Below are 72,089 nucleotides of genomic sequence, written 5' to 3'. Positions count from 1 at the left end.
GTGTGTAGGTGAGAGTGTGTTGAGTAATGTGGTGGGGTGTGTGATGTGGGGTGCATGAGGGATGTATGGGTGTATGTGGCGTGTGTGTCTAGTTGTCTCTATGCTGTTCGTGTCAATCTCCTGACAGTAATTGTTGTTCGTAAAGGGTTGTGGGTAATGTGGGTGTGTGTTTTATGGTGCTGTGGGTGGGTGGGTGGGTGGATGTGGTGTGTGTGTATGAGTGTCAGGTGTGTGTTTTTAGTATGGGCCAATGTAGTGTTGTTTTGTATTTGGGTGTCCATTCTGGTTTACCGCCATTGAATGTCCGCCGTGGTGATTCGTGGTTCATGATGTGGTGGGCGTTGTTTTGTTGGCGTAACGGTATGGGTGTTAGTACCGACAGTTTACCACTGACCTTTGGGCTGGTGGATTTATGTATGTGCCAGTATTCTGTCGGACTGGTGAGTGTGTGTCATAATATGAGGAACGGATATTCGCCACTGCAGCGGTATGTTGACGGCCGTCACTGTGGCGGTAAGCGGGATTTACCGCCAATGTTAAAATGAGGGCCTATGTGTGCCTGTTCTGTTCCTCCCATTATTTTGCCTACTGCATGGCCTACTCCACTTTTATGTACATAGCATATTGTTTCTTCACAACATCTTTTCATTATTATTGTAAAGTGCTCGGTCACCCGAAAGGGTCTAATTTGCATTATATAAAACTCTTAAAAATAAATAAAAATCCAGCAGAAAGGACGCCTCTCACTGCAAAACACAGGTTTGTGAGTGAACACCCCCAGGGTGCCCAACTACTTATACTGAGGGCAGGACTTTCTCTGACTTTCATTCGTACCATCTGAACTGTGAAAGCTGTGTGACCTCAGGTGTGTATTGGAGAGTCCAGACAGGAGTGGTGGAAGAGAAGCTGTGCACCATGTAGGAGGCTGCCAGTCACTGGCGACTGGTACCAGGAGACTGCGGTCTGGAACCTGGGAAATGACCAGAGCCTCTACTATTGTGAATCCACCCTGCTGCTTCCAGTCTGCTTGTGGAAACATGTTTGCCATTGCCACCAGCCTGAGCAGTTCGTACACTTCTGGTACAGTGTGGGCACCAAAATAAGTTCCTCAAACCCCCCCCCCCAAGCTCTCATCTTGTAGTATTTCACTGAGGCAGAATGTGCTGAAATAGCTAATACAACCTTAATTTGCCTTGACTTTTATGGGACGTTGTGAAGGTTTTGAAAAGTCATGGTGCCACAATGAACTCTTTCAGCTACAAATAAGTCTTATCCTCGGTCTCCGCTTGTCTGCCCCTTTAAAGCTATGCACCCCACTGATACCACTTCAGTTGCAGATTTTGATCCTCCTACCTCCCCAAGAGAAAATCTGATGTAAATTGTTCACATAGAATGGGGTCTACCTGGCGATTCCCTGCACCTGCCTAAAATACCTCTTAATGTTACATTTAAAAACATAATTAGAATTTGGCCAGTTGCAGTACGGTCAAGAAGCTCTTGAGTTCACTGCAAGTCTCTTCATTCATTCATGACTGAGACTCAGTAGTAATTCAGGGACTCCTTTTTATTGTTAATTTTCTTGCTGATTAAAATTCTCATGGGATATTTGTCAAATTATTTTTTTCAGGACAACGTACCAAAGCTTGTGCATTTAAGAAAATTTTATATCGCTCTTGGGTTGTCACTAATACAGTGCCACCTTCTATTGCACAGAAACCAGGTCATCCTTTCCATAATATACTTTGTGGGATTTTGGTGTCCTGACTTTTCATCATGATTGTGATAGGTTTACATTATGCTGCCTCCGCAGCACCATATTCTTGATTGAACTTCACCAGTTTGTAGATCCAGTGTTTGCCACAAATAGTGAGTGACACGGAAGTGGTGATTATACAAACTGAATTTGAACTTGATTCACATTGTGAGTGCATTCACTGTTTCACTGCTGAACCATTTTGGGGTAATTATTCTTTTAATTACCCTTACAAGGGGAAGCACTGGACTTTTATGGACCAATCCACTCACACATTTGGCAGAAGATGTAGTTACAGCGCCATCATGTATCTAAGGGCCTCTACTCCTCACCAATTATCAGTGCGATGTTGCCCGTCTGGGATGCTGTGGCAACAAAGGCCAGACTCACAACCTTCCCCTCACTCATGACACCAATCATAGCCAATCCTGACTTTGCACCTGGCTTGCACTCCGAACACTTTAAATGTTGGCGAGAAGGCGACTGTAAACGCCTGGGCTCCCTCTTTGATGCAGACAGGTTTCTTTCTTTCGAGTGACTGCAGGTGGACAACTCCCTGCAGGACACAGACCGTCTACAATACCTCCAGCTTGGCCACTGAGCGCTAAAACCTATGACTCGCACTGGGGGAGGATGTATGCTTCTTCCATTCGAAACATGGTTCGTCCTTAAGACGAATTACCGACAATTAGTCTCAGACTTATATAACTTACTGGGTGGGAATGGGCCTTTGACTAAGACCAAAAGTCAGGTGCATTGGGAAGGGAACTGGATAGATCTCTCTTCACCAATGACTGGACTGATATATATTATAGAGTGCACCACACAGCCCATAACATAGCAGGGACTGAAATGGCATATAAGATTGTATCCTATTGATACCTTATCCCTCAGAGGTTACAGAAGTGGACAACGCATGTGACTACAGAGTGGTGGAGGGGCTTTGGCAACACTGTAATCTTACTGTACTTACTGTGGCATTGCCCCAGGCTCACCTGATTCTGGTACCGGGTCCTTGATGATATCGATCAGGCCTTTGGGATCACCATACCGCAATTCCCGGCCTATGCTATACTAGGGCTCCCTAATACACTGACATACCCTTTGCGTTCACAGAAGGGTCAACAGATGGCACAAGCCAATAAGGATTCTTACCAGGTCATACTCTCCCATTGGGGCACTCCTCATATCTCTGACAGCACTCAATGGCTGTACAGGTTATGGTTCACCTTTGGAAAGGAGAAATTATGTCTAGCCGTGGATCCGGATACTTCTAGATACACTGACGTGGGCCACCTTTATTAACATTGTTTCGCATAAATTCCAAGAGCTAACCTGCCCATCATATCTTTGGGTCTTCCGTTTACTTCCGGATCCACCATAGGGGTAGGTTGCAGGTGGGGATCAGTGACCACTCACCAATGCAGCCTACTTGTACTCACTGTCTGTCTGTCATTACATCAGCAATGCACGGAATGGGACTGGGGCAGGGTTTGGCTTTTTTATTTGATGAATTCATTGTGTTTACATTATGGCATCTGGCTGTGTACAGTGCTATGTTCTGATTTTCCTTTAATGCACAGCCAGCCCACAGGGTTGTAGGCGAGATGCTGTGTACTGCTTAAAAGGGGCGGTTGACCTTCTCCTTGGATAACCTAATAAAACAGAATTGTTCCATAAAGGCCCTTACAAGGCTGTCCTCCAGGGAGCGTTTGTGTAGTGATGCTCCTCACAGCAGTGTAGTATCAAGTCTTGTGAACCCATAACCGAGGTACAAAGAGCTGTGAGGTTTCTGCATATGGCTGTCATCAGCTAAAATGAAAGTGTGATTAAGACAGACAAAATTCTGGGTCTCCCCCAGATTCCCCTTCACCTTGCACAAAGCAGTCCCACTTTTACCATCTACCAAGAAGTAGTGGGGAAGAAAGTCTAGTCTGCAGCCCATTACTAACAAAGTCTTCAGAGAATTTTGAAAGGTAGAGCCTAATCTCTCCCCTCCTCACCTCAATGTCCAGATCACCAGCCGCAGGAATGCAGACAATACACTTCCACTGTGTGAGAATGCAGTCCTCACCCTCCCTCTTGTGTCATGTCAAACTAGAGGAATTCAAATTGAACTCCACTTTGCTTTGCAATTAATACTGTGAGCCCAACTTGTGGATAAACATCAGAAGACATCCATCGTGGCATTTGCTGAATCTCCCTTTCAGTGTAGGTATTATTTACCCATATATATTTCATCACTGCTAGGATCCAAAGGTTACTACTTATTTGAGCACAACCTTAAGCCTAAAGGCCTGATTTAGATCTTGATGGTATTACCGCCAAGCCACATCAGCGGCAGGCCCGAAAAGACCATCAAGTTGGCGGACAGATATTGCGGCTAAGCCAAAGAGCACCATGATGGACTCCGTGGCGGGAGCTGCATCCCACAGCTGACAGGGGGGTGGGGGGGGGGGGGGGAGACTCCAATGCCGACAGGTAAGCCCTCTGTTACCATCTTGGCGGCATCACACAGTTGTGCTGCCGGTGTTTCAGCAGCAGACCCTTGGCGGTGGGAGTCAGTTGCGGGACCCATGCAGTATAGAACTATGGCTGTGGCTACTGGTAGGATTCAAGTAGCCCACACCTATTTTACATTAGACCATTGTGAACACCTGCAAAACATACTATAAAACATACTCCATTCCAGACCCTGATCCTTTGCCATCCCTATAAAGCAGGCCATTCAGGCACCAGAAACGTCAGGCTAGGAGTACGTTTTATTTTTTTTTTCCTCTCCCTCTGTGGTATTTTGTGTTCTATTCTACTTAATTTTATTACTCTTTTTTACAAAACAACATTTATATTGCACCAAAAAACACAAGGGAAGAGAAATCACAGTTTCACAGAGGGAGAGCTGACTGTCATGGTGGATGAAATAATTAGAGTAGAGCCATATTGTTTGGAGTACAAGTACAAAATACTATCATTTCCTAGAAAAGGCAAAAGTGGTCCAGAATAGTGGACAGAGTGAATGCTCTATCTAACAATCAGCACACACAGGAGGAGATTAGGAGGAGGTGGAACGACCTGCAGGGGAAAGTCCATTCCCTGGCCTCCAAGCATCACCTGGAGAGCCTGAGGACTGGTGGTAGTTTACCCAGCCCCCATTATAACTATTTCCCTGGAAGGAAAAGGTCTTGCAGATCCTACATCCTGAAGACTTGACTGGAATCCCTGGTGGAGTGGAGTGTGGCACGTGGCACTTAACAATGCCTTAACAGTCACAAATGGAATTCTGTCCTTAAGTTAGACATTTAGAATGTTTCAACACCCTTAGCAAAACAGATATAACTTAACTTGACTACACATAATATCTTCTTCCTTACCTGTTATTAGCCTCATGGTTGAAACTCTCTCATTAACAATATACAATATGTGTAGTCAGATTGTGTGTTGGCCCCTATGGATCATCCCTTGCAGTTGCACAGTTCCTTGTGTACTATCAATGTATGTTATTCTCCCAAAATAGGCCATAAACTTCATCTATTTGCACAGGAAGGTATAGTCTGTAAGTGGTATTTTAACCTATACCCATATGTGTGTATATGTTGTAAATGTGTGTTCATCTCCACTATAGTTATTGAAACAGATAAGTGCAACTCATTTTCAAACAAGTATTGTCTATGGTGTGATCAGATGACTACAACTACAATGATGCAGTTTTTGTATCTGCAAAACTATAGTGCTGTGTAATGTTGCTCCACCTCCTTTTACTTCCATATGTGCACACATCTCGACAAATTGTGCATTACACAGTCACTATGTGTAGGAGGCTGGCCTGGCTTGTAGTGGGTACCAGGGGTACTTACACTTTCTGCCAGGTCCAGTTATCCCTTATTAGTGTAGAAGAGATGTTTCTAGCAGCTTAGGCTGATAGAAGGTAGCTATGGCAAAGCAGCTTAGGCTGAACTAGGAGACATGTAAAGCTCCTACTATACCACTGGTGTCATATGCACAATATCATAAGAAAACACAATACACAGAAGTACTAAAAATGAAGGTACTTTATTTTTCTGACAATATGCCAAAAGTATCTCAGTGAGTACCCTCAGTATGAGGATAAGTTATATACACAATATATATGTACACAAACCAAATTATGCAGGTAATAGCAAGAAAAGTAATGCAAGCAATGTAAAGTTACAGTAGATTGCAATAGGAGCACATAGGTATAGGGGTAACACAAACCATATACTCCAAAAGTGGAATGCGAACCACGAATGGACCCCAAACCTATGTGAGCTTGTAGAGGGTCGCTGGGACTGTAAGAAAACAGTGAGGGTTAGAAAAATGGCCCACCCCAAGACCCTGAAAGGTAGGTGTAAAGTACACCTACTACCCCCAGAGAGCACAGAAGTCGTGATAGGGGGATTCTGCAGGAAGAACGAACACTAGCAATGCAACAACAGTGGATTTCCGGACCTGAGTACCTGTAAGACATGGGGACCAAGTCCAATAGTCGCGACAGTGTCGACAGTGGGCAGGAGCCAGGGAAATGCCAACTGAGGGTGCAAGGAAGCTGCCACCGGATGGAAGAAGCTTGGAGTTCTGCAAGAAAGAAGAGGACTAGGAACTTCCCCTTTGGAGGATGGATGTCCCACGTCGCGATGAAGCTTGCAGAGGTGTTCCCACGCAGAAAGACTGCAAACAAGCCTTGCTAGCTGCAAGGGTCGCAGAGGAGGTTTTTGGGTGCTGCTGTGGCCCAGGAGGGACCAGGATGTCACCACTTGGAGGAGGAGACAGAGGGGGTGCCCAGCAAGTTAGGGAGCCCTCACAGAAGCAGGCAGCACCCGCAGAAGTACCTGAACAGACACTTAGAAGAAAAGTGAACCTGAGTCCACCCGAAGTCACAAAAGGGAGTCCCACGACGCCGGAGGACAACTCAGAAAGTTGTGCACTGCAGGTTAGATTGTCGGGGACCCAGGCTTGGCTGTGCACGAAGGAAATCCTGGAAGAGTGCACAGGAGCCGGAGCAGCTGCAAATCACGCAGTACCCAGCAATGCAGTCTAGTGTGGGGAGGCAAGGACTTACCTACACCAAACTTGGACTGAAGAGTAACTGGACTGTGGGAGTCGCTTGGACAGAGTTGCTGAGTTCCAGGGACCACGCTCGTTGTGCTGAGAGGGGACCCAGAGGACCAGTGATGCAGTCTTTTGGTGCCTGCGGTTGCAGGGGGAAGATTCCGTCGACCCACGTGAGATTTCTTCAGAGCTCCTGGTGCAGAGAGGAGGCAGGATACAAGGTTGCTAGTAGTCGTCTTGCTACTTTGTTGCGGTTTTGCAGGCGTCCTGAGCAGTCAGCGGTCGATCCTTTGGCAGAAGGTGAAGAGGGAGATGCAGAGGAACTCTGATGAGCTCTTGCATTTGTTATCTGGTGAGATCCCCAAAGCAGAGACCCTAAATAGCCAGAAAAGGAGGTTTGGCTACCTAGGAAGGGGGATTGGCTACCAAGAGAGGTAAGAGCCTATCAGAAGGAGCCTCTGACGTCACCTGCTGCCACTGGCCACTCAGAGCAGTCCAGTGTGCCACAGACACCTCTGTTTCCAAGATGGCAGAGGTCTGGGACACACGGAAGGAGCTCTGGGCACCTCCCCTGGGAGGTGCAGGTCAGGGGAGTGGTCACTCCCCTTTCCTTTGTCGAGTTTCGCGCCAGAGCAGGGCTGGGGGATCCCTGAACGGGTGTAGACTGGCTTATGCAGAGATGGGCACCATCTGTGCCCATCAAAGCATTTCCAGAGGCTGGGGGAGGCTACTCCTCCCCAGCCTTCACACCTATTTCCAAAGGGAGAGGGTGTTACACCCTCTCTCAGAGGAAGTCCTTTGTTCTGCCTTCCTGGACCAGGGCTGCCTGGACTCCAGGAGGGCAGAAACCTGTCTGAGGGGTTGGCAGCAGCATCAGCTGCAGTGGAGACCCCGGAAAGGCAGTTTGGCAGTACCCGGGTTCTGTGCTAGATACCCGGGGGATCATGGAATTGTCCCCCCAATGCCAGAATGGCATTGGGGTGACAATTCCATGATCTTAGACATGTTACATGGCCATGTTCGGAGTTACCATTGTGACGCTGTACATAGGTAGTGACCTATGTACAGTGCACACGTGTAATTGTGTCCCCGCACTCACAAAGTCCGGGGAATTTGCCCTGAACGATGTGGGGGCACCTTGGCTAGTGCCAGGGTGCCCACACACTAAGTAACTTTGCACCCAACCTCCACTAGGTGAAGGTTAGACATATAGGTGACTTATAAGTTACTTAAGTGCAGTGGTAAATGGCTGTGAAATAACGTGGACGTTATTTCACTCAGGCTGCACTGGCAGGCCTGTGTAAGAATTGTCAGAGCTCCCTATGGGTGGTAAAAGAAATTCTGCAGCCCATAGGTGTAAGGAAATGCCTCCTTGGCATGGTTGCCCCCTGACTTTTTTTGCCTTTGCTGATGCTATGTTTACAATTGAAAGTGTGCTGAGGCCTGCTAACCAGGCCCCAGCACCAGTGTTCTTTCCCTAACCTGTACTTTTGTATCCACAATTGGCAGACCCTGGCATCCAGATAAGTCCCTTGTAACTGGTACTTCTAGTACCAAGGGCCCTGATGCCAAGGAAGGTCTCTAAGGGCTGCAGCATGTCTTATGCCACCCTGGAGACCTCTCACTCAGCACAGACACACTGCTTGCCAGCTTGTGTGTGCTAGTGAGGACAAAACGAGTAAGTCGACATGGCACTCCCCTCAGGGTGCCATGCCAGCCTCTCACTGCCTATGCAGTATAGGTAAGACACCCCTCTAGCAGGCCTTACAGCCCTAAGGCAGGGTGCACTATACCATAGGTGAGGGTACCAGTGCATGAGCATGGTACCCCTACAGTGTCTAAACAAAACCTTAGACATTGTAAGTGCAGGGTAGCCATAAGAGTATATGGTCTGGGAGTCTGTCAAACACGAACTCCACAGCACCATAATGGCTACACTGAAAACTGGGAAGTTTGGTATCAAACTTCTCAGCACAATAAATGCACACTGATGCCAGTGTACATTTTATTGTAAAATACACCACAGAGGGCACCTTAGAGGTGCCCCCTGAAACTTAACCGACTGTCTGTGTAGGCTGACTAGTTCCAGCAGCCTGCCACACCAGAGACATGTTGCTGGCCCCATGGGGAGAGTGCCTTTGTCACTCTGAGGCCAGTAACAAAGCCTGCACTGGGTGGAGATGCTAACACCTCCCCCAGGCAGGAGCTGTGACACCTGGCGGTGAGCCTCAAAGGCTCACCCCTTTGTCACAGCCCAGCAGGGCACTCCAGCTTAGTGGAGTTGCCCGCCCCCTCCGGCCACGGCCCCCACTTTTGGCGGCAAGGCTGGAGGGAACAAAGAAAGCAACAAGGAGGAGTCACTGGCCAGTCAGGACAGCCCCTAAGGTGTCCTGAGCTGAGGTGACTCTGACTTTTAGAAATCCTCCATCTTGCAGATGGAGGATTCCCCCAATAGGGTTAGGATTGTGACCCCCTCCCCTTGGGAGGAGGCACAAAGAGGGTGTACCCACCCTCAGGGCTAGTAGCCATGGGCTACTAACCCCCCAGACCTAAACACGCCCTTAAATTTAGTATTTAAGGGCTACCCTGAACCCTAGAAAATTAGATTCCTGCAACTACAAGAAGAAGGACTGCCTAGCTGAAAACCCCTGCAGAGGAAGACCAGAAGACGACTACTGCCTTGGCTCCAGAAACTCACCGGCCTGTCTCCTGCCTTCCAAAGATCCTGCTCCAGCGACGCCTTCCAAAGGGACCAGCGACCTCGACATCCTCTGAGGACTGCCCCTGCTTCGAAAAGACAAGAAACTCCCGAGGACAGCGGACCTGCTCCAAGAAAGGCTGCAACTTTGTTTCCAGCAGCTTTGAAAGAACCCTGCAAGCTCCCCGCAAGAAGCGTGAGACTTGCAACACTGCACCCGGCGACCCCGACTCGGCTGGTGGAGATCCAACACCTCAGGAGGGACCCCAGGACTACTCTGATACTGTGAGTACCAAAACCTGTCCCCCCTGAGCCCCCACAGCGCCGCCTGCAGAGGGAATCCCGAGGCTTCCCCTGACCGCGACTCTTTGAATCCAAAGTCCCGACGCCTGGGAGAGACCCTGCACCCGCAGCCCCCAGGACCTGAAGGACCGGACTTTCACTGGAGAAGTGACCCCCAGGAGTCCCTCTCCCTTGCCCAAGTGGAGGTTTCCCCGAGGAATCCCCCCCTTGCCTGCCTGCAGCGCTGAAGAGATCCCGAGATCTCTCATAGACTAACATTGCGAACCCGATGCCTGTTTCTACACTGCACCCGGCCGCCCCCGCGCCGCTGAGGGTGAAATTTCTGTGTGGGCTTGTGTCCCCCCCGGTGCCCTACAAAACCCCTCTGGTCTGCCCTCCGAAGACGCGGGTACTTACCTGCAAACAGACCGGAACCGGGGCACCCCCTTCTCTCCATTCTAGCCTATGTGTTTTGGGCACCACTTTGAACTCTGCACCTGACCGGCCCTGAGCTGCTGGTGTGGTGACTTTGGGGTTGCTCTGAACCCCCAACGGTGGGCTACCTTGGACCAAGAACTGAACCCTGTAAGTGTCCTACTTACCTGGTAAAACTAACAAAAACTTACCTCCCCCAGGAACTGTGAAAATTGCACTGTGTCCACTTTTAAAACAGCTATTTGTCAATAACTTGAAAAGTATACATGCAATTTTTATGACTTGAAGTTCCTAAAGTACTTACCTGCAATACCTTTCGAACAAGATATTACATGTAGAATTTGAACCTGTGGTTCTTAAAATAAACTAAGAAAAGATATTTTTCTATACAAAACCTATTGGCTGGATTTGTCTCTGAGTGTGTGTACCTCATTTATTGTCTATGTGTATGTACAACAAGTGCTTAACACTACTCCTTGGATAAGCCTACTGCTCGACCACACTACCACAAAATAGAGCATTAGTATTATCTATTTTTACCACTATTTTACCTCTAAGGGGAACCCTTGGACTCTGTGCATGCTATTCCTTACTTTGAAATAGCACATACAGAGCCAACTTCCTACATTGGTGGCAGCGGTGGGATACAAGACTTTGCATTTGCTGGACTACTCAGCCAATACCTGATCACACGACAAATTCCAAAATTGTCATTAGAAATTGATTTTTGCAATTTGAAAAGTTTTCTAAATTCTTAAAAGACCTGCTAGGGCCTTGTGTTAGATCCTGTTTAGCATTTCTTTTAGAGTTTAAAAGTTTGTAAAAGTTTGAATTAGAACCTAGAACCAGTTGTAGATTCTTAAAAAGTATTCCAACTTTTAGAAGCAAAATGTCTAGCACAGATGTGACTGTGGTGGAACTCGACACCACACCTTACCTCCATCTTAAGATGAGGGAGCTAAGGTCACTCTGTAAAATAAAGAAAATAACAATGGGCCCCAAACCTACCAAAATACAGCTCCAGGAGCTTTTGGCAGAGTTTGAAAAGGCCAACCCCTCTGAGGGTGGCAACTCAGAGGAAGAGGATAGTGACTTGGAGGAAAATTCCCCCCTACCAGTCCTATCTAGGGAGAACAGGGTCCCTCAAACCCTGACTCCTAAAATAATAGTCAGAGATGCTGGTTCCCTCACAGGAGAGACCAACACCTCTGAAATCACTGAGGATAGCCCCAGTGAAGAGGACATCCAGTTAGCCAGGATGGCCAAAAGATTGGCTTTGGAAAGACAGATCCTAGCCATAGAGAGGGAAAGACAAGAGATGGGCCTAGGACCCATCAATGGTGGCAGCAACATAAATAGGGTCAGAGATTCTCCTGACATGTTGAAAATCCCTAAAGGGATTGTAACTAAATATGAAGATGGTGATGACATCACCAAATGGTTCACAGCTTTTGAGAGGGCTTGTGTAACCAGAAAAGTGAACAGATCTCACTGGGGTGCTCTCCTTTGGGAAATGTTCACAGGAAAGTGTAGGGATAGACTCCTCACACTCTCTGGACAAGATGCAGAATCTTATGACCTCATGAAGGGTACCCTGATTGAGGGCTTTGGATTCTCCACTGAGGAGTATAGGATTAGATTCAGGGGGGCTCAAAAATCCTCGAGCCAGACCTGGGTTGACTTTGTAGACTACTCAGTGAAAACACTAGATGGTTGGATTCAAGGCAGTGGTGTAAGTAATTATGATGGGCTGTACAATTTATTTGTGAAAGAACACCTATTGAGTAATTGTTTCAATGATAAACTGCATCAGCATCTGGTAGACCTAGGACCAATTTCTCCCCAAGAATTGGGAAAGAAGGCGGACCATTGGGTCAAGACAAGGGTGTCCAAGACTTCAACAGGGGGTGACCAAAAGAAAGGGGTCACAAAGAATCCCCAGGGGAAGGGTGATGAGACAACCAAAACTAAAAATAGTAAAGAGTCTTCTACAGGCCCCCAAAAACCTGCACAGGAGGGTGGGCCCAGAGCCTCTTCACAAAACAATGGGTACAAGGGTAAAAACTTTGATCCCAAAAAGGCCTGGTGTCATAGCTGTAAACAGCATGGACACCAAACTGGAGACAAGGCCTGTCCCAAGAAAGGTTCCACTCCAAACTCCCATCCAGGTAACACTGGTATGGCTAGTCTCCAAGTGGGATCAACAGTGTGCCCAGAGCAAATCAGGGTCCACACTGAAGCTACTCTAGTTTCTGAGGGTGGGGTGGATTTAGCCACACTAGCTGTCTGGCCGCCTAACATGCAAAAATACAGACAGCAACTCTTAATTAATGGGACTAGAATAGAGGGCCTGAGGGATACAGGTGCCAGTGTCACCATGGTGACAGAGAAACTGGTTTCCCCTGGCCAATACCTGACTGGAAAAACTTACACAGTCACCAACGCTGACAATCAGAGAAAAGTACATCCCATGGCAATGGTTACTTTAGAATGGGGAGGGGTCAATGGCCTGAAACAGGTGGTGGTCTCCTCAAATATCCCAGTGGACTGTCTGCTTGGAAATGACCTGGAGTCCTCATCATGGGCTGAGGTAGAACTAAAAACCCATGCAGCAATGCTGGGTATCCCTGAACTGGTGTGTGTGAAAACAAGAGCACAGTGCAAGGCACAGGGTGAACAAGTAGAGCTGGAGTCTGGAAGAATGGCCCAGCCTACCAAGAGAACAGGAAAGTCAGTTGGGAAACCAACTGCAACACAGCAAAAGAAAGGGAACCTCTCTTCTCAGGAAGAAGTTCTGCCCTCTGAGGGAACTGAGCCTTTGGAGCTTGAACCTTATCAGGTTGAGCTCTTAGGCCCAGGGGGACCCTCAAGGGAGGAGCTGTGTAAGGGACAAGAAACCTGTCCCTCTCTTGAAGGCCTTAGGCAGCAAGCTGCTGAAGAGTCCAAAGGCAAGAAAAATGGAACACATAGGGTCTATTGGGAAGATGGACTCCTGTACACTGAGGCCAGAGACCCCAAACCTGGTGCCACTAGGAGAGTGGTAGTGCCTCAGCTGTTCAGGAAGTTCATCCTAACATTGGCCCATGACATTCCCCTTGCTGGACATTTGGGACAAACCAAGACGTGGGAGAGGTTAGTCAACCACTTCTACTGGCCCAATATGTCCAACATGGTTAAGGAGTTTTGCCTCTCCTGCCCCACCTGTCAAGCCAGTGGTAAGACAGGTGGGCATCCAAAGGCCCCCCTCATTCCACTTCCAGTGGTGGGGGTTCCCTTTGAAAGAGTGGGTGTGGACATAGTTGGTCCACTAGAACCTCCCACAGCCTCAGGAAATATGTATATCCTGGTAGTAGTGGATCATGCTACCAGGTATCCTGAAGCTATTCCCCTTAGGTCGACTACTGCCCCTGCAGTAGCCAAGGCCCTCATTGGTATCTTTACCAGAGTGGGTTTCCCTAAGGAGGTGGTGTCTGACAGAGGTACCAACTTCATGTCAGCATACCTAAAGCACATGTGGAATGAGTGTGGGGTGACTTATAAATTCACTACACCATACCATCCACAAACTAATGGCTTGGTTGAGAGATTCAACAAGACATTAAAAGGCATGATCATGGGGCTCCCAGAAAAACTCAAAAGGAGATGGGATGTCCTCTTGCCATGTCTGCTTTTCGCTTACAGAGAGGTGCCACAGAAGGGAGTAGGATTCTCACCCTTTGAACTTCTGTTTGGTCATCCTGTAAGGGGACCACTTGCTCTTGTTAAAGAAGGCTGGGAGAGACCTCTCCATGAGCCTAAACAAGACATAGTGGACTATGTACTTGGCCTTCGCTCTAGAATGGCAGAGTACATGGAAAAGGCAACCAAAAACCTTGAGGCCAGCCAACAGCTCCAGAAGTTTTGGTATGACCAAAAGGCTGCACTGGTTGAGTTCCAACCAGGGCAGAAAGTCTGGGTTCTGGAGCCTGTGGCTCCCAGGGCACTCCAGGACAAATGGAGTGGCCCTTACCCAGTACTAGAAAGGAAGAGTCAGGTCACCTACCTGGTGGACCTGGGCACAAGCAGGAGCCCCAAGAGGGTGATCCATGTGAACCGCCTTAAGCTCTTCCATGACAGGGCTGATGTGAATCTGTTGATGGTAACAGATGAGGATCAGGAGGCAGAGAGTTAACCTCTCCCTGATCTTCTGTCATCAGACCCAAAAGATGGCACAGTAGATGGAGTGATCTACTCAGACACCCTCTCTGGCCAACAGCAAGCTGATTGTAGGAGAGTCCTACAACAGTTTCCTGAACTCTTCTCCTTAACCCCTGGTCAGACACACCTGTGTACCCATGATGTGGACACAGGAGACAGCATGCCTGTCAAGAACAAAATCTTTAGACAATCTGACCATGTTAAGGAAAGCATCAAGGTGGAAGTCCACAAGATGCTGGAATTGGGAGTAATTGAGCGCTCTGACAGCCCCTGGGCTAGCCCAGTGGTCTTAGTCCCCAAACCTCACACCAAAGATGGAAAGAAAGAGATGAGGTTTTGTGTGGACTACAGAGGGCTCAATTCTGTCACCAAGACAGATGCTCATCCAATTCCAAGAGCTGATGAGCTCATAGACAAATTAGGTGCTGCCAAATTCTTAAGTACCTTTGACTTGACAGCAGGGTACTGGCAAATAAAAATGGCACCTGGAGCAAAAGAGAAAACAGCATTCTCCACACCTGATGGGCATTATCAGTTTACTGTTATGCCCTTTGGTTTAAAGAATGCCCCTGCCACCTTCCAAAGGTTGGTGAATCACGTCCTTGCTGGCTTGGAGTCCTTTAGCACAGCTTATCTTGATGATATTGCTGTCTTTAGCTCCACCTGGCAGGATCACCTGGTCCACCTGAAGAAGGTTTTGAAGGCTCTGCAATCTGCAGGCCTCTCTATCAAGGCATCCAAATGCCAGATAGGGCAGGGAACTGTGGTTTACTTGGGACACCTTGTAGGTGGAGGCCAAGTTCAGCCACTCCAACCCAAGATCCAGACTATTCTGGACTGGGTAGCTCCAAAAACCCAGACTCAAGTCAGGGCATTCCTTGGCTTGACTGGGTATTACAGGAGGTTTGTGAAGGGATATGGATCCATTGTGACAGCCCTCACTGAACTCACCTCCAAGAAAATGCCCAAGAAAGTGAACTGGACTGTGGAATGCCAACAGGCCTTTGACACCCTGAAACAGGCAATGTGCTCAGCACCAGTTCTCAAAGCTCCAGATTATTCTAAGCAGTTCATTGTGCAGACTGATGCCTCTGAACATGGGATAGGGGCAGTTTTGTCCCAAACAAATGATGATGGCCTTGACCAGCCTGTTGCTTTCATTAGCAGGAGGTTACTCCCCAGGGAGCAGCGTTGGAGTGCCATTGAGAGGGAGGCCTTTGCTGTGGTTTGGTCCCTGAAGAAGCTGAGACCATACCTCTTTGGGACTCACTTCCTAGTTCAAACTGACCACAGACCTCTCAAATGGCTGATGCAAATGAAAGGTGAAAATCCTAAACTGTTGAGCTGGTCCATCTCCCTACAGGGAATGGACTTTATAGTGGAACACAGACCTGGGACTGCCCATGCCAATGCAGATGGCCTTTCCAGGTTCTTCCACTTAGAAAATGAAGACTCTCTTGGGAAAGGTTAGTCTCATCCTCTTTCGTTTGGGGGGGGGTTGTGTAAGGAAATGCCTCCTTGGCATGGTTGCCCCCTGACTTTTTGCCTTTGCTGATGCTATGTTTACAATTGAAAGTGTGCTGAGGCCTGCTAAACAGGCCCCAGCACCAGTGTTCTTTCCCTAACCTGTACTTTTGTATCCACAATTGGCAGACCCTGGCATCCAGATAAGTCCCTTGTAACTGGTACTTCTAGTACCAAGGGCCCTGATGCCAAGGAAGGTCTCTAAGGGCTGCAGCATGTCTTATGCCACCCTGGAGACCTCTCACTCAGCACAGACACACTGCTTGCCAGCTTGTGTGTGCTAGTGAGGACAAAACGAGTAAGTCGACATGGCACTCCCCTCAGGGTGCCATGCCAGCCTCTCACTGCCTATGCAGTATAGGTAAGACACCCCTCTAGCAGGCCTTACAGCCCTAAGGCAGGGTGCACTATACCATAGGTGAGGGTACCAGTGCATGAGCATGGTACCCCTACAGTGTCTAAACAAAACCTTAGACATTGTAAGTGCAGGGTAGCCATAAGAGTATATGGTCTGGGAGTCTGTCAAACACGAACTCCACAGCACCATAATGGCTACACTGAAAACTGGGAAGTTTGGTATCAAACTTCTCAGCACAATAAATGCACACTGATGCCAGTGTACATTTTATTGTAAAATACACCACAGAGGGCACCTTAGAGGTGCCCCCTGAAACTTAACCGACTGTCTGTGTAGGCTGACTAGTTCCAGCAGCCTGCCACACCAGAGACATGTTGCTGGCCCCATGGGGAGAGTGCCTTTGTCACTCTGAGGCCAGTAACAAAGCCTGCACTGGGTGGAGATGCTAACACCTCCCCCAGGCAGGAGCTGTGACACCTGGCGGTGAGCCTCAAAGGCTCACCCCTTTGTCACAGCCCAGCAGGGCACTCCAGCTTAGTGGAGTTGCCCGCCCCCTCCGGCCACGGCCCCCACTTTTGGCGGCAAGGCTGGAGGGAACAAAAAAAGCAACAAGGAGGAGTCACTGGCCAGTCAGGACAGCCCCTAAGGTGTCCTGAGCTGAGGTGACTCTGACTTTTAGAAATCCTCCATCTTGCAGATGGAGGATTCCCCCAATAGGGTTAGGATTGTGACCCCCTCCCCTTGGGAGGAGGCACAAAGAGGGTGTACCCACCCTCAGGGCTAGTAGCCATGGGCTACTAACCCCCCAGACCTAAACACGCCCTTAAATTTAGTATTTAAGGGCTACCCTGAACCCTAGAAAATTAGATTCCTGCAACTACAAGAAGAAGGACTGCCTAGCTGAAAACCCCTGCAGAGGAAGACCAGAAGACGACTACTGCCTTGGCTCCAGAAACTCACCGGCCTGTCTCCTGCCTTCCAAAGATCCTGCTCCAGCGACGCCTTCCAAAGGGACCAGCGACCTCGACATCCTCTGAGGACTGCCCCTGCTTCGAAAAGACAAGAAACTCCCGAGGACAGCGGACCTGCTCCAAGAAAGGCTGCAACTTTGTTTCCAGCAGCTTTGAAAGAACCCTGCAAGCTCCCCGCAAGAAGCGTGAGACTTGCAACACTGCACCCGGCGACCCCGACTCGGCTGGTGGAGATCCAACACCTCAGGAGGGACCCCAGGACTACTCCGATACTGTGAGTACCAAAACCTGTCCCCCCTGAGCCCCCACAGCGCCGCCTGCAGAGGGAATCCCGAGGCTTCCCCTGACCGCGACTCTTTGAATCCAAAGTCCCGACGCCTGGGAGAGACCCTGCACCCGCAGCCCCCAGGACCTGAAGGACCGGACTTTCACTGGAGAAGTGACCCCCAGGAGTCCCTCTCCCTTGCCCAAGTGGAGGTTTCCCCGAGGAATCCCCCCCTTGCCTGCCTGCAGCGCTGAAGAGATCCCGAGATCTCTCATAGACTAACATTGCGAACCCGACGCCTGTTTCTACACTGCACCCGGCCGCCCCCGCGCCGCTGAGGGTGAAATTTCTGTGTGGGCTTGTGTCCCCCCCGGTGCCCTACAAAACCCCTCTGGTCTGCCCTCCGAAGACGCGGGTACTTACCTGCAAACAGACCGGAACCGGGGCACCCCCTTCTCTCCATTCTAGCCTATGTGTTTTGGGCACCACTTTGAACTCTGCACCTGACCGGCCCTGAGCTGCTGGTGTGGTGACTTTGGGGTTGCTCTGAACCCCCAACGGTGGGCTACCTTGGACCAAGAACTGAACCCTGTAAGTGTCCTACTTACCTGGTAAAACTAACAAAAACTTACCTCCCCCAGGAACTGTAAAAATTGCACTGTGTCCACTTTTAAAACAGCTATTTGTCAATAACTTGAAAAGTATACATGCAATTTTTATGACTTGAAGTTCCTAAAGTACTTACCTGCAATACCTTTCGAACAAGATATTACATGTAGAATTTGAACCTGTGGTTCTTAAAATAAACTAAGAAAAGATATTTTTCTATACAAAACCTATTGGCTGGATTTGTCTCTGAGTGTGTGTACCTCATTTATTGTCTATGTGTATGTACAACAAGTGCTTAACACTACTCCTTGGATAAGCCTACTGCTCGACCACACTACCACAAAATAGAGCATTAGTATTATCTATTTTTACCACTATTTTACCTATAAGGGGAACCCTTGGACTCTGTGCATGCTATTCCTTACTTTGAAATAGCACATACAGAGCCAACTTCCTACAATAGGGATCTCCTGGAACGCCAATACCCTGGGTACCTCAGTACCCTATACTAGGGAATTATATGGGTGTACCAGTATGCCAATGTGAATTGGTAAATTTAGTCACTAGCCTGTTAGTGACAAATTTGGAAAGCAGAGAGAGCATAACCACTGAGGTTCTGGTTAGCAGAGCCTCAGTGAGACAGTTAGGCATCACACAGGGAACACATACAGGGCACATACTTATGAGCACTGGGGCCCTGCCTGGCAGGGTCACAGTGACACAGACTAAAACAACATATATACAGTGAAATATGGGGGTAACATGCCAGGCAAGATGGTACTTTCCTACACAATCCCCCCCCCCCCCAAACGAAGGACAATAAGACTAGCCATGACCTGATGAGTCTTCATTGTCTAAGTGGAAATATCAGGAGAGTCCATCTGCATTGGAGTGGGTACTCCCAGGTCTATGTTCCACTGTATAGTCCATTCCCTGTAGAGATATGGACCACCTCAACAATTTAGGATTTTCACCTTTCATTTGTTTTAGCCAAAGTAGAGGTTTGTGGTCTGTCTGAACAATAAAGTGAGTGCCAAACAGGTATGGCCTCAACTTTTTCAGTGCCCAGACCACAGCAAAGGCCTCCCTCTCTATGGCAGATCGACGCTTTTCTCTAGGGGTCAACCTTCTGCTGATAAAAGCAACTGGTTGATCCTGGCCCTCAGAATTCAGTTGTGATAAGACTGCCCCTACCCCTAATTCAGATGCATCAGTTTGAACAATTAATTTCTTGGAGTAACATGGGCTTTTTAGGACAGGTGCAGAGCACATGGCCTGTTTGAGCTCCTCAAAAGCTTTCTGACAGCTAGCTGTCCACAATACCTTTTTAGGCATATTTTTACTGGTGAGATCATTAAGTGGGGCTGCTATGGAGCCATAGTTTTTAATGAATCTCCTGTAATACCCAGTGAGGCCTAGGAAGGCTCTCACCTGGGTCTGTGTTGTAGGGGGAACCCAATCCATGATTGTTTGGATTTTCCCCTGCAGTGGTGCAATCTGTTCTCCACCTACCAGGTGTCCCAGATAAACCACCTTTCCCTGCCCTATCTGGCACTTTTAGGCCTTGATAGTGAGGCCTGCCTTTTGCATCCATCCCAGGTGGAGACAGCAATATCATCAAGATATGCTGCACTAAAAGCCTCCAACACTTGCAAGACTGTGTTCACCAACCTCTGAAAAGTGGCAGGTGCATTCTTCAAACCAAAGGGCATCACTGTAAATTGGTAGTGCCCTCCTATAGTTGAAAATGCAGTTTTAGGTTTAGCATCCTCAGCCAATTTGATCTGCCAATACCCTGCAGTCAAATCAAAGGTGCTTAGATACTTGGCAGATGCCAGTGTATCTATGAGCTCATCTGCCCTGGGTATAGGGTGAGCATCAGTTTTTGTTACCTGATTGAGACCTCTGTAGTCTACACAAAACCTCATCTCCCTTTTTCCATCTTTTGAGTGAGGCTTGGTACAAGCACCACAGGACTCGCCCATGGGCTTTCAGAAGGTTCAACCACTCCTAGATCAAGCATTTTCTGAACCTCTTGTTTTATGCAGTCCCTGACATGGTCAGTCTGCCTATAGATTTTACTTTTGACAGGCAAGCTGTCTCCAGTATCAATTGTGTGTTCAAACCAAGATGTGGTGCCTGGCACAGTTGAAAAGAGTTCAGAAAATTGTCCAAGGAGATTTATGCAGTTGTCTTTCGTTTCTGCAGTCAGACAATCTGCTAACACTACTCCCTCCACTAAAGCATCCTCTTCAGTGGAGGAGAAGAGATCAGGGAGAGGGTCACTCTCTTCTTCCTGTCCTTCATCTGTTGCCATGAGCAGGGTAAGATCAGCCCTGTCATAGTACGGTTTTAGGAGGTTGACATGAATCACCCTAAGGGGACTCCTGGCAGTGCCCAGGTCTACCAGATAGGCAACCTCGCCCTTTTTCTCAACAATTAGATGGGGTCCACTCCATTTGTCCTGGAGTGCTCTTGGGGCCACAGACTCCAATACCCACACCTTCTGTCCTGGTTGGTACTGGATCAGAACAGCCTTCTGGTCATGCCATTGCTTCTGGAGCTCTTGGCTGGCCTGAAGGTTTTTACTGGCCTTTTTCATGTACTCAGCCATTCTGGATCTTAGGCCAAGTACATAGTCCACTATGTCCTGTTTGGGAGCTTTTAAAGGTTGTTCCCAACCCTCCTTCACAAGTGTTAGTGGACCTCTTACAGGGTGTCCAGAGAGGAGTTCAAAGGGGCTGAAGCCCACTCCTTTCTGGGGTACCTCCCTGTAAGCAAAAAGGAGGCAAGGTAACAGGACATCCCATCTCCTCCTGAGTTTTTCAGGAAGTCCCATTATCATACCTTTGAGAGTTTTATTAAACCTCTCTACCAGTCCATTAGTTTGTGGATGATAAGGAGTGGTGAATTTGGATGTTACACCACATTCCTTCCACATAGCTTTCAAGTATGCAGACATAAAGTTTCTACCCCTGTCTGATACAACCTCTTTTGGGAAACCCACCCTGGAAAAGATACCCAGGAGGGCCTTTGCCACTGCAGGCGCTGTAGTGGTCCTTAGAGGAATTGCTTCAGGATATCTTGTGGCATGGTCCACAACCACTAAGATAAACCTATTGCCTGAAGCAGTAGGAGGGTCAAGGGGGCCAACTATGTCAACCCCTACCCTTTCAAAGGGGACCCCAACCACAGGTAGTGGAATAAGGGGAGCCTTTGGTGTGCCACCAGTCTTGCCACTGGCTTGGCAGGTCACACAAGACTTGCAAAAATCTTTAGTGTCCTCTGACATCCTAGGCCAGTGAAACAGGGGGACAAACCTTTCCCATGTTTTGATCTGGCCCAAATGCCCAGCCAAAGGAATGTCATGTGCCAGAGTTAGGATGAACTCTCTGTACTGCAGGGGAATGACCAATCTCCTGGCTGCTCCAGGTTTTGGGTCCCTTGCCTCTGTGTACAAGAGGTTGTCCTCCCAGTAAACTCTATGTGTGTCACTGACATCCCCATTTTGCTGCTTGACAGCTTGCTGTCTGAGACCCTCTAATGTGGGACAGGTTTGCTGTGCCACACTCAGCTCTTCCCTGGCAGGCCCCCCTCCACCCAAAAGCTCAGCAGTGTCTTTTGCCAGCTCATCTGGTGAAGGTTCTGCACAGGGAGGAAATTCTTCTTCCTCAGAAGGAGAATCATCTGTAGGGGGAGGGATAGTGGGTAGGGATTTACCCTTGCTACCCCTAGCTTTAGGGAGCACTTGGTCCATTGTTCCAGGATCCAAGTTACCCTGTCCTTTTTGCTTTTTGGCCTGAGCCCTTGTCAAAGCAAAAATATGGCCAGCATTGCTGCATGAGCCTCCAACTCCACTTCTGCCCAAGCTAATGTCTCTAAATCGTTCCCTAGTAGACAGTCTACAGGTAAATCTGAGGCAACCACAACTTTCTTTGGACCAGTAACCCCCCACCCCCTCCCCACCCCAGTTGAGATTCACAACAGCCATGGGGTGGCTAAGAGTGTTGTTATGAGCGTCTGTCACTTGGTACTGCTGACCAAGTAGGTGTTGATCAGGGCGCACCAATTTCTCTATCACCATGGTAACACTGGCACCTGTGTCCCTGTAGGCCTGAACCTCAACACCATTTATTAGGGGAAGTTGCTTGTACCTATCCATATTAAGGGTACAAGCAACCAAGGTGGACAAATCAATGGCACCTTCAGAGACTAACACAGCCTCTGTGGTCTCCCTAACAAGATCAACCCCAACTAAATTACCAAAAGTGAGCCCAGCTACTCCCTTGGATTGGCTATTAGTAGGTTTGCTCCCACCACCACTGCTATTACTAGGGGCACTAGGATTTGCAGTAGGGGTTGTGGTAGTGGGAGGTTTGGTGTTTTTCTTTGGATAACTTGATTATTGGAAGAGGATTTGGACCCAACACCCCCACCAGAGGATTTTTGTGGGCCTGATGAAGACTCAGTTTTACCTTTGTCCCCACCCTTGTCAGAAGACTTACCATCCTTCTTCTTGCCATCCTTGTCACCCCCTGTATGAACTTTTCTGTTCATTCTTGTTCTGACCCATTTGTCTGCCTTCTTTCCCAATTCTTGGGGAGAGGTCAGATCTGATCCCACTAGATATTGGTGTAGCAAGTCAGACACACAGTTATTCAGAATATGCTCTATCAGAATAAGATTATACAGGCTTTCATAGTCAGAAACTTTACTGCCATGTAACCACCCTTCCAAGGCCTTCACCGAACAGTCAACAAAGTCTATCCAGTCTTGTGAGGACTCTTTTCTGGTGTCTCTGAACTTAATCCTGTATTGTTCAGTGGTTAAGCCAAATCCATCCAAGAGTGCATCCTTCAAAACTGCAAAATTGTTAGCATCACTTTCTCTAACAGTAAGTCCCTACCCTTTCCATTGAAAGATAGCCACAATATAGCAGCCCACTGCCTTTGAGTGTACTGCCTTTACCATACAGGCCTGTACCATACAGGCCTTCTCAAGTGCAGCAAACCACTTGTTGATGTCATCCCCCTCCTTGTAAGGGGGGACTATCTTGTGCAGATTCCTGGAATCATGCTCTCTAACAGGATTACTATCAGGAATACTGCTGCTGCCACCACGGGGTCCAAACCCCAATCTCTGTCTATCCTTCTCCAGGTCTAGGGATCCCCTATCTAAGGCCAGCTGTTGCTGTTTAAGCTTCAGTCTGGTCCCTTCCACTCTCAACTTTTTTAGTTCCCTTTCTAACATGTTGTCTTCAGGGTGGGTGGGTTGGGAATGCTTGGACACAGAAGATACATTGTAAACAACAGAGGGAGCTCTGTCCCTAACTGACTGAACCCTAATAACCTGGCCTCCAGGAATATAGACACCCCTACTATGATGGGAACCTCCATTACTACCAGCATTACTAGGTGGCCTGCTAAGGGGCAGATTTGGAACAGAACCCTCCCCACCTCCCTCAAGGAGATCCCCTGAGTCAGAATGGGAGCCTTCTATTAACCTCTCATTTGAAGTGCCTCCTAGGGACTCATCATTCACAATAAGCATGTTATATAGAAACTCTTTTTGTAGGGTTCGTTCCTATCACTAAACCTCTATCTAAGCAGAGACTCCTTAGGCTCTTGTAATTCAAATTGTCATAAGTAGTATTGACCATTTTAAGAGCAGACTCTATATCAGACATGATAGTAAAAGGTTTAGAGACAGTGAGAAGAAAGAAAAAGTTTCAGAACTTTTTAAAGAACAGAGAAGAAACTTTTTCTAACTTTTAGAAACTTTTGAGAAGTTTAGAGAAACTTTTCAGAGCTTCGTAAAAAGTTTGAGAGAAGAAAAGCAAAACTTTTTGGTTAGGTGTACATTTACTGAACTTGTTTTGTATATTATTCTCTTATGAAAAGTACACAATGACAAAGTGGTAAGTAGTTACAAGTACTTATCCCACTGCTGCACAACCAATTTAGGAGGCTGGCCTGGCTTGTAGTGGGTACCAGGGGTACTTACACTTTGTGCCAGGTCCAGTTATCCCTTATTAGTGTAGAAGAGGTGTTTCTAGCAGCTTAGGCTGATAGAAGGTAGCAATGGCAAAGCAGCTTAGGCTGAACTAGGAGACATGTAAAGCTCCTACTATACCACTGGTGTCATATGCACAATATCATAAGAAAACACAATACACAGAAGTACTAAAAATAAAGGTACTTTAATTTTATGAAAATATGCCAAAAGTATCTCAGTGAGTACCCTCAGTATGAGGATAAGTTATATACACAAGATATATGTACACAAACCAAATTATGCAGGTAATAGCAAGAAAAGTAATGCAAGCAATGTAAAGTTACAGTAGATTGCAATAGGAGCACATAGGTATAGGGGCAACACAAACCATATACTCCAAAAGTGGAATGCGAACCATGAATGGACCCCAAACCTATGTGAGCTTGTAGAGGGTCGCTGGGACTGTAAGAAAACAGTGAGGGTTAGAAAAATAGCCCACCCCAAGACCCTGAAAGGTAGGTGTAAAGTACACCTACTACCCCCCGAGAGCACAGAAGTCGTGATAGGGGGATTCTGCAGGAAGAACGAACACCAGCAATGCAACAACAGTGGATTTCCAGACCTGTACCTGTAAGACAAGGGGACCAAGTCCAATAGTCGCGACAGTGTCGAGAGTGGGCAGGAGCCCAGGAAATGCCAGCTAAGGGTGCAAGGAAGCTGCCACCGGATGAAAAAAGCTTGGAGTTCTGCAAGAAAGAAGAGGACTAGGAACTTCCCCTTTGGAGGATGGATGTCCCACGTCGCGATGAAGCTTGCAGAGGTGTTCCCACGCAGAAAGACCGCAAACAAGCCTTGCTAGCTGCAAGGGTCGCGGTAGAGGTTTTTGGGTGCTGCTGTGGCCCAAGAGGGACCAGGATGTCGCCACTTGGAGGAGGAGACAGAGGGGGCGCCCAGCAAGTTAGGGAGTCCTCACAGAAGCAGGCAGCACCTGCAGAAGTACCTGAACAGGCACTTAGAAGAAAAGTGAACCAGAGTCCACCCAAAGTCACAAAAGGGAGACCCACGACGCCGGAGGACAACTCAGAAGGCTGTGCACTGCAGGTTAGAGTGTCGGGGACCCAGGCTTGGCTGTGCACAACGGAAATCCTGGAAGAGTGCACAGGAGCCGGAGCAGCTGCAAATCACACGGTACCCAGCAATGCAGTCTAGCGTGGGGAGGCAAGGACTTACCTCCACCAAACTTGGACTGAAGAGTCACTGGACTGTGGGAGTCACTTGGACAGAGTTGCTGAGTTCCAGGGACCACGCTCGCTGTGCTGAGAGGGGACCAAGAGGACCAGTGATGCAGTCTTTTGGTGCCTGCGGTTGCAGGGGGAAGATTCCGTCGACCCACTGGACATTTCTTCAGAGCTCCTGGTGCAGAGAGGAGGCAGGCTACTCCCAGAGCATGCACCACCTGGAAACAGTCGGGAAAGCCGGCACAATGAAGCAATACAAGGTTGCTAGTAGTCGTCTTGCTACTTTGTTGCGGTTTTGCAGGCGTCCTGAGCAGTCAGCGGTCGATCCTTTGGCAGAAGGTGAAGAGGGAGATGCAGAGGAACTCTGATGAGCTCTTGCATTCGTTATCTGGTGGGATCCCCAAAGCAGAGATCCTAAATAGCCAGAAAAGGAGGTTTGGCTACCTAGGAAGGAGGATTGGCTACCAAGAGAGGTAAGAGCCTATCAGAAGGAGCCTCTGACGTCACCTGCTGGCACTGGCCACTCAGAGCACTCCAGTGTGCCACAGACACCTCTGTTTCCAAGATGGCAGAGGTCTGGGACACACTGGAGGAGCTCTGGGCACCTCCCCTGGGAGGTGCAGGTCAGGGGAGTGGTCACTGCCCTTTCCTTTGTACAGTTTCACGCCAGAGCAGGGCTGGGGGATCCCTGAACCGGTATAGACTGGCTTATGCAGAGATGGGCACCATCTGTGCCCATCAAAGCATTTCCAGAGGCTGAGGGAGGCTACTCCTCCCCAGCCTTCACACCTATTTCCAAAGGGAGAGGGTGTTACACCCTCTCTCAGAGGAAATCCTTTGTTCTGGCTTCCTGGGCCAGGGATGCCTGGACCCCAGGAGGGCAGAAACCTGTCTGAGGGGTTGGCAGCAGCAGCAGCTGCCGTGGAGACCCCGGAAAGGCAGTTTGGCAGTACCCGGGTTCTGTGCTAGAGACCCGGGGGATCATGGAATTGTCCCCCCAATGCCAAAATGGCATCGGGGTGACAATTCCATGAACTTAGACATGTTACATGGCCATGTTCAGAGTTACCATTGTGACGCTGTACATAGGTAGTGACCTATGTACAGTGCACGTGTGTAATGGTGTCCCCGCACTCACAAAGTCCGGGGAATTTGCCCTGAACGATGTAGGGGCACCTTGGCTAGTGCCAGGGTGCCCACACACTAAGTAACTTTGCACCCAACCTTCACTAGGTGAAGGTTAGACATATAGGTGACTTATAAGTTACTTAAGTGCAGTGGTAAATGGCTGTGAAATAACGTGGACGTTATTTCACTCAGGCTGCACTGGCAGGCCTGTGTGAGAATTGTCAGCGCTCCCTATGGGTGGCAAAAGAAATGCTGCAGCCCATAGGGATCTCCTGGAACCCCAATACCCTGGGTACCTCAGTACCATATACTAGGGAATTATATGGGTGTAGCAGTATGCCAATGTGAATTGGTAAATTTAGTCACTAGTCTCTTAGTGACAAATTTGGAAAGCAGAGAGAGCATAACCACTGAGGTTCTGGTTTGCAGAGCCTCAGTGAGACAGTTATTCATCACACAGGGAACACATACAGGGCACATACTTATGAGCACTGGGGCCCTGCCTGGCAGGGTCCCAGTGACACATAGACTAAAACAACATATATACAGTGAAATATGGGGGTAACATGCCAGGCAAGATGGTACTTTCCTACACTATGTCAAGCTATGGTTTAAACTGTAAGTTGTTGTGTATCTCAAGCATGTTCACACCTCCTCAGCTATGTTGAAGTGATAGAAATGCTCAAATATTTCATGGGCCTCTGCATCAAATATTTTCTACATTGTCGTGAGAAATGCTGAATAACAGTAGTATTCTCACACAATTTACATTGTACTGTCCATATGATGACCAATGACAGTTACAGTTTTAAGTTGAGCCACATTGCTTCTAATGTCTTGTAGCCTGAAATAACACTTTTGCATTTCAGGACATCTCTATAACCGCATCCCTGGAGGTGGTATCATCTGTGTAAATCAACCTGCATGCGTAAAACAATGAAAATCACACAAAAGCCTAATCATTCTATCAGTCTTATTTTACTTTTTTAGGTTGCCCCATTTGTAGCTAAAGACACATAAAATGCACAAACTAGATATTAATTACATATTCTCTACATCCTTCTCAGGTCCACACCCTAGACGAGTGGAACACTTACTGCCAACCAATACACCTCCACTCCAGACCAGGAGCAAGCCTTCGGTGTGGACGTCACTCCTGCAAAACTGAATGATCAGGACCCACCTGGTCCATCTGTTCAGACTGGCCAGATAGCTCTAGTGAGTCACACTCAGCACACACCTACACCTCCCACCCCAGCTGAAACAACACCTCAACCAATTGATACCTACACTTCCCGTGTAAAAGGAACATCACACCAATCTTGGTGCTGTTGAGAACACATCATCACTGCCTCCAGTTCTGTAAGGAACTAGTGGGATGTGGCACACCTCTTCAAGGGTACAGTGTAGTGGGGGTAGGGGTCTTGGGAGGGAACTTATGGGTCAGCCACGTGAAACTACTGAGGTCTTCGTCAGCCTGACCACCATTCTCCAAGTCTTAGGAGCAGTACAACAGTCCCAAGAAGTGATGGGCCAGGTAGTAACTGAGATCAGGGAAATCAAGGAGGTGAAGAGAGATCTCATATTGGAAATACACAATCATAATGAAAATATGAGCTCTCTGACTGGAGTGCTTTATGACATATACTATCATGTGAGCGGGGCTTTTCCTATTCCATCTGCCCGTATCTGTGTACCCTCTACATCCGGCACTATTGCATCACTTCCAGCCACAGACAGAGAGGCCCTGCCATTTGAGGAGTCTTCTACTCCTACCTGACTCTGCACCTGTCTCCTCCCCAGAGGAGACAGTCATCCAGACCACTAGGAGAGAATGGCAAGACCACTGCCACCACCTCCAAGAGACGCAAATCCTAATTTCTTCTAGTGTGTGTCTAGCATTCACTCTGTGGGCTGTTTCAGAGACACATTTTCCTTTTCTGAGGACATCTGTATTTTGTACATTGGACTCCAAACTGTTTTTGGCTCTACTACCATACTTCCATCCACCATGATGGGCTCATTTGTTTCACTTCCACATTTTGTGAATGACAATTCTGTTGTTTTGTGTCATGTTAATAAATGGTATGGGCACAGACTACAAGATTATTGTTGTATTTTTGTGGCCTTTCATTTGTTATGCCTGTCTTCCACCATCATGTAGTCATTTCTTCTGAACATTTATTTGCCAAAGAATGCTATTTGTAATGACAAAAAGGTAAAGTGTTACACATTTTGTTCAAAGAAAACAAACACAAATCATTATGTATTTGGAACATACATATGTTGACAACAAGTCCTTGAAAAAATGAAATCTGGGTTTCAATAACGAGGCCTAACCCCAATATGCTCTGCTATTCGGGGTTATGTGCTCCACGGCCTTGACACCATGGAGGAAAGGGAATATATAATGGGACTGAATTAAATAGGCAACTACCACTGATGCATAAATTCAGTTGGAGCCATACATTCTGCCCTCACAACAGGGATCCTTGATCAATAACACCAATCTAAATTATGGCAGTAACAACATTTGAGGCCACATGACCAGTACAGGGCACTGTGGAAGTATCTGGTGCAATCGCACTTTCACCATTCAGTGGTGTGCAAACAAAAAGTTATATCAACTATGAGGAGACACATCAACAGCTACCTCCACTGTCCACAAACTGAAGATTTAGCCAATGTGATGGAGGAACAGTATGCTAGGGCTTGACAAACACATGTGGTTTGAGCAAGTTAAATGTCACATATTGTCTTGATGGCAACATCACGCAGAAAACAGGTCTGATACAATATTCTGAACTTCCATACTATTACAGCGCAAGTTGTCTCTGTACAAGATTTGTCCATCCCAAGTGGGTGTCTGTCCCAGGATCAACACATGACCACCTTGTACTTTCAAACAGCAACGTATCACTGCAAGTGTCACGACTTTGTAATGTACAATTGAAGAGGACATAGTAAAGGAACCTAAAACAGAACAACAAGGGATAATTAATGATTTCACATATTAACTCTGACTCAAATGACACGTTATGAGGACACACATACTTAGCACAAGAAAACGTCATCTCTGTCAATGACCACAGTACTCAACATAGGGAAACATCTTTGTCTTGGACGTTCCTGCAGTGACCATTCCTAACAAATCACCATTGCAGACTGATATATTCCCTATGGCACAAGTTTGTTTTTACATTGGAGGATACAATTTGTAAAGGTAAACTTACACTCAGGTGAAGAAGTGATCAATCACATCTTGGCGCAAGTCAACTCCTTCTTCACCACTGCCATCTTCGCTGGGCGGTTCAACATCCTCACCCGGTGGCTCATCACAGTCTCCCTCCTCTGCGATAATAGGGATGTTCCATCACAGGGCAATGTTATGGAGCATGCAGCAGGCAACCATGATTTGGCTCACCTTAGAGCAGGAGTCTTCAAACTTGAGGGTGGGCCCCACTAGGGGGACATCAAGTGATCCCAGGGGGGCCCAAGGCTCTGGCCAAAAGAAGCATTACACAGATAAGTGTTTTGTTTTAGGCAGAAACATGTAATTGCATTTTTAAAAAGGTAACAGTACTTAACTGCAATGTTTAAATATGTCTAGACATATTTAAACATTACCATCTTTATAAAATATTTGTGAAAAATTCTGAGGGGATGCTCAATGATTTTTATTTTTCAACAGGGGGCAGGGGGGAGGCATTAGAAAGTTTGGAGACCTCTGCCTTAGAGGTTGAGTAGAGGAAGGCTCCACTGGTCTTGGCCAGGCACCTAAACCTTGCCTTCAGGAGCCCCAAAGCCTGCTCCACTGGCCTCCGTGCTCTTCCAATGGCCTCATTGAAGCGGACTTCCCCTGGCGTTGTTGGGTTCCTCAGTGGTGCCAGTAACCATGGTCTGTTAGGATACGTTGAGTCTCCTACATGGAAGCAACACAACAACAGATTACTTACATATGAAGACACTGCCCCTTCCTAAACTACCATTCAGACAACAGATCATCATGTCATATCGTACTTACCAATAAGTCTGGCCCTCTCTGGTCTAAGTTGTGACATCAGCACAGGTATGGTGCTGTTCTATAGTACAAACGAATCACGTTTTGACCCAGGGAAGGGGGGCGCACACACACACACTTGATATATACTAAATCCGGGAAGCAGACAACTTGCACATTGATGGAATGGTAGTTCTTATGATTGCGGTAGACCTCACACATCTGAATTCTTGGTAACTGTAGGAATATCATTGGCAAATTCTTCTTCTTCTTTTTTTTTTTTTTTTTTACATTATGTGCAAATAATACATCCGAAATGTGCTATCTGCACATTTTAAAAAGTTTTTTTCATAAAAATATCGTCAACCGACGTATAACTTTCCCCGCAGCATCTGTGTCAAGCACTGTCACAGTTCACATTTTATTGTGTCGTATCTTGCCAAGAACATTGTTGTTCATATTGGACATTTAGAAATACTCAAGTCTCCATTTTGAGTGCTGGCACTAACAATTGAAAAATGCACAGCTTCACACCCTAAAATGGCAGCTGCCTGACCCTTCCATTGGCTACTTGATGGCCGTCAGCGGAAGTTGACTGCATAGTAGGTGGTATCCTACATGACAGTCCCTGCCATAGGCTAACAGGTGTGACGGCTACACACAAAAGCCAACGGCTGTGTCCATCTCCGCCATGTACTTGTACGCAGCGTAGTGGAAAAAGCTCACTTGCCTCCTACAACTGCAGCCAACAAGACCTCCTCAATAATTTTGCTGCTGTTACCGACCACCTGGAGCCACGAAGCTGGGCAAAACAGGTGACAGGTCCCCTGATTTCAGCACAGAGGAGCTGGCGCCCCTTGCCAGCGAGGTCCTGTCCCTGTACAGCCAGCGCTATGGGACCCCAGAGGAACAGGCACATCTGATTGAGTAATGTCTTTCTGATCCATAGGCTAGTTTGTTCCTTGCTGTTAATGGGGGTGGTGTTGTGATTGGAACTGACAGAACAATTTAGCTGTGCCAGAATTTTTTTTTCCACTGGTTGACGTGTCTGTGCATGGGAGTGTTAAGTCACCTAAGATGAGAAGCTGTAATACGTGTCCATGTAACTCACAATTCCCGTTTCATCACACAAACTGCAGCTGCAGCCCACTCACTACCAGTGGCCAGTAGACAGTGTAGCAGTACTAAATTTACAACATAAAGCCACTGTTAAAATGATAGTGATGTATAAAAAAATATTTTTAGGGTTTGGAGTGGTCTGATCATGACTCGTCAAGTGGGATTCCAGCTCATATAGTTTAATAGGGTCCTCTCTATGATTTCAATGTCATGGAGCCATGGAGGTAAATTTATTCCCAGTGCTGCCAATTCAGATGACAGTGACTCACAATCATCCATCTCAGTATGTCCCATTCCAACACACACTTGTTCATGCACCCCCCCAAATCCCTGCTCTCACACATAGCTGCCCTTCTATATTGCCCTCCTTCCGTCCCTGTCTGCGATGCAGACCAAGAGGTCTGATTCTTGGGAGTTTAGGGCATGCAGCAAATCTAGCTGTGCATGGGGTTATGTGCATGGATTGCACAGGTTGCTTAGCCTTTAGTAGCTCACACTGATTTTGGGTAATCAGGGGTGGCTTTCACAACAGGACAGATTTCATAGCCCTGGCCTATATGAAGCTGTAGGCCTAATTTAAGCTGTAGGCCTAATTTGGTAACATGAGAAACAAGAAAGTGTTGAGGGTGCACATAAGATTCATAGAACTCAGAATTTCAAAGCTACCTCTAAATTGTTTGTGAAAAAATTGAGTTACTGTTTGGTAAATGGATGTGTGCAATGCCAATTACTTATGTCACAGCAGTACTGGCAAACAACAATCACTCAAAATGTCTCTACTTGCTCTTTTCTGTCATCCATACAGGTCAACGCCTATCAGAAGGGTGAGATACGGAGGGCCATTGCAAAGAAGGTGCAGACCCTGGGGGTTGTTTTGCTTTACTTTTGACTAAGCCAAAATACAAACATTGAAAGGAGTCGAAAATATTCTCTGGAATGCACTTCTTAATCTGAAGAAGACATTTATTATAGCTTTTCTCAAGGCTCGTGAAGGAAGGCTTGAATAGCCAAAGCGTACTTTTAAAATGTGCAACAATGAAGTAAGACCATGTACAAAGACTCTTCAATCTATAAACAGCAAATATATACATGCAAGGATAGAAACACACTGATATATGATATATGTATATATATTCATACACAATGCAAAGCAAATCAATAAAAATGCATCACCGTAGGGCCTGATGGTGCTTCATCTTTCTCCTACCAGCAAGCCAATGACCCCGTTCGACTGAGATGAGAAAGAGAGAACTCTACCCTCACGGGAAATATAAATCAGGGATTCGAGGTCTAAAATCCTGATTGAGGTCTCTGAATCTCCCACTGTCGACCTGGATATCTTAGATATTTTTAAACGAATGAGGAAGGAGCTTTCTGGAAAAAACCATCTCGCTGCGCAAGAAGTATTAAAAAATGCTGGCTATTTTAGGTCAGCTTTGAAAGAAACACGTCGGGACTTGGCCATAATCCTGAGGTGTCTTTCCCAAAACAAAACCGTTCTCTGCTGTACCATAAACATCAGTCTAGTACATCCTTATCTCGCTAACTGACTCCTCCACCTTATCTCTGGAGGTGTAAGTTAGTCAGTCAGCGCCTGATACAGTGTGTAGTGTATTTGTTTGTGCAGACGTTTGCCAATATATTCCTCATCACAAGGCAAGTACTGTTGTGAGCAGACACATGGCTGCATGCAAACAAACGGGTACCTGCATTTTCTCAATGTCATTAGTGACAGTTGCACCAAATATGCCCCATGTCATGATGAGGTCAGGTGGGATGCTCCATCACAAGTGTGAGCAGGTAATGTAGGTCCCATTACTGGTGACTATGGCAGACTGCAATTATGATGCAGTTGATATATCAGACTTGACATTGTTAAGTTTGTGCTATGACAATATGAGAATGTGCATTTGCACCAAATGGACTGGAATTCTGTGTATAGTGGCATAATTCATAGTCTGAAACATGCTTGAAACCAGTTTGTCCAGCAAACTTCTAGTCAGTTCACATGCACAGTGGCAGGCTGGCCAGAGGCCTTCAAATGAGCATGTAGGCCAGCATGGGTCAGACAACATGAAATTGTATGTTAAACTGTATTGATTACAGCAGACAGGAATATGTCCACATTGGTGAGAGAGTCACATGTGTCTCACACAACATTTGAGTGTCCTTAGTTCTGTCCAGATAAGAAATAAATGATGGAGAGCAAAGTGATACTTAAAGGGACATTTGCAGATGGAAGGTTAAATCACATAGATGTTGTAGTGTCCCATCTTGAGAAGTCAATTTCCAATCCTACACCTGTCCCTTTGGGTAATGTGAAAACATTCTAGCTCTGTACTGCAGTGGTTCAGAGGCCTATGTGTTTATTCAGGCTGTCAAAACCCTTTTTCATGGAGGGACCTACAAGTGTATAAGTGACAAAGGCATATTTGAAATGTGAGCTGGCATGGGGGATTACTGTAATTTGTGCAAATGTTGTGTGTAGAACATTAATGTCCAATTGTGTTTGCACAGATACCCCCAAACTGGATTATCTGTATTTTCAGCATTATACAGGCAAGGTGAAGGTTACAGTGGCCACAGCTGCGGGGAGGAAGCAGGCCCTGGGGAATTGGGTGTGGACACAACTGACAACAAGGGCCCCAGTGGCATAAAGGATGAGAGGACTGGCACAAAGGCCACGACTGACTCATCTTCTTCTTCAGAGGCCTTCAATGAAGACCAGTCCATAGTGGTGGCGGACACTGGAGTGACTGACACCTGCGTCGTCGTCGGCTATCCACATTCCAAAACCCCTTACCAAGTTGGCCGTAGCCATCCCACCTAAAAGGAGCAGTATCACCTTCGGTGCAATCATCTTGTTACTGGCCACTTACACCAAAAGGAAAAGACACCGTCTACCTTTTACCCTGCTAAACCCCGTGCTGAGAGTCAATCCAACCACAAAGAGGTGCCCAGATCTACTTGGCCTTTTTCCTGGCTTTCTTGACTTTACGCATATATAAAGACCTTTCCAGAGTAGACAATGCTAGCAATCGTGCTAACCATTGCTGAAAGGTTGGGGGGGTTAGGGGGCTAGAATAGAGCCAGGCTGAATGCAATGCATAAGCAAAACACTGCCATAGCAACACAAGCATTTACAATGCAATGGGTCTCGCGTTTGCTCGGGTTAGAGCTATTAGCGTTTTAAACTCCTAAATGAACTTTTCTTGCCACATAAACTGAAAAGTAAAACAGTTTCACATAAGCAAGCCAACGGCCTCCATGAGGGCAAAGCAGACACAGAAAGGAAAACAGAAGTTCGTTCTCAGTGAAACGTATCGGCAATAGTGCAATCATCCATGTAACCGGCAAAAGCACAATTATACATGTAACTGGCAAACGTGCAATGATCCATGTAACTGGCAAAAGTGCAATTATCCATGTAACTGGCAAAAGTGCAATTATCCATGTAACAGGGTTGATGTCATGCAAAGTGCTTGACTACTGCCCAGCGAGATCACGCTGCCTACGAAATAAAAATAAAAAGTAGTCCAGAAACCATACGAAAACATCGAGCCTTGTATGTTTTCAGTAGTTGGCCGGTACGCTCGAGGAGGGCTAAACACCGGAAGAGGCATGACATGTGCATGCCTTTCACTAATGAAATCAAGTAAATTTTAAAAGGCAAGCCCACAAACAAACCAAACTGATGGGTGTGCTTAAAAGCCCATAGAGAGATTACACCAGGGACAGAGCGCTTTGCGCACTCAACCCTAAAAAATAAACAGCTTGCAGGACCTGAGAACAACCTCATTGTGAACTCTCAAGAGTATGAATTGAAGGGTTAAGGTAATGTCAAGCTCTAAGGGTGTTTCAAAGAACTTTAAGGTTTCCCTTTTAACCAACTCCAGTGTGGGGCAGGCAGAAAAAATGTGGATCAAATCCGCTTCCAGGTGTTGACACTGCGGGCAACAAATGTCAACAGATCCCCCCCACTTGGTAATTTTTGCCAGTATTAATATCTGCAGATGGTAGGAAAACCAAATCCTAACACCAGAAGATCCAGCAAGCCCCCCGAACTCCACCCACTAAAGAGAGAATGCAAACAACTAGAAAGACGATGGCGCACTAGCAAGAACCATCAGACTGAGCCACCTTCAAAGCTGCCCTCAACAATTATCACCACCTCACGGAAGCAAAAAAAGGATGCCCTGACTAACCGCATCAAGATGAGCATCAACCACGACAAGGAGTTTTTCAGCATAGTGAAAGGGTTCTCCTGCCCTGCAGCCACAGAGAACACAATCCAACCCTCCCAGGCCCTCTGCGGTTCTCTGGCCTACTACTTCCACTACAAAACAGTCACCATCTACAGCAACTATTCCCCTCAAACAACCAGCCTCGACCACCTTCTAAACCTGACAGATGCAACCCATAGCCACCTGATCACTGACTGAAGATGCTAACAACTCAGGAACCTTCTGTCATCATGAGTGCAACCCACTCTGGATCGCCCAACGACCCATGCCCCCACTGCATCTTCAACCTGGGACAGAGTGAGATCAGTAGCGCCCTCACCCCTATCCTCAATGCCTCCATCATGACGATCACCATGCCCAACGCCTGGAAGAATGCAAATGTAAAACCACTCCTGAAAAAACTGTCCGCCAACCACAGTGAACTCCAGAACTATAGCCCGATCTTGCTGCTACCTTTCCCTGCTAAAGTCCTAGAAACAGCCATCAAGCAACTGCTCTCCAAACACCTATAACAACTTACTGGATGCCTCCCAAGCAGGTTTCCGTACCAACCACAGTACTGAGACTGCTCTGATCGCCGTAACGGACATCAGAGTGCTCCTCGACTGCGGAGAGGAAGCAGCTTAATCCTCTTTGACCTCTCAAAGGTTTCTCCCACTGTCTCCTCCCACACCCTTATCCCCAGACTCTACCACCTCCGAATCCAGAGTAACGCCCTCAAATGGATCCTCACCTAGTCTGCCTAACTCCCTATACCTCAGAACCCAAGAACATCATCTGCGGCGTTCCCCAGGGGTTCTCTCTTAGCCTCACCCTTTTCAACACCTATATGACACCACTAGTAGACCTCGTAAGCAGCCATGAACTCAACATCATCTCATACACTGACGACACGCAACTCATCCTCTCACTCTCAGAAGACCACGCCACCTCGGAAGCTAATTTTAGCAATGCCATGACATAGTTGCAGAGTAAATGAGATCCAACTGCCTGAAACTCAACACAGACAAGACAGCAGTGATCATTTTCAGAAACAATGTATCTCCCTAAGATGACACCTGGTGGCCCATTGCTCTCGGCAAGCCCCACTCCAACGGACCACGCCCACAACCTCAGCATCGACAGTGGTCTTACCTTCAAGCGTCAGATAAACACAGTTGCTGCCACCTGTTCCCTCCGCCTATGTATGCTATGAAAGATTTTCAGATGGATCCCTGTAGATGCCAGAAGAATGGTGACCCAGGCCCTCATTACCACCAGGCTGGACTACAGAAACACACACTACGTCGGTGTCACCACTCAACTACTCAAGCGCCTCCAAACTATACAGAACTCCACAGCAAGACTCATCCTAGATCTTCTCAGACGCAAAAGTATCACCCCACACCTCAAAAGCCTACACTGGCTGCATGTGCAAAAGAGATACGAATTCAATGTCCTAACCCTTGCTTTCAAAGCCCTGCCCAACATCGGACCCAGAGACATCAGCCACCGTCTGACTTTCCACCAACCCACCAGAGAACTACGGACAGCCTCCCTCAAACACGTCTCATGAGTACGCCAAAGCCACAGCCACTCTTCTCATACCTCACCGCCAAGACCTAGAACGACCTCCCCTCCACTTGTGAACCACTCACTTCCTCCTAAATTGAAAGCTGTATGGTATTGTTGAGCTTGCAAACCTGCTGAACATAACACAGTCGGGCTAATTCAAGAGACTCATGGAAGGGTGGGGAGCCTAATTTCTTGTGCCACTTGTCCATCTGCTTCTCAAGATCATCTAGAGAGAGTTCAAAATGCCATATATTTGACTAAATTCAGCACTCCGCTCCGTTCTCTTAAAAAAAAAAAAATCCATTAGCCCAACTTCAGAGAACCCCCTTAGGCCCCCACCCTTCCTAAAGAGAAAGTCACAGATTAGAAGATATTTAAAAAAAAATCCTTGTTTGACCTCAAAATTCATCTGCAGCTCCTCAAAGGAAACAATGCCATACCCGTCATAAAAATCTCCTCACCTCTGGCAGGCGTCAAAGACTTAAGAGACCATCTGGTTCTGGCATATGCCCAGATAAATCTGCAGACAAGCTTGTCTAATAACTTAAATCAGCTGCTCTCAAATTCAGGAGGGATAGCCCGAAAGAAATACAAAACTATGGACAGAAATAGCATTTTTATGATGCTACTGCGGCCAACTATTAACGGATGTAGATGGTCCAGTCTCCGGAAATCGTTCTTGGCCTACCCAATAACAGGTGCTAGGTTACCCTCCACTATCTGGTCTAAATGTACTGTGATGGTAACGCCCCGAAATATGGCTTTCTCAACGACACACACATCATTAAATTGTGCATGTCTGTTAATCACTACCTGGGTCTTACCCAGATTCAGCATGTATCCAGAGAATTCCCCAAATGCTAAAGCCTCCCGTTCAATCTCTATTATTGCTATCCCCGGGTAAGACATGACAATAGCCAGAATTTCCTCCCCTTACATAGGGGCATCCAAAAAAAATTGATCTTCGACCCCCATCTTGCTCACAAGAGAAGAGTCCAAGTACTGCTGCCTGTTTCCGGCCTCTTGTTGCTTTTTCTCCCAATACTTTCACATTAAACATAGAACACCTCTCCCCCTCCCAAAACCCCCTACCATACCCTCCTCCCTTCCCCTGTTCATCTGTGATTTCATAGATCATGCCTTGACTCTCCGTCTGCCTGGTACAAACTGCCAATAGGTGACCCACCCGTTCACTACAATTCATAGCATTCGCACCTTCAGAAAGTAAATTTATTTGCTGCTTTTTTTGATGAGATGTTACTAATTTCTGCCTTATCTAAAGCCAGTTTATACTGAGCTCTCTCTAGAGCGATTCCCTCTGGAGCCGCTGAGATTAACAGAGCCTCAGTTTCCCCCAGTTCCATAATCTGCTGATTGCGTCTTTTTTGCAGATTCAGGCTAAAGCTAGGCGTCTCGCCCCTTACAACAACCCTAAGGGCATCCCAAACAATCCCGGCTGAGTTGCCTCTACTGTTAAATTTGAAAAAATCTGGTATCCAGATATTTATATGCTAAATATAGTCTTCGTCCCTGAGCACTGCACTGTCAAATGACCAGTTACATTGCATCTTATATCGGCCCTCCACCCGAATCAGACATTACCCGGGGGAATTTTTCAGTCTTGCAACCTTGGAGTAAGCTACAGGAAATCAGAAAAATATTCAAGCCGCACATGTTTCTTATGAGAGGCAGAAAAATAAGTATAACCTGGATGTGGGGCCTTAACCAAACAGCAGACTTCAGACAGTCCATGATCCTTTCCCAGATGAACAGAGATTTAAACACTTTAGGCTTCCGGCCAAAATAAGTATTAAACCTAACACCAAAAAAGCCCGATTTTGTAGTCTGTAAAAAACAAAAAAAGTATAGCACTATCTCACGAGAAAATAATACTATTTCTTTCTACAGTCTTGCATACTCAAATGACATGCTATTTCAAAAGGCATCTCTATAGTGCTAACACTCTCCACAATAATCTGACCTTTACTTGAAACCTTCGATTGTCACATTTAATTTTTATTTTCAAATGGCCGGCCTCCTTCCCTTTAATCTTCTACATGCTTCCTCTGAACACAACCTACTCTGTCACATGCATATTTGCCTTAATCTTTATTAATGTATTTCTGTAAATTGCCCACACCTCAAAGGTTACGACTTCTCTTTCTTTGAAAGTCATAGCCCTGCAACAATACTTAATTTATTCTATTAATCCCACCAACAAAGTCTAATCTACCAAAAAGAAACTGGATGTAAAACAATGGAATGGTTTGCTTGAGCGCAACAGACTCTTCCCAGTAACCAATAGAGGCCATAAAACTGGAGTAACTACTAACCTTTCGTTCCAGACCAGCATGTTACCTTGCATAAAGTGCTTCAACACCTCATCAGGGGTAGTAAGCACTATATCAATACAATACAATTTTGTTTCTGTACTTAACGGAACACTTGCCTTCTCTTTGATGCTACTTCTGCACCTTCAAATAACAAACTCACAAAAAATAATCACACAGACAAAAATGAACTTGATTTTTTTTTTTTTTATTTGGTAAAGAGCTCTCTAGATTATAAAATAAAACAAAAGACACATCATAAATGTCATAAACATCAAAGGTAAAGCAATGTTGTCTCCCTTTGTTAGAAGTCCGTGATTTACGTGACTATTTCTTGCCTTCATATTTACTCCAGGCCACCAGACGAACCTCCCAAATGAGGCAGGTTTGTGTCTTGTGCTTCAATACTTTTAACAAAAGGGCAGAGTTAGCATGGGCCCTGCCAAATCCTGGGGGGGAAGCAGGAACTGCGTTCCTCAATATCAACATTCTTGGAAACCTGTTAGGGCCCGTGATCAGTACAAGCATACTCTCGTGTCCTTGAATCATTTTATTTTTGCACTGAATTAACATTAATAATACATACCTATAGTTCACCACTAGGACTTGGGCTATGGCAGGAGTTTTCAAACGGCGGACAGTTTCACCAGAAAAGTGAGTGTGTCTCTGAAAGGTCACTAGAGTGGGGTAATACAGTCACATGGAAGAGAGTCTGTGAGGTGATTTATTTGACACCAGTCAAACACACCTTTCAGAGGCACCTACCTGCCAGGCTAACATCCATGTTTACCTAAGGGCAAGTTCCTGTTGAATCTGACCTTACACACCCACCTCTGCACCACTGGTCTTGCAGAGAAATTGGTATGTAGGAAATGTGCTATTTTTTCCCATAGGCCAACTCTGAATATCTGGCAATAAATTCACGACCAAACCTGGAAAGGCCAGTTACTAGCTGAACAATTACACTGAAATCGATTTAAAAGTAGTGCCATATTGGCCACTGTAAGAAAGGTGGAGAAAGTGGCTTTTACTTGGTGGGCAGGAATGATTTACTGAGAAGGGGATTATCGGGCAAAACTAATCTCCTAACTTTTGAATCTGGTCCCTTAGACTGCGTGATAATAAAGTGCCCGGGTGTTAAATCTCCCCTCACACTTTGCCGTGGGGCACTGCAGAACTTGCTTAGGTCTGTCATTAGCTTCAGAGGGGCTTTTGTGGTAAATGGTCTAACAATGAATTAAAACACAGTAAACATTAAATCGTGCAGGTGTCCCAGATTATACAGACGCCATCATCTCCCCCAAACAGGCATACATGCGGTCATACAAATCTTAGATGCCCTTTGCAGGTCATGGTCTAAAAGCTCGCTTTGCTTTCTGAACCGCCGATTGCACACTCCTCCGTGGCTGTGTCGTTCTGCACCATTCCAGTGCTTACATTTTCCACCAGTGAAGCCTAGCTATTGAGCAATGGTTGCCAAGCTTTCTTTCAGCTTCCGGGTCATACTGGGGATCAGGTTCATGTGTTCGTCTGCACACCGGGATACACAGTTTTCTAGCTGCAGCTTGACCTGGGGCTCCTTGCCGCCAGAGTCTAGGGCATCTTTGGCCTTGTCATTGCAGTTCATAGTACAGCGAGCCAACCGGTTCTGAAAGTCAAATAATAGCAATAAGTCAAACATTTATTGAAGGCTCCAGACATGTACAGCTTAACGTGCAGTTAGGTAACACGTACTAAATATTGCAAGCTCACAAGGGGCAGAGTGGCCTACATGTGTCGACGTTAAAATTAGATTTGGAATTGTATAAAATAGGTAGATGTTTGCTAGTACAAATACATTTTAATTTGAAAATTGCTCTATCAGTTATAATTCGTTCTTTAAGCTTGAACCTTTTTTCCACAAGTTTCTTATCACACAGGGGATGTACACAAACGGGATAGCCAAAATCTTTTTGAGATAGAATATTCATTGATTCAAAGCACAAATCGCAATATCCAGATGCTGATATTTGAGAGGCGTGGTAAAGTTGTAGGCAATTCTTATTTTGGCATTTGGTCTGATTGCTTTTTTTAGGGTCGAGCCTGCGTTGCATGCGCTCTCGCATGCGTATCGCAGCGAGACGCTTTAGTGTTTAGAAAAGGCCTCGGAGCCCTGCCGACATCACGTCAGTGTTTTTCATTGGTTCGTGGGCTTGCCTAATAAAATCTGTTTGCTTTCATTAGTCGAAGGCATGCATACGTCATGCCTTATCCGGTGGTTAGCCCTCCTCGAGAGCATCGACCAAGTACAGAAAACATGCGAGGCTTGCTGTTTTCTGTCCGGCTCGTGGACTACTTTTTCTCCAATTTACTAGCGCAATTTCACTTGGCAGAAGTCGAGCGCTTTACATAGTTAATTGCACTTTTTCGGGTTACGTACATAAATGCACTTTTGCTGATAGGTGAAAAGTCGGGTTAGGAGTTTACAACGCTATCAGCTCTAACATGAGCAAACACGAGACCCTTTGCATTGCAAATGCTTGTTTATTATGGTGGTTTTGTTTATCACAACCAGTGTAATAGTGACCTACATGCACAAGCACTTTACATTCACAGGGAACAGTTGTAGGAAGCTGTCCTGGTGTGTTGTGGGTACCCAAGGTAGTTACACCTTATACCAGGTCCAGGTATCCCCTCTTAGTGAAATGTAGGCAGTGTCTAGAAGCCAGGCTATCTAGAGGTAGCTGTGTATGAGTAGCCAAGGATTATCTAGGAGACATACAAAGCTCATGCAAAACTACTGTAGTCACACAGCACTTACACACATGAAAGAAAACACTCAGTTGTACAAAAATAAAGGTACTTTATTTTTGTTCACACAATACCACAAAGTACCAGAAGGACAACCCTCCAATAGGAGGTACGTAGTACACGAATTATATACACTAGTAAACAGTAATAGGCAAATAAATGGTTAGAGAAATGGTTGGAAAAATTGTGCAAATGCAGATAACCATTAGTGACCCTAGGGGGAGCCCAAACCATATACTAAAAAAATGGAATGCGAACACAGGCCCCCACCTAGGTAAGTGGAATATGTAGAGGGGAGCTCGGAGTTCTAGAAAACCACTGAGGTAAGTAACACAGTACCCCTCCCCCCGCAACCAAGAAAGCAGGAGCAAATCACTGGAATTTCCCCCAAACAACTCAAACGGAAGAAAAAGAATAGAAGACACCCAGACAAGGCTGCAAGAAACCAGCGGTGGATTCCTGGAGAGAAGGCACCAAGACCAAGAGTCACAGTGGAGTCTAGGAAGAGTAGGAGCTACTACCCACCCAGTTGTACTTGCAGGAGTTGGTCGACGGTGATGAAGAGAAAGTCAGCACTGCAACCCTGGAGCCGGGGAAGAGTTCCTGAGGGATGAAGAATAGGTCCCACACTGGAAGGAAGATTGCAGACGGGTGTCGGTGCAGGAATTCCACCAACAAGCCTTGGCAAAGGCAAATTTAATGTTAGTGGAAAAGTGGTGCTGCCGGGGACCAGCACAGACCAGGAGGACTCAGCCTAGGAGGAGGGAGTCAGAGGGGTCCCTCAGTGACACAGAGAGCCCACAGGAGCAGAGGCAGCACCCACAGGAGTCCCAGAGGATGGGGACACAGAAGTTGCAGAAGGAGCCCATGCAGCACGCAGAAGAAGGGTCCCATGCTGCAGGAGAACCACGCAGAGGGCTGTGCTTGGCAGGAAGGAGTGCTGAGGGCTGGCGCTGCATGTATCCTGAAGCTCCCTTACAGGGGATGCAAACAAGCCTTGGCAGCTGCAAGAGATGTGGTGTGTTCTGCCTGGGAAGGCAAGGGCTTACCTCCACCAAAGTTGGATAGCTGGTAGGGAGGACCAAGAGGACTATTCCGGACCACCACCCGTGATGCAGGATCCACACAGCTCAGTATGAAAGGAGATCCACGCAGCCAGTCGTCGTTGCAATAGGTGCCTGCGGATGCAGGGGAGTGACTCCTTCACTCAGAGGGAGATTCCTTCTTCCTTCTCGTGCAGAATGAAGATTTGCTGCCCTCAGCGGATGCACAGCCAGGGAAATGTTGCAGAAGCTGGAAGGAGCTGAGGAAGCAATGTTGCAAGAAAAGATTTCTTCGTGGATGCAGATTGTCAGTTCCTGGAGGGTCCAATCGCAGTTCCAGTGACTAGAAGTCGAATTGGAGGTTGCAGAGGAGTCCTGCTGGAATCATTCAAGCCGAATCTGCGGACCCACGCAAGAGAGAGACCCTAAATAGCCCTGAAAGGGGGAATGGTCACCTAGCCAGGTGACCTCCTATCAGGAGGGGGCTCTGACATCACCTGCCTGGCCACTCAGATGCTCCCAGAGGTCCCTGCCAACCTTGGATTTAAGATGGCAGAACCCAGGGACCCTCTGGAGGAGCTCTGGGCACCACCCCTGGGGTGGTGATGGACAGGGGAGTGATCACACCCCTTTCCCTTGTCCAGTTTCACGCAACAGCAGGGGCTGGGGGTCCCTAAACCGGTGTAGACTGGTTTATGCATGAAGGGCACCAAATGTGACCTTCAAAAGCGTACCAGTGGCTTGGGAAGCCTACCCTACCCCCCCCCAAGCCAGTCACACCTGTTTCCAAAGGGAGAGGATGTTACCTCCCCCTCCCAAAGGAAATCCTTTGTTCTGCCTTCATGAGCTTGATCAGATCAAACAGCAGGAGGGCAGAAACCTGTCTGAGGGGCGGCAGCAGCTTGGGCTGGCCGGAAAACTCTAGAAGACGGTGGTAGCAATGCTGGGGGTCCTCTAAGGAGCCACCCGAGTGCACGGAATTATACTTCGAATACTGGCAACAGTACTGGGGTATGATTTTGACATGTTTGATACCAAACATGCCTAGGTTCGGAGTTACCATTATGTAGCTGGACATAGGTAGTGATGTTTGTCCAGTATATGAATAAAATGGCCTCCCCGCACTCACGAAGTCCATGAAAATGGTACTGGAGTTCGTGGGGGCACCTCTGCTAGTGCAGGTTTTCCCCCACACACACACAACTACTTGCACCCTGCCCTCTGGGCTAGGAGGGCCTGCCATAGGAGTGACTTATAGTGACCTGGTGCAGTGACCTATGGTGAAAAAGGGTGCATGCACCCTTTCACGCAGGCTGCAATGGCAGGCCTGCAGAACACTTTGCCTGGGCTCCCCATGGGAGGCATAATACATGCTGCAGTCCATGGGGATCCCCTGGTACCCTATACTAGGGACTTACATGGGGGCACAAGTATGCCAAATGAGGGGTGAAAATGGTATAAGTTACCAAGTTAGAAGGGAGAGAGCATAATCACTGGGGTCCTTGTTAGCAGGATCCCAGTGAACACAGTCAAACACACTGACAATAGACAGACAAATGGGGATAACCATGCCAAGAAAGAGGGTACTTTCCTACAATGGTACTTCATGTAGGACATAATATTGTGAAATGTGCAATGTTGCTGCAGCTATAAAAAGAATTCAAAGCTGCACCTGTCTTCCGTGAGTAGAAAATGTGCTTTACATTCAATATTTCCTTTTCAAAGGCAGTGGAGGTATATGTTAGAACCTGGGATGTAGTCTTATTTTTTGGAACTTAGCACATTGGCCGAGTTTATGTTTGTGTTGCAACACACACTAAACAAGCATTAGGATAGCCAATATGTTTCGCCTTTTGGACCTTGTGAGTGTGTAGCCATGCAGCACATTATTCGGAGTGCTGTGCCACCAGTGATTGAAGGGCTTTACAATTACTACACACTGTTTTTAACTTGTATTTTAGCTGGGGTATCAATTGATTTATAATATTTATCAATAGCAGAGCCGCACCCCCAAGTTCAGAATGAGTTTGGATAGCGTACTGTAATCACACTCCTGCAACAGGTTTTTGTGACTTGGCTTTTTAACCAAATGAACATTTGGTTTGCTAGTTCCTCCAACAGGCAGCAAGAGACTTCAGAGTGTTTTAATGGTATCACTAGTAGCACATCTAGTAATAAGTAGCAATTTAAGCTAATATATCCCTTGTATTTGCCGCCAGCATAGATTGAAGCTCACCGAATGGGTCAAGTCCGTCGAAAATGATTGAACCTTTAAATAGTGAGCAACCAGTTGCTGCAGTGGTCTCCACTCCCCCCCCCCCCCTTCACCCCACCCCCCTAAAAAACGCCCCCACTCTCCCCAGCACTCAGGAATCTGTTAATGCAGTAAAGGGTGTAAAACCTCTGCACACAATAGTATAGATTTAGGCTGGGTTGCCCTCGTGTTCAATAGACAGGACATTAAAACAAGCAAAGCATTATGAAAGTGCCTGCAGGCAACACAAAATGCACCGTAAAATCCCTGAAGGATGGAAAATTCAGACGGACCTTTTAAGGCTCCTCTTTCTAATTGGATCCATCTTTATTTTTATGAACTATTTCCTCGGGCAGATTATTAATTCTAAACACTGGTTGGGGAAACAGTGGGGCGAGGTTAAGTCAAAAAGACACCTCGTTTGTAAGTGCCCAGTACAAACACAATTGAGATGATCTGCGTGTTGTACATTCCTAAACAAAATTAATAGAATAATGTAATAGAATCCGGAAACCATTTAAACGGTTTTACGGATGCCAGAGCATGCAGGGCCTTTCTGGTGGCTTCCCTAGTAGCTATGGTAAACATGCAAAGCCTTTACTTCTCACTGTTTCCATGCTGGCCATCACAGAAAGAGGCAGCAGATCCTGCATCAGCTACTTGCTGTATGAAGTAATAGATGGCTGAATCTGCAGAGACTGTGTGTAGAAAAAGGCAGGATTCCTTCTAAAAGTCAAAGGACCAATTAAAGGTGGCTTTAGGTTAAGGAAGGATAGCAGTTTGGAAACAACTGACTGCTAATCACCACACGGCCTAAACCCCAGCATAAGTAACTTGGGACCTGCATACGACTTAAAAACCAATGAACACCGGTCCTAACATGCTGGATGCAACTGATTGTGGAACAGACACCGAAATGCTATTCCAAGATAGCAGGGGTTGCACTAAGTGTCCTGCCTGCATACATCCAAGCTATCGAAAGATCAGAGGGGAACCAGATGTCCTAAAGTTCACCCATAGCCAGAATTAATCTCCTTTCTTTCTCTTTCGGGTACAGGTCATTGCTCACAAGTATGCGGTTCAGTAAGAATGCATTTACACTCTCCACTTATCAAAAAGAATTACTGATACAGCAGTGAGGCACGATTTCAGAATATACAAGAAACTACTGCATGGCAGCCTACTCACCATCTCTGGATTAAAGGCCAGCTAGAGAAGTTCTAGGGTGATAGTAGGATGGAAGCTAGGAGGGAAACACAGCATCCCAGTACATTCAGAAGCAGAACATTATGATGGGCTTTCATGTTTCAGTTTGTTACTATAGTAAAAAACAATTTAAGAAATGGATACTACGCAAAGAAAAATGTTTATTGAAAAGTACATCAATTTCCCTACAATTTCTTTTTATTTTTCAGAGGATAGGGCAGCATTCAGTCCACTGGGCAAGGTATAGACAAGAAATGCCAACATTTACAGCGTTAAAGTGCTTCAATGAATGCAATAGGAATCCACTTTTAGAAAAACATAACTTTCATATCGAAGCTGATTACTAAGCATGCTTGTAATTAATACTTATTGGTTCACTACTAAACTCGAGAAATAACCATTTTATTGGTTAATGTTAGAAGTAGGGTCTCTAGTTGGCAGTCAGTTTGCACCCTGTCCAAGTAGGGACACTCACTCTAGTCAGGATAAGGGAGCTACCCAGCTCAGATAACCCGTGCTCACTCCCTTGGTAGCTTGGCACAAGCAGTCAGGCTTATCTTAGAAGTAATGTGTAAAGCATTTGCACATAACACACAGTAATATAGTGAAAACACTACAAAAGGACACCACACCAGTTTTAGAAAAATAGCCAATATTTATCTATGTAAAACAAGACCAAAATGAGAAAAATCCAACATACGGTAATAAAGATATGAATTTAGCAAGAACTAACTTAAAAATACAGTTCCTTGAAGTCGCTAGCTCCGTCTGGAGCTATCCAACAGTTCAGGCCGGCCGTGGCATCGCGGGCCTGCTACGGTGTCGGGAAGACCCGCAAACAGTATCTTAGAAATGTAGGATGTCGTGATCCTCGTGCTGAGATCCGGGGTGCGGCATCACAGGCATTGGTTCTGGAGTTCGGTGCGGGGGTCGCCGGGCCCTTGAAGTCACACGCGTTGCAGATCGAACTCCGGGTAGATGACGAAGTCAGGATGCTGGCCTGGATGGCATCGGGCTTTGGTGCAAAGCAGGATGATGCGACGTGCGGTGCCCATAGGTCAGGGTGCAGGCAGCAACTCGATGACTGTGTCTTGCGGCGTCAGTGAGACCAGAGCTGCGGTGTGAAGCAGGGCAGAGCGACATGCGGTGACTCCAGGTCACAGTGCAGGCAGCGGCATCACCGTTGATATATCGCTGTTGCCGCCAGGCCCAAGGCAGTGGTGCGGCATGGGGTGGGCTCCGTGCGGCACCCACGGGTCGCAGTGAAGACAGGGGCATCTGTTGATGATGCTGAAGTCAATGGCGCTAGCATTGGTGGACTGGGACTGCAGTGCGGGACAGGACGGTGCATTGTGTACCTCAAGAGCAGTGTCCTCAGGCCACGGTGGAGGCGTCTGTGTGGAGCGGTGGCATCGGGATGCCAAGGCCGCAGTGTGAGCAAGGTGATGTGGACTGTGAGGCCCACAGCTCACGGTGCAAGCAGCAGCTCAGAGATGGCGTCAGTAAAACCAGGGTTGTGGTGAGACGTGGGGCACGGCTCCGTGTGGCGTTGTAAGGTCACGGTGCAGTCAGTGACACAGTTGACGGTGTCACAGTGGTTTTTCTTCAGTTGCAGCACAAAACACACAGTTTCCAGTGCTGTAGGCAGATGAAGCTGAAGTCTTTGATAGCCCGAGACTTCCAACAGGAGGCATGCTCTACTCTAAGCCCTCGGAGAAACTTCACAAGCAGGATACACAGCAAAGTCCAGTTTTTGCCCTCTTTAAGGCAGAAGCAGCAACTGAAGGCCAACCAAGCAAATCACACACAGCAGAGGGGCAGTACTCCTCCTCCAGCTCTTCTCCTTTGCAGAGGATCCTCTTGATCCAGAAGTGTTCTAAAAGTCTGGGGTTTTGGGTCAACTACCTATACCCAGTTCTCCTTTTGAAGTAGACAAACTTCAGAGGAAATTCTCTGTTGTTGACAAGATCCTGCATTGCCCAGGCCTGGTCCCAGACACACACCAGGGGGTTGGAGACTGCACTGCGTGAGGACAGGCACAGCCCTTTCAGGTGTAAGTGTCGCCTCCTCCCTCCCCACTCTAGCCCAGAAGACTCATCAGGATATACAGGTTACACCCCTGCTCCCTTTGTGTCACTATCTAGAGGGAATTCACAACAGCTCAACTGTCAGTCCTGGAATACACAAGCAGGCAAAGGCACAGAATGGTTTAAGCAAGAAAATGACCACTTTCTAAAAGTGGCATTTTCAAACAGACAATCTAAAAACCAACTTTACCAAAAGGTGTATTTTCAAATTGTGAGTTCAGAGACCCCAAACTCCAATCTATATCTGCTCCCAATGGGAAACTGCACTTAAAAGATATTTAAAGGCAGCCCCATGTTAACTTATGATAGAGATAGGCCTTGCAATAGTGAACACCACATTTGGCATTATTTCACTATCTGGACATGTAAAACACACCAGTACATGTCCTGCATTCTACATACACTGCACCCATCCCACGGGGCTACCTAATGCCTACCTTAGGGGAACCTTACAGGTAGTATAAGGGGAGGTGACAGGTCGAACTGGCAGTTTAAATCTGCACACACAGACACTGCGGTGGCAGGTCTGAGACATGTTCACAGGGTTACCCATGTGGGTGGCACAATCAGTGCTGCAGGCCCACTAATAGCATTTGATTTACAGGCTCTGGGCACATCTGGTACACTTTACTTGGGACTTACCAGTAAATCAAATATGCCAATAATGGATAAACCAATCTCCAATACAATTTACATAGGGAGAACTTGCACTTTAGCACTGATCAGCAGTGGTAAAGTGCGCAGAGACAACCCAGCAAAAAGAGAGTCCAGCATACCGTAAAAAACAGGAGGCCAGAAGGCAAAAAGACAGGAGAAACCCGCCAAAAGATGCCAGGTCTAACAGTTAACAATAACCATCCCTTATCAGACAACTGCACAAACGGAACCCCTCTATGGAGAATGAACACCCTGTAAATACGCCCTACAGGTTTTCTTAAAACCACACATCAATAAATGTATCTTGTAGACAGACTAGGGAGGTTCCCGTGGAAGGACAGACACCAGGAAGGAAACAGAAAAAGCTTTTAGCGACAATTTTCAGTTTTGGTGGCTTCGTAGTAGATATCAAACAAGCAAATTAAATAGTCCTGTACTATCAAAGGACCTTGTGGTTACTGCACCGATATTCAAAAATTACAGTGTTCCAGATCCTTCTCAGAAGCACATATCCACAACTACTTGATTCAACTAACTGATCTAAAAAGAATCTACCTCTAAACATCAAAGAGATTAGTTACAGTATGCCTCTGAAGGATGGAATTGTGCAATTACCACTTATAATTCCAAATGTATGGTGACAAAGATACACAAGTCCGTACCCGATTTTCGGGCAGCACATAAGTGCCATAAACAATCACTGATCTACTTCAGGGTGAGTGGACCCCAAGACTTGTGTTGAAAATTACCATGAAGTATGACCCGCAAACAATGAATCCCTACAAGATGGCCCTTGTAGGCACATCAGCACATTAGAAAAGAAATACGCAAGAACACACAAGCATACAACCTTTCACCCTTACAAAGACTAGAGCGCACATGTTCCATTTCTTGATGATGCAACTCCATGGCAAACGGATGGCCATTATTTAAGTTTCTTAGCAGCAAAGCAGCAGCAACATAGTAAGTGGAGGACAGGAAACATCAGAGACATCAACAACAGGGCAAGAAAAACAGGTTTTTTTTCCCCCCCAAGTAAGAAATGTCAGTGGGATAATTCATTTGCTGCAGAGGACCCTATAAACACAGGGTAATGTGCGAGTCCTTTTAAGCAACTGGGAGGGGTAAGCACCTACTACGAACAGTTGAATGGAACCTGCAATTCATTTGTTAAAATCATTGAAGGTTTTAACACTAACTTCCCTTCGTCACTTGTTGACTACATGAGCACTGCTGATATTAGGATTAATTTCCCTGGACCATAAGGAAATCAATAGGGATTAGCAAACACAGGGATTCAAAAATCCGTGATTTGAGTTTCGTCACCCAGAAGACAACTCGATTACAATTGTATAACCCCTAACTGTAATGCCCATTCCAGCGGGGAGGATCTAAAATAAACCAATTACATTTCTTACCTTGCGTTTCTCTTAATTCATGTTGCAATGCAAAAACCTCCAGTTCCCTGAACAATGCAGGCTTCTCTTCCACTTTAACAATCAAAACCCACCTCTGAGTCCATTGGACCGGACAGAGGAAACAGGGAAGGCACCTCCACTAATCACCAGCCAGATCACTGAACAGGCGCAGCGCTCTATGTCACTATAGAGGTAAAAGAAAGACTACATCGGGTGAGGTGCTTCCGAGCCTTCGTCAAACTGGAAATCCGTCAGTCATTTCAGGTTAGAAGATCGCAAATTAAATGTTGGGAAAAATAAACAAGAGGCGACACAAGGATCAAAGTCTCTGTGCATGCTCACATCGAAACTGACCCCTGTGCTCTAGCATAAGCTTCACAGTGTGAGGACCCACCTCTCCGTCTGAGCAACGTGCACCAATTCTGGAATCACACAGGTGCATCAGAAGTGGAAGGGGCGGCGTCCACAGCAAATGTGAAGAGATAAAAATTAAAGTCCTGTTTACGGAAAAGGAATACAGTGTTTGGAGCGACTGAAAACATTCAGCGCTCATGTGGAGTGCTCTTAGACTAAGGAAAAAGTAGTCCCTTTTGCAGTTGCTAGAATGGGACAAGTGGAAGGCTACAGTACTGCGGTCCTGCTCCATGGGAGTGAACAACAGACGAAAAGGAGGGACAAATAGCAAAGATTAACCACTTCAAAGCAAGGATTTTTAAGGGACACTGAAAGAAACAAATGAAAGTATATACAACATGTCTTGAAGAGACAGTGCAAGCGCTGTATCGGTTTAACCTAAACAAGAGGCTGAGAAAGTGGAGTTTTCTAGTTACCTTAACTTATAATCCACAACCCATATCCCGAGTATTCACGTAGGTAAGAAGAATGCACATAAACTATTGTCTAAAAGCAGTACTGGTCAACATTATCAAAATAATGTTGAAATGTTTAATATTCAACATGTTCAAAACTTTGTCCAGTTATATATTTTCTACTACCAACAACGTACCATATGATGTGATATATTTGCTGTTACTAACAACATACTGCATGGTTTGCTTTTTTATTTATGCTTTACTGGTGCATTTGCTAAGTTAATTCTTGCAATACAACTGAAATATATTTGATGCTATCAAGCAAACTAATAGTCCTGGAAATAGGGCCATGCTAATCAGCATCAAAGAACATCAGGATTCCTTCGTGGAAACAACAGGACTGTTAAACAAACCCCTTGGTAAAGCACCTTTCACAAATCCTTCTAACATGCCATATTACACCACCACAGTAGAAACCAACTGCAGAATCTAAGGTGCTGTCTGACTGAAAAGCTCAATTTTATCATCTCCAAAATTAATTCTGAAATGCAGGGTTACATGACTTTTGTAGAAGACCATAACTTTTGATCTGATTCCTGCTTAAATTCCTGGCCTCTAAGATGGAAGGTGATTGCACTGACCAATGTAAAAGAGCATTTCCTCACCTCCTTAGACACGTGTGGTGCAGCATTGTGGATTCCCCTTGAAATACGTGCACTACAGGATTCACAAGGCCACAAGTTCCTAACTACGTGCCTGCAGGAACCCTGGCTTGGATCCATTAGATTATCACCAACCTAAGCCAGCACGAACAGCCTGCAGGTTCTGAACTCGTTCACTCGGTTGCCACTATCATTCAATATTTACAGATGGATGCTTGCCCAAGTAAATGACCACCGCCACTTGCATTTTCAAATATATGCAGAGGTCACCCAGGTTCCATGCTAAGTTCCTTCTGATATGGAAACCAAAGCAACAATGGACAGACTAGATACTGCTATGGCTATGTACATCACAGTATGAGAAGAGTTTCTTAGCTTTCATTGGTTCCATGAAGGAGGTGCTGGTGGAAGGAGAGCCAAGCAGAAATATTCTACCATTCACATGGCCTGAATACCAGTCTTGAAATCTTGTTCACTCCCTAATAAATGCTGAAGTGAGGCATCATCACCCTGTGACAACCATGCTCAGAAAGGACCATTGGCTGTTGACGAATTAGAGGTGATGTTGAGACTAGATAATTGCAAGACTGTATATTTGGGCCTACCTAAGAAAAGTATGCCTGTGCTGAAAACAACTTTACACAGATCATGAAAAATGCCAGTGGCTACTGGTGGAGTCGAGGGGCAAATTCATGAAACAGGAAGGCTACTGGGCATTTGTATAGTGAAGTATTTGCCAATTATCTGGCCTCTTTGGAACTTTATACAGAATTTGATCTGTGGTTTTGATCCATCCAGCTGAGGGTTCGCTCTGCGGAAACTCGCTCCAGAACTACATTTGGTGTGGGTGGGTGATCTGGAGGGTTTTGGTTATTTTTCAGCAGCTTTTCCTTAAGAGAGTATCAGCCTTGCACCATTCCAACCTACTCCATGTGACTGTAGAATGTGTAGCGGGTTGTCTCTCTGTGGTGGGTCTTGTGAACAGACATTCCCCTCATGCATGTTTGATTCATATGGACCGTTTGTGGCTAGACTGTATTTTATTCTTATATAGGCTATGTGCAGCCAAAACAAATTTCGATATGGTATTGGTTCCACTTTGTATTGCAGTCTGTGAGATCCTGGCAATGGGCTAGCGCCTAATGAGTTGTCCAGTGTCCTAATAGATCAATAAATGCTCTTATGGTATTCCTTGAGGTCCAGAGTGTCTTGAGTTAATATAAGGTGGCTGGTTATTAGCCATTGTCCCAGTTTTCCCTGTTCCCAGTTTATCAATGTATGAGCGGTGCTCCATTTCAAGACAGTGAAACCCTATATGGTATTTTGGATTCTGTGTATGTCCGGCACCAGTACTTCTCGACTCTGGGGATATAATTAATTGGGTCATTGTCCAATTTGATCTATGTGTGGCTAGGTGCCAAGAGTCAACTCAAAGTCTATAAAGAAGATGCGTTAGAGGATTCCAGCCTCACTCTGAGTTCTGGCTATCCTAATCTATGTACAGGGTTTATAAGTTGGTGGGGCATGTTAGACCAAGCCTTTTGTCTTTGTTATGCATAGGGTGCAGGAGATTTCGTAGAAGATTGCATTATCTGCCTATTTGTGGTGTGTTTAGGGCACAGTGGCCTTCTGTGTTGGTGTATAGACAAGTTGCTTGGGATTATGTGTAATGGAGAGAACCTTAAGAGATATTTTGATGTATGGCTCTTTAAGAGGTGTGGGTACATTGACTATTGTGATGGTCAGTTGATATGATATGGATCTTGATTGGTTTGTGTTTAATACATTTGACTGCAAGAGAGGGTACAGTGCATACTTTAGGCAAACACTTTTATACTGAGTGAGGAGTGATGGCTGTGTTAGTAGTGGCACAGTGTGAAGGATGGTGTCTTAGGTTAGACATATGAGAAAGGAATGATTACAGTTCTGAATGTGCAGGAGATGTGTGGTAATGAAGCATGTAGCTGACTGGTATGGTATGTCGTTGTGTGATAAGTTGTCAATGGAGCAGGAAACCGTAGCAGTATGCCAATGGGGTAGGGCAGGCAATTAGGTTACAGGGTGATGGGTATATTGTTGTGTTGGACAAGTGGGCCACTATGTATGTGAGAAAGGAGGGAGGTTGGGTGAGGCATGGAGATATTTAAAGCAGGAGAGAGGAGAGTAGATGAATCAGGATTTAGCAAAACGTGTGGGGGAGAAGGAGAGAGGTGGCCGAGAGAAAAGGAGCAAGTTCATCAAAGAGTTTTGGTGCTAAGAAACGGGAATGAATGATTGGAGGATGAGCAGAGGTGAGGCAAGAGGAATTAGGTTGGGTGTTATAAGAAGAGGGAGATAGTACAGCAAGAAAGAGTAAAAAAGAGGCTGAGTGGGAAAGAAAGTCAAGTAGGGGTCTGAAACAAAGAGAACAAGCCTTCTGGGGTTAAAGTTCTAGTGTCCTCCACAAACCGATAGCCACTCCATCTGGTGGACTACATTAAGGCAGCTCAAATTAACCGAGTGTGCCAGCATAGAAGGCTCTCGAATCAAATAATCCTAACGATCTCAAAAACACACATATATGATGGTAAGAAGGGGCCTACATACAGCATTGTACATTCAAACCTTCAGACATACACACTCACAAAACACCATCAAATGCACCCCTCCACCAACTCTGAAGTGGCTGAAAGATAACCTCTCTGTTCTCTACAAAACAAATACATTATTATTAAGCTATTTGTAATGTGGATATTAGGAATTGTAAAATGCATTTCCCGTGTCTCTTTTATATATTACCTCTAGTAAGTGAATGGTAAAATTGAACGCACCAGTTAACCATTACAAATTTCACAACATGAACAGTCTAGCTAACCACATTGAAATAGGAACAGTTTGGTTTTATTTTGGCCAATTATGCATGATTAATGTACTATCACAGATTACACTCTCCACTTATAACAGTAGTTTTAGAAAAAAACAGGCATGTAATCTCTTTAACAAAATAAAATAAAAGGACCCTCAGCAAATGTGAGAAACTTTAGTAGCACTATGTGGGTAACAATTCTAACAGACTAAGAATACCTATCCGAATTATCTCAGCACAATAATTCTGGTTTGAGCACTTGTGTACAAACTTCCAACTTCATTACAATTCAGATCAGGGTTAATGCACTTTTGCAATACTCATCTTCTATGTTTATCTTTGCTGACAGAGGATCTTGTTTGAACAGCCATCAAAGCTTAATGGGTAACTCTGGACATCCCTTCCTCCCCTTTTTATTGATGAGTCCCTCTGTTCAAGTTCACGGGATCCAAGGGCACAAGCTAAAAAATGTGGTGGCCAGGGTCCCCAAATCATGTTAATTTATTGATTTTTATAGAGGTCATTTGAGCACATTTATATATGCACTATTGTGAATTATTATCAAGGTTTTTATGCTATCTGTGATAAATTGATTTATTAGTGGGGGTTGATAGGTGTGCGCCACAAGTAATAAAGCCACTCGCCTTGTTAGCTCCAGTCATAGTTTTCAGTCATTTAAACCAAAGCTTCAACCCCGGGTAGCTATGGCAGAAAGAAGATAGACCTAACGAAAATGTGTAAAGCATTTAGAAGTACCAAAACAATATAAAAGTCAAAAACACAAAAGAATAAAAAACGGACTCTAATTTACAGGAATTGAGTAACATTTAATGAACAAAATTACATAAAATCAACACAAATCCAATAAAAGGAACTGGAGATATGAGTGTTTACAAATTTAAATGAAAATAGTGCCAAATAGTGCCAAACAGTGCAAAGCGTCAATTGAAGTAAGTGGTAGCATGAGACTGGAAACTAGGTGACATCTGAGGCCAATTTTCATGAAGACCTGATTAGAAACAACAAGTGGATTGGTCCAGTTGAAATGTATTTAAAGTGGACTTTGTCATTTAAAAAAAAAAAATAGTTGAAATCCTGACCGCATAGGTCGAAGCTGAAGCTATAGCCACTGCAGTGGAACTGCAGATCGATCTTGCTAATGTGCTGAAACTTTTTAGTTTTGGCTTAAAAATCCTTTTCAGTTAACATAGAAAGGGACTTTGTCATTTTTTTCTGAGGTGTGGAGATTTCTGCCAGGACAAATATGAAATTCAATCTGATGCTGTGGCACTGCCGGTTTGATACATTTAGTGGAAGGGAGCTCTGGAGCTAAATTTCTTCAATGTCTCCAAACTTTCCTCTTGTCCCCAAACAACCACAGGACTTCACTTCTCTGGCCCTTAGAACCTCAGGGGCGGGAGACTATGGACTCTAAGAGTATCAAGCAAAGGCCAACAGCAAAGTCCAGTCCAAGTATAATTGCCACCGGTCAGCTAAGCACTTTGGGAAAAAGGCACCTTGAAGCTTGTTGTGTCCCTGGAACTACTCAAGAGGGCCAGCCAAATGACCCTTGGGTCCACATATTTGTCCTAGGTACCACATGGAGCAGTCCAGTCATTCAGGGTGCCTCTCAGGTCACAGACAGTATGTTCAGTCCTTTTCTGTTCATAAGCAGGTCCATAAAGTATTCTCTTGAGGTGCCACAATTATGCCTGGCAGTAGCTAGTATGTTGGGATGATTCCTGGGCACTCCCTAAACAGTGGGGCAAATGTTTACGGGGGCAACCCAATACACTTTTTCAGTAGATCCTGTTTGCTTAACTGCAAATAGGCCCAAAATGCCACGAGTCAGGGTATTTTCAAGACGGTGAAAGTCTTTAGCCACACAAAATTGTGGCTCTGAGGGTAGTGGGTGTGTAGGGGAGTGCACTATGATAATCACTAATGCCCTCCCATATCGAACACTAAAATCTAGTTTGAAGCACGCCCTGTACCCATAACAAATTAGGCGAAAGATGCCTGGCAGGACAAAGTCAGGGACCTACAGAACCCAGACAGAGGATACACAAAAATTATTTTGCAATCCTCTTTTATTCCTTTCAAGAGCATTAAAATGTTACATGTGGTTCAAACAGATCAACTAAGCAGGGTATGCCACTGTAGGGTCAACAGGATGCCCAAAGCCCCTGCCCTGAATTTTCTGAAGCGCTCGGGTTTCATCTCTGCACCTACTATGTAGCTCGTGGGAGGTTTGAGGACAGGCTGGGAGTTGGCAGAGGAGAGGTTAATTTCAGTGGGCCTTCTAAAAGCTTAGGCCGGTAAAGGGTAACTTTCAATAAGTCCCTTCTTCTTAATATTTATTGAAAGTCTGACTTCACAATTGAATTGAATTTTAATAACTATTGAAAATAGTGACTTAATTCTTTCTCTAACTGGTCTCTTCCCAAAGTTAGCAGTATTAGTATTTTATTTTAATCTGTACTCTGGTTTTCTATCTAGGCCAGCTAAGCCTGCCACTGGAAATATAGCTTTTAGGGCCTTGTCACTGTAGGGACAAGGTAACATTAAGTAATTTTCTATGTGCCTCACTTTTAAATACCGTGCACCTTACCACGTGGACTACAAGGGGTGACTTGCTAATGCTTAAAAGGGAGGTTTTTACCTCACAGAAATTGTCATTTTAACAGGTTGCCCTGCAGTTTTAAACTGCAGCAGTCAGACTATATTGATAGATCTAAAGACATGTTATCCTTGTCACGCTAGTGGATGGAACAACATTTGCTGCAGTCACAGGTAACAGTTCACTTTCCATAGCAGTGGTGCAGTTTCTACACCATATACTATGGCCTTATGGGAGACTTCAATACGTCAATCGGGGATTAGCCAATTTCTACATGTTTTAGGGGTCACAGCACATTCACTGGGCACTGCTCAGCAGTGCAACAGTGTGCACATCCTGAAAACTAGCAATAAAATTGAGCAAAGAAACAGGGATGACCACACAAGTGGCATTTTCTCACACTGTTATTATGTTGTAATGCGTTTGTGAATAATTATTTAAATTAGTTTTATTATTTTAGTCATATATCTAAATGCATTGTATCAAAGTGACTTGATAATAGATAAATTGCAAACTGTGAAGTCAACAGACTAGGGGGCCATTTAGCATTTCTTAAAGGACCGATACACAATTTCAGTCCATTAAGAAATACTAAGTTGCCTTTTCATATGTACAAAGGCAGATAGGGAATCGTAAAATATGTGATTTCTACGTAGTAGAAATCGCATTTTGCGACTCCCTAAACAGGAAATCGCAAATAGGGTTTTCCTATTTGCAATTTCCTAAACACATGTACCAAGCATTTCCTAAATGCAAAATGGGCATTTAGGAAATGCTATTACCATGGACTCCAAGTCGACAGTAACCATGTGCAAATTTTAAAAATGCACCCAAAATGCATTTTTTTATAGTGCCATTTAGTGAGCACATGCCCCGAGGGTACTTGTGCGCTTTACATGTGCACCACGATTTTTGGAGATGCATCAAGGGGGCCTGTAGGCCCATAGGCACCCTTTGTTTTTAAATTGCTAATTTGTCATTTCCTATTAGGATGTCGCAAATTTGGAAATGCAAAACCGTTTGTACCTATGGGCCATTACGCCCATAGGAACGAATGGAGTAGCATTTCCAAAATAACGATTTCCTAATCGCGATTCTTACTCTTTAGGAATGGCTATTAGGAAATCTCTATTTTTGTACATTCCATCTTGTATTTCCAAAATAGCAATTTCTTAGAATTCGCTATTTAGGAAATGCAAAAACAGAATTTCATATATATGGCCCTTGATCTCTAATTTCAACTTTTCCAGGCGGAGAGTTTGTTATCTTGGCCAAAGCAAACTGTCTATCAGCATATACGATTTCGGATGCAGAGAATCAGGAGAATTTAAAAACAGGTTATTCTGTTTGAATATTTTTTGAAGAACAATCAACTGGTTGTGGTGACAGACTCCTGGTCAAAGTTTTATAAGTGGTGAAGTTCTGGAAATTGGTGTATGGCTGTTGTTGTAGCACCCCTCTCAGATGGCAACATTATGGTAAACTCAATATTACAGTTACTGTATGTATTTCACACATGGTTCTATCCAGACGCTGTTGTGATTGCGCTACAAAACCCTGCATTCCACTCTTGTCCTCTCTCCCACACGAGTCGCAATCTTCTATGGGCAGCAAGGAAGTAGGACTGAACAGATGACCACATGTCAGAACAGGAAGAGTGACATAAGGTAAGCAAGCAAGAGGCAAGTTATTACACTATGGCAGAAAAGCAAATATGTGTCTGTCACAATGGCCTTCTAAGTCATTCCTCAGGGTTTATTGTACCTGCTGGTGTTTGGCACTGTTGCCCACCCGGTTTCACCTGCAAATATCCAGCACCAAAAGTCTTGGCCCAATCTTGCTGAGTCCTACTGGTGGTGTCAGTAATCCTGCCCCGCCCAAATGTCCTACCCTTGCCTGCCACTCTGTATGTCACAGATCTCTCTGCTGTTGTTTGGCACACAGTAATTCATAGCCCCAGCTGTGAATCTCTCACCTCGTTCAGCTACTGGTCCTGGCAGCGAGAACTGCCCTGTAACCTGTTACATCTCCAAGTGTCAGAATTGAATTGGTGGTGGTCGGTGAACAGAATGTCAGTCCTGTGAACATACTGCGATTGCTGAGTGCCAAAAACAAGCAAACTATTGGTGAAGAAGCAATTCTCTGGATTGCTACACTTAACCAGTACCATTTTAGGGAACACTTTTTTAAAACACACCTGAAATCTTTCCAATTCGCCGGTGACAGTAGATTGTGCATGTCCCATTGGTGTGTGGCATCTTTCAATACACTGGTGAACCTGCTTCATCGACGCGCCTTGAGTCTCACAGCACTCAGCGCTGCAACGGAACATCTTCCCCTGTGATAAACAATTAAATAACGTAACTCTCATTATCGGAACTATAAATGAAACTCACAAAACACAACTATCAGAGTAAACAAAAATGGTTCTTTAAATTGAGATTTGCAATCACAAATTATGGGCATGTTCAGTGTTCAACGGGCTGGGCATGCCTGCCTCTTCAGATTTATAGAGGACAGTAATAAAATGAAAGTTAAAGTTTTCTAAAGTGCAGCAAGCAGAGTATTTTTTAACTGAGCAGAAGACGACAAGCACAGGATCTAGTAACTGCTCATAAGAGAAGCAATGGCTTCCTGTCAGCCTTTGTTGGTCTATGGGAAGTAGTAGTCAAATAATATACACAACCAATTGTGGTGGAAGTGGACGAAATGAAAAGAGTACACTGTACAACAATGTATCACAGTAAACAGGATGAACAAAGTAAAGCCGGTTTGAGGTCATTTACAAAACAGAAATTATTTCCTTATCAACATCTACTAAACGCACATAAGGGGACCATCTACTAATGTCACAATACAACGCAAAACCCTTCATGAAATTATCAAACAAAACAACATTCTAGAATGCTTATTTCTTGTGACTGTTAACGACGCAGGGCTGGAAAAGGGGAACTCCTTTTTTCCTCTACACTGGATGGACTCTTCAAAATACATATTGATGAATTAATATGGGGTTCTCTTATGGTCATCTTCATAGGAAATGCAGAAAGCATTGTTCATATAACTAGCAGACAATGAGTCTGCTGTGCTGAAGAAAATACACCGTAGCCAAGTCTGTGCTTTTAAACAATGCTAACATTAATGAAAGCACGTCTCTACATTTGCACTTCTCTGAGTTATGTTAATGGAACTGCCAGCAAAGAACCAGAAACAAAGCAGCTCAGAAGAGGCATTTCTTCAGGACTGACCTGAATTATGCCCGTATAGGATCAGCCCTGTGTGCTTTCAATATTCTGTAGATCGCCCCTGCAAAAGTAGATACAGTTCTCCTTTTCTGCACACCGTCGGTGTTTCACAGAACAGCTGGTGGCACAAAAGATGTTTATTTAGTGCTATGCTGTGGTGGTGGGGGTGGGAGGGTATGTTTTTTTTTTGCTTTTTTAGATAGGTGCTACATTGTGGATGCATGTGCAACTAGCACAGACACTTGTAATGAACACCAGTCACCAAGCACAGCCAATGCAAAAATAGGCTAGCTGCGAGGAAATGGGGTGTGGTTATGTGACCTCACGATGTAATACACTTACCAACCCCTTTAGGACCAGCAGGTTTTGTCTGTCAAACCTTCAGCTCAACCTTGGGTAGCTGTGGCTCTGAGCAGCAAGGTTTTCACAAAGAAATAAGTGTAAAGCAGTTAAACAACACCCACACAATTGAATAAATTGAAAAGACAAAAATCCGACACCAATTTATAAAAATATGTTGTATTTTTAGACACCACGACGAAAAAGATTCCATGGAGTGTTCAGGAGATATAGAGTTCACAAGACATAGTAAATTAAAGCAATTCACTGAACTACGAACATGCATTGGCAAATTCATCAAACTTGACACACTTTTTCATCAAAAAGTTGAGCTAGTTGTGATACAGTTAATTAGAGTCACTTTAGGTGACCACCTCTGGTAGGGAGTCAGTCGAGGGGGACCAGCAAGGCCCTCAGAAACAATTACCTCCAAAGAAGAAGCAGTTCCAGGTGCTTTATCCTCAATCCAATGGATTCCTATGGAGTGGTTCTGATGCTGAGGATACAGTACGCGCAAAGATGCTTTTGACATCACACAGATGACGGGGTCTTCTTGTAGGTACTCCTCGGTCCACAAAGGTGATAAGGGAGCCCATGGCACATGTTTCAATACCCCATAAGGTCCTTTCTGGCCAAAGTCCAATTGCCACTGGACTACCCATCGCCTTGTGTCACGATCACAGCCAAATCCTTCCCCGATTTGTAACTTGCCTTCTGGGTGACCAAGATGCACTCCGACAACTCTCCAGGATCCAGCAGACTCGAGTGCAACTTCTGAGTGTCAGGTTCTGCTGCACGACGGCTGGAGCAGCGGTCCGGGGATCTGGGCTATCGCTGCAGCTGCTGGGTCCCTCGGCTAACCCTTGGAGTCTCTTTAATTTAGCTGGGTTCGAGAGACAACCTCTCCTTGAGCAGGACACTGTCCCTCTTCTTCTAAGTACAGCAGGTGTAGTCCACGTCAGTGCAACCTCTCTTCACCTGGAATTTGGTGCAGCAGGGCAGTCCTTCTTCAAGTCAAGTTGAGATCTGAGTCATTGGTGCCCCATTTATGCTCAGAAAATGCCCTTCCTCCTGGTGACCACTTCCTGGTAAGAGTGGCATCTTGCTATCCCAAAATGTACCATTCTGCCCACTCTGAACATGACAGAACCCCTCTTTGGGTGTCCAGGGCTCCCTAAAAGTGTGTCTACCAAGTGGACTACATGATCCTGGAAAACTAGTTGGACAATTGGCCAGCCTGTCTACCTAAACCTCCCCCCATGTGCTTCCCATTTGCCCTTCAAAGGCGGCTTTACCTTCAAAGCACAGCTTTTGGCTTCCTGTGTGGCTTCATTCAGGAGAGAAGTAACATCTCTCCCACAAGCAGGTCCCTATTGTCTCATATTCTGGGAGTCATTGGCATGTCCCCCCAGGAGGGCAGAAAACGGTCTGCAGGGCAGACCTCATCTGCAACAGTAAACAGGCTCTGGAAATCTTGGGCAACTTAAAGTGGCAACTTCTAAAGTTGTACTTTGCCCACCAGTGATGCTAAATGTGATTTTACCATTAAATCGTTTTTAATGCGCTGATTATTTTGATACCTTACAGTACCAATTTTAGTAGTCCCATTCAGAAGTTAGAAGGGCTGAGATGTCAATCTGTAACTCTGTACTTAGCAATGGGGCAGCCAGCCTTTCCAAGTAAAAACATAAATTTACAGTTTTTACTGTTGGAATATGTAAAAGCACATGTTCCATTCTTTAATATACAGCACCTTGCCCTGGGGCTCATTAGGCCTACCTTAGCGGTGACATGTATATTAAAAACAGAGGTTTGGGCTTTGCCATTACCTTAAATGACAAAGCTGAGTTAGTAGTTTTAAACTGACCTTCTAGTCTGCAGTTGCACTCAGGGTGGCACAAGTGCTGTAGTCCCTGTGGGACACTAATTTACAAGCCCTAGATTCCCCTGGTACTATATACTAGGAACTTAGAAGTAAGTGAGGCTATACCAACTGGGGACAAGCCAATTAAACATGCACCATTTTAAGGGTCAGAGCACATACACTGAGCTCTGTTTAGCAGGGCTCAGGGCATTGAGAGCCTTTATACCAGTACCTAATTGTCAAAATAGGGACAAAAGTGGGGATAGACTTGCAAAAGCCTCCAAACCATGATCCAGCTGATCAACCATTTTGCCAGACTAGCACTTGTTCAATTTGCAGTTGCAAGTGAAAAAATTACTTTTCAAATACACCTTGGTACAACAATTCTGGATAATCCTCTCTAGAATTCACAGCGAGACCCTACCACTTGAGCTCCTAGTCGAAGAATGAAGGGAATCATATTCTAGAGACATGCAAGAAAACGATGCTAGAGGTAACCGATAAACGTTGTTTGGAATGGAAGATGGTTGTCAAGAATTATCTCTGAGGTCTTGACCTTTAGTACAGGAAAAAAAGTTGCCAACAAGATGGGTGAAGAACCGATTAGGGAAGTGTTATTTAGCTAGTCAGAATTCCTAATCAGCAAGATGTCTTCTTGCTGCTGTTTCAATGGAGCGAGCTACGTAGCAGCTGTGTCAGATACAGTGAAAGAGGATTGTCAGCCTCTAAGGCAAAGTTTATATCCATATGTATAACTTGTACAATCGTGCATATAATATTCAATAATCCAAAAGCCTTTACTATCAGGGTGAAGGCGCAAATTAAGTGCAGCGAGCTGTAAGATGAGCTTGCATTACTGACAGTGGTTCCGATACAAAAACCTGTACATATTTCCAAAATGTAACAAATTGAAACTTTTATAATGCTCCCAGAATGTTCCCTGATTGAATGGAACTACATAAAGAAACAAGAAAGCAAGATTAGTGATTGTTTGCCTACAAATTAAAATGTACACAAAAAAAATGCAAATTGAAAAAAAAAATGTTACTAAACTACTGTACAACTTAGATACTATTTTCTGAGCGTGATGTAGTAAAACCTTAATATCTCAACCCTGGCATAATCAAAGAGGCCATTATCAAAGGTCTGGTATAATGAAAATCCTACCCTAATTTGTCACCCTCGTGAATGGCACCAAAAGGCACAAGTGGATTTTGTTACAGCACAAGAAGAGAATACATTTTATAAAATCCACCAATAGAAATAAGTGAATTTTATTACAGCACAAGAAGATACTATAAAACTTCACAATTCTGGAGTACTTATGTCATTAAAACAACTAAACGACTGTCAGATTCCTACTAATCTAGGCGTCGCATTCAAAGTTTTGCTAGTGTAGGCTCCAACTGTGGAAAACATACAGGAGAGGCTGCAGAGGAGAGACGTAACCCTTGTGGCAATTCACATTTAAGCAGTGTGGTGGGATAGCAAGCAGTATGATGCCATTTTCACCGAAGTAGACCAGTGTACAAAGAAAACACTCATTTGAGGGCTGTTCCACTCAAATTATTACAAAACTAAGAACCTGATTAATTCGGGGTTTTGTCCATTCTGTAGAAGATATGTTAGTACATTTGGGTCTTAGTTATTCTGGTATTGGCCCGTAGTGGCATCTTATTAAATGCTGAACAGGGGTCAAGCAGAATCAGCGTGACTGGTTCCCTCCATCCAACTTTTAACAGGGAGGTCTCAGTCCCATACGATGGATGAAAACCACGACTTGTGTCGGTGACCTCGAAGTTATGCTAGAGGGTTCTGACACAGAGGAATGCCTACCAGTTACCGACCCTTTTGTTGCAATCTAAGCAGTTATAACAACTAGATGAAGATTTCTAAATGTAGGTCCGTAAATAAATCAGATCGTGCAGCCAAAACCAATGTAAGCCGTTAGTGGGAGCCGTGTTTGAAAGTTATAACAACACAAGGTGAAAAGTAGCATGTCTTGTTTCTTCAGCCTGGTGGCTATCTCGGTGCCAGAGTAATACACTTTTGAGGATTCTCATGTGGGTGAAGACCTGTTAAAAGGTGTGTCTTTAAAACACCGGACACCCTAAACATACTTGAGAATGAGATCAGTAAATTGATAGCTTATAGTTCCTAGGTTTGCCTATGGTTTGTCTCTCCAATCCTGAGTCTCGGGTTATCACTGCGCTTTGGTGACATATATGAAAAAATAGGGGCGATGGGGGGGGCATCTCACAGTGTATTTGGGAGTGGTGGTTGGGGAGGGGGTGGTAAAGCAGAATGCTTCCTGTGGGAAGGAGTATACTGTTCACTGGTGAGCTAACGCAAGCTATTTTACTGTGTGGAGCACAGAATGGCCAAGGGGAACGAGTATAGACCTTCATCTAAAGCAACGTGGAGTTATGTTGTTTCCACGTGCCTTACCTGCATAACCCGAATGTTCTCCCTCTCCAGCCCCTCCACCATGGCATCAACCGCCTTCTGCAGCCGAAGCTGCTGCTCCTCCACACCGGCCATGCTCTCAGTGCCCCACGCTCAAGTGACAGCAACAGAGGCTGCTTCCAAGGACAACAGCGGACCGGACACGACACCAATGTGATAGCTGTGGGCGCCATTTCGGAACGGAGCGGCCTCCTTTTCCCCGCAACAAAGCACGCGAGTAAAATTGCAAGTTTAGTCTTTGCAGAACATACAAGTCCCTAACTTGCTATAGGGTCTCATAGATAAGGTCCTTATAAAAAAAAATGGGCGATTTAATTAAACGTTGCTATATAATTGAAACTGAAGGAAAATAATACGTTTAGTCTAGAATTGAAATATTCAGAACATCTTCTATTCAAGTAATTATGTGTGAACTTTGTTGCCTAACTCTATTTGCATTGAACGGGAAACATGCATACTCCAAGATGGCGAACAGGGGCAAACCACTACAAGCTTATCTGGCATTTGTCACTGAAAGAGGACTGGCAAGCTTCGATGATGACTGCTCAACAGATTAATACTTTCTATTGGAACAACTGAATCTAGTGGCACAGGCGTACAGCGCAAAAGCTTTAGAAACCCAATGCAGTTTACCACGTGGAAACAATTGCATTCTTTTTACAGTTAGATTAATAAAAAATATCAAACCGTGGAAGGCTATAAGCGTAACACCTCGCTTTGAGTGGGATGTTTAATTGATATTTTTCTACAATGTAGAAGCCAACAATCTCGGAAAGGTAAAGAAAACAATCGGACTATCGTTAGGCCTAGTAACAGGCGACAGAAGGGGGGAAAATACGGATTTCGTTATGTTTTTAAACTATTATGCTCGCCCGGTTAGCCCCCATTTTTAGGCAGAGGCATCCTGAAGAAGAATATAATGTAGATTTTCCTAATAATTTATGACGGAAAGTCTTAATTTTTATTAAAGACAGGGAAGCTAGTATTATGCATTTTCTTTTCTTGTTTATTAAATAGCAGAAGTCAAGATAAAACAACTCCCATAAGGCCAAACGAAAAGTGGCCAATAGGAGCAAAACAGTAGTTTCAAGCATCAACCAATGGTAGGGCATCAAACCCCTAACTACGTATCTTGACTGTGAACAACCCTGTTTTCTTGTGCAAGGTTATTACAATATGAAACAAAGGTAGAATAGAACAAATAATGCAAAAGGCCATCACAAAAGCCAGAAAGTCTTGACAAAAGTTCAATAACTGGATTTCAGAAGGGGAAAGGATGACATCCGAACAAAGCCGGTGTAGATGAGGTAGAGAAATCCAAGGAGGTAAACAATGGTGGTCTGCTGACAAATGACAATTACGTTGAAGACTGTGACGGAGTGGTTGAAGCTGGAAGGGCGGGAAAACAATGAAACCATTAATTGTTGAGGCAGGATAATACTCGCCTCCGTGTCTTTAATAAAATTAAGACTTTCAGTCATAAATTATTAGGAAAATCTACATTTTATGGCAAGATCGGAGGCTCATATTATGCAAGTTTAAAGCAAATTAACAACATCCAATGCAACATGATGAACAGGCTTGCAATAAAATACTTTGAATACATTATCATTAGACCAATCAGCTGATTTTAGACTATCCTCCAGACGAAAACCACCCCAAAAGGCCCTAAATGCCATAGCACCTCTGGAGGAATGGGCACCAAAAACAGAAGTGTCAATACCAGCTAAGGACATGACCCATTTGATCCAACGAGCTAGGGTTGGAGAAGAGACAGGTTTGAAGGTTTTTTTGAAAGAAATAAGCAGTTGGGAAGCAGAAGATGATCTCAAACAGCTGTTTGATGTTCATATGTTTTTAAACATTGACCCACACAGAGTTTAGGATGGTCAGGAAAGTAAGGATAAAACACAGATGACAAATTAGTCTTAGTGTGTCTGAAAATATTGAATAAAACGCCATGCGGGGTAAACTGACGAGCAGTGATATCTAGAGCTCTAACATCGGAACGACGTTTAAATGAAACCAAGCATAGTAACATAGCTAATTTTGCAGACAATTGTTTAAAAGAAAGCATGTCGTTGTCAAGCCAGGATAAAAACAGATTAAAAACAGCTTTGACATCCCATAGTGAACTGTATTTGGGTAAAGGAGGATTAGAAAACTTTACTCCCTTTAATAGACGACAAATAATAGGATGTTCCCCAACAGGTTTACCATTGATATATGGGTGGTGTGAGGAAATGGCAGATCTGTACAAATTAATAGTACGATATGACTTACCTTTACTAGCTTCGGCTGCCAGGAAATTAACTATAAAAGTTACATCCGTTGAAAGGGAATTAATACCTTTTCCCATGCACCAGCTATGCCATAAGGATAAAGCTGAGCTGTAGGCCTTTTTTGTGCCAGATGCCCAGGACTGTTCGATGAGGCTAGAAGCTTCTGCCGAAATTTCAGGGAATGGTTGGAGATCCCAGACAATTTCCAAGCTGATAGGACGAGACAATTGTGTAAAACCAAATCATGATGAAATCCGAGAGGATTGGTGAGAAGGTCCGGAAAGGAAAGAAGAAGGAAAGGGAAATCTATTGTTAATTTTAGAAGAGATGGGAACCATACCTGGGATTGCCAAAAGGGGGCTACCAGCACCACCAGTGCTTGTTGGCGTCTGATGTGGGCCAAGAGTCTGTTTATCATAATAAAAGGGGGGAAGGCGTAATTCAGAGAGGAAGACCAATCCTGAGAAAAAGCATCGAAGGCTAGAGCCAACGGATCTGGGTGCCAACTGAAGAACTGAGGCAATTGATTGTTGAGACGTGACGCAAAGAGGTCTATTTGAAAAGGACTCCATTTGCGAGAAATAGCCCTGAAAACCCCTGAAGGGAGCTTCCAATCGCTGGACTCGTGGAGAAAACAGGAATGCCAATCCGCCACAGTATTGAGATTGCCTGGAATGTACTCCGCCTGTACTGAAATTTGTCTTTGAAAACAAAATTCCCAAAACTCTTTCACTAATTCCGCTAAAGGTTTTGATCTTGTGCCTCCCAGACGGTTGATATACCTGACAGCTGAAATGTTGTCCATCCTGAGAAGAACTGAACAACAAACTAGATCTCTTGCCAGGCTTTTCAGAGCAAAGGAGCCGGCAAGCATCTCTAAACAGTTGATATGCAACTGTGACTCCTGAAGCGACCATGCGCCCGCAGTCGAGATTGTACCACACCGGGCTCTCCAACCGGAGAGGCTTGCATCGGATTCTAATACTAGATCTGGGGCTGACGCAAAAATGGTCCTGCCATTCCAGGCATCTAAATGGTCTATCCACCACTGAAGCTCCTCGCGAGACTCGAGATCTAGGGCAATGCTGTCTGAACAAGCGAGTCCTTTCTGAAGATGTCGAATTTTGAGTCTTTGAAGGGCTCTGTAATGTAGAGGACCCGGGAATATTGCTTGGATGGAAGAAGAAAGTAGGACTACTATCCTTGCCAATGACCTGAGGGATATAAGTGAATTGCGTAGAGTGTGAACAATTTCGGACTTGATAGACTTTATTTTTGCGGAGGGGAGAAGAAGAGTTGCAGAAATTGAATCTATTAGGAACCCCAGAAACTCTATGTGCTGGACCGGAACCAAGGAAGATTTTTTGTAGTTTATAAGGAAACCTAGGTCAGTGAGAAGGTTGGAGGTCAAGAGAAGATGAGATTGAAGGACAGTCCGATTTTGATTCATGATGAGGCTATCGTCTGGATAAATAATCATTCTGATTCCTTGAGCCCTAAGGAAAGCCACTACCGTCTTCATGAGTTTTGTGAAACACCAAGGGGCTGACGAAAGCCCGAACGGTAGGGAAGAAAATGATAAAAGTGATTCTCCCATTCGAATTGAAGATATTTCCTGTAATCTGGATGCATAAGAACGGCCAAATAAGCATCCCGTAGAACCAAACGTACCATCCAATCACCCTGAGTAAGAGTATCTCTGAGATGGAGAATAGTCTCCATCTTGAAATGACGGTAAACCACGAACTGATTGAAATGTTTGAGGCTGATGACTGGATGCATTTTTTTGTTCTTTTTAAGGACTAGGAAAATAGAACAGATGAAGCCTGAAGGATCTGGCTGACAGGGGACTATGGCGTGTTTCTGAAGTAAAGATTGGATCTCCGCTGAGATTGCCAACGTCATCTCTTGTGAAAATTTGGGAGGTTGAGGAAAGTGAGTCTGAATAGGCTCCGAATAGAGTTCGATATTGTAACCCTGAATGGAATTTAGAACCCAAGGTTCCGAAGTGATCGACTGCCATTTTGGAAGAAACAACGAAAGACAACCTCCTACGATAGGATGACCAGAAGCCAGACTTACCGGTTTGGGCTGCGAATCCGGAAGATCGGTCACCTCTGTTTCTGAAACCGCGTCCTCTTTGTGGGTAAAATTGTGGTTTGTAGTCTTAGTATGAGATGTTGGAGGCACCACGGGAACCTTGGTTGTAATACGAGCGGCCGGCAAAGTGGTTCGTACCTCTGCCGGCCCTGGCAAAAACCCGATTATGGAACATTTTCTTGAGGGATTGCTGGGCCTTGTCCAAAGAGGCAAAGGTAGAAACATATTTACTCAGCTCCTTTATAAATGAATCTCCAAAAAGGAGCCCTTCTGCCTTAATGCCAGGGTCTGACACAGCCAGATTGACTAATTTCGGATCCAGCTTGAGAAACAGGCCTTTCCTTCTTTCATGCGTGATTGCCGCACTGACATTGCCTAAAAGGCCAAAGGATCTCTGAACCCACAGAGACAGATCTGCTGGATTAATGGGACAATTGTCCAGACGTGCCGCTTCAGCCAAGTAAAAAATGCGGGTGAGAGGACCCACCACATCTAAAAGTTTGTCCTGGCACGTGGACCAAGCTTTGTCAACACCTTTCCGTGGGTCTTTCCCAAACTTGGAAAAGAAAGTAATAAGTGAAGGATCGATAACTGGAGTGGCAGTAATTTTTTATGAGAGAGAAGGGCGAGGGCATTCTGAGCGTAGTTCGGCTCTTGTCTGCTTGTCCAAAGATTAACATAATCTAGACGCCACATAATCACCCACATGATCTGCTGGGAACCATTCTGTTGAATTAGGGTGATGGATATCCTCCGGGTTGAACATGGGAACGCCATCAGCGTCTGAAATAATTAGAGGTTGGAAAGTGTCTTGCACCATAACTTTCGCCTTTTTAGGAGGAGGAGGAAAAACAGAATCATCATCATCTGTATCACATGCGTCAGAAACAGAATCTGAACCACCATCATCAATATCTGGAATACTGGTAATCACAATTGGCACAGAGAGATGCTTGGTTTTCTTAGTACATTTAGTAGACGGTTTAGAATGAGAGATGGAAGAACCCTCCTTAGCAGGGGCCTTGTGAGGAACCGCGTCCTCTGCCTTATGTGAGGAAACCTCACTGACTAACACCTTTTTAGCAACCTTTTTTGTAACAGGGCATTTTCTGCATTCCCCCGCAGATTGGGCCAAAGCTGTCTGGGAAACCAAGTTCAAAATAGAATTTTCTAACGTTTTGGATAAATTGTTTATAGAAGTAGATACAGCTTGCTCAACAGAGCTTTTAATTAAATCTTAAATACTATCATCTAATTGTTGATGCATTTGTTCCTCCTCCTCCAAGTTATTTCTGCTCACTGAGCTTTCCATTTAAATTGAAAACAATTCTCCCAGCAAGAAAAAAGGATAAGAAACCCCAGAAAGGGTTAAAAATCCCAAGCAGAGTGAAGGGAGTGACTAGGCTCTGCCTATGGGCATAAACCTGAACAGCTGTGTGAACAGAAGCAGGAAATACCAGTAGTGAAGACCGGTACAACGAGGAGTCTGGAATATGGAAGCGAAACCGGAGTCGGTAAGAAACAGGTGAGGAGAACACTGATGAAATCCGGCGAACCACTGTTTCTGTCAAGCGACGCCCGAACTAACGACGCGCTTGACAGAAAACGGCAGTTTGGAACGCCGGAGTGAACA

General features: G+C 45.4%; 1 protein-coding gene across 1 annotated transcript; it reads right to left on the bottom strand.

Annotated features, from left to right (window-relative positions):
- Positions 1-39,958: 39,958 nt before the first annotated feature.
- Positions 39,959-66,212, bottom strand: FAM136A (family with sequence similarity 136 member A). The gene is made up of 3 exons (XM_069214206.1): positions 66,057-66,212; positions 60,358-60,498; positions 39,959-41,414 (listed from the first exon to the last, which is right to left on the bottom strand). Exons 1-3 carry the CDS (start codon positions 66,147-66,149, stop codon positions 41,226-41,228), a joined length of 423 nt encoding a protein of 140 aa, XP_069070307.1. The 5' UTR covers positions 66,150-66,212; the 3' UTR covers positions 39,959-41,225.
- Positions 66,213-72,089: the final 5,877 nt, after the last annotated feature.

The sequence above is a fragment of the Pleurodeles waltl genome, chromosome 11, assembly GCF_031143425.1.
Source record: "Pleurodeles waltl isolate 20211129_DDA chromosome 11, aPleWal1.hap1.20221129, whole genome shotgun sequence".
NCBI classification, from domain to species: Eukaryota; Metazoa; Chordata; class Amphibia; order Caudata; family Salamandridae; genus Pleurodeles; species Pleurodeles waltl.
Note: the sequence above shows the minus strand (reverse complement) of the source record. Positions and strands in the feature narration are given on the sequence as shown.

What these genes read in the sequence shown, in the direction of transcription:
- FAM136A (XM_069214206.1), bottom strand. Translation starts at nt 66,149, where the DNA reads ATGGCCGGTGTGGAGGAGCAGCAGCTTCGGCTGCAGAAGGCGGTTGAT. An exon ending in AGAACATTCGGGTTATGCAG is followed by an intron (nt 60,499 to 66,056) that starts GTAAGGCACGTG and finishes TGTTTATCACAG; the next exon opens with GGGAAGATGTTCCGTTGCAG. An exon ending in GCGAATTGGAAAGATTTCAG is followed by an intron (nt 41,415 to 60,357) that starts GTGTGTTTTAAA and finishes TTTGACTTTCAG; the next exon opens with AACCGGTTGGCTCGCTGTAC.